Genomic DNA, 71,482 nt, shown 5'->3' with positions numbered 1-71,482 from the left:
TACCTCCCAAACATTTTTCATTCCTCCCCAAACTACCCACGAATCCCAATTCTACCACCTCTTATTTGAGAACCTTATCTCATATTTCTCTGAAAAAGTTGATGTCATTCACCAAAAGCTTCTCTTTTCCCCTCCTCATTTCACACCTTTCAGAGAACTTTTTAATTTCAATTTTATTTAATTAATTTAGATTATTTTTCCATGGTTACATGATTCATGGTCTTACTCCCGCCCAGAATCAATGAGTAATTCAACTGGGTTTTACATGTATCATTGATCAAGACCTATTTTCATATTATTAATATTTGCAATAGAGTGATCATTTAGAGTCTATGTCCCCAATCATATCCCCATCAAACCATGTGATCAAGGAAATGTTTTTCTTCTGTGTTTCTACTCCTACAGTTCTTTCTTTGGATGTGGATAGTGTTCTTTCTTATAAGTCCCTCAGAATTGCCCTGGGTCATTGCATTGCTGCCAGTAGAGAAATCCATTTCATTCAGCGGTGTCTCTGTCTCTATATATAAGGTTCTCCTGGTTCTGCTCCTTTCACTCTGTGTCAATTCCTGTAGGTCTTTCCAGTTCACATGGAATTCCTCCAGTTCATTATTCCTTTGAGTGCAATAGTATTCCATCACCAACAGATACCACAATTTGTTCAGCCATTCCCCAATCAAAGGGCATCCCCTCGTTTTCCTTTTTTTTTTGCCACCACAAAGAACATGGATGCCTTCTTTATAAAAAAAATTATTTTTAACCTTCTTTTCTTTTTAAATGTTTCCACTACCACCCCCTACTCCATGTTAAGGGTAAATTTTTGGGTTGAGAAATACTCAAGTCAGAATGGAATTTTATGGTGGTTTATTTATAATAGAAGGAAGAAATTAAGAAGAAGGAGAAAGAGGGAAAGGGGTAAAGATCTACTCCAGCCTGGTCTGAGCCAGGGGGAGTTCAGAGGCCTCTCAGCCAAGGGGTCTTCCCAGAAGATTAAATCTAGCTTGACTTCCAACTAGGAGGCCTCCTCCAAGATGAAGGTCCTCCTTGAAGGCTGGTACCTTTAGAAGGGTCAAGGGAAAGGGAAGTCAGCCTTAATACTCACCATGTGGTCACCTAAGGGAAGCAGTCTCAGGACCCACGCTTCAGAGCTCCTCCAAGTCAAGTTTACCATCCAAGTCTGCAAAAGCTGCAAAAAGCACTTCTCACAGGAAGTGATGTGAACTATAAAGGTAGTTCTTTACATCATTTCCTGTGTCTCACATGCACCAATGGTGGCTTAAGCTTGGCTTAGGACAGCCAGGGGGTCAGTCATTTGTTTCTGATTTGTCACTTGCTAGCACATGCCAGTCATAGGCCTTCCTCCCCGACAACCAATCCTTAAGTGGGGGTATATACATCCATGGTTGCTAGAATTCTAAAGACTAAGCAGGGTGGAAAAAATGAGAAATCCCAGCGAATTGGATACAGGCTTTGGAAGAACTCAAAATGCAATTTAAAACACAATTAAGAGAGGCTGAAGACAATTGGGAAAAGAACTTAAAAACTAAGATAAGTCATCTGGAAACAGAAAATAGTGTCTTGAAAGCCAAAATCAACCAGCTGGGAAATGAGGCAAAGGAGATGAAAGATGAGGCAAAGCAGATGAAAGATGAGGTGAAGAAGATGAAAGATGACCTCCAGAAAGAACAGGAAAGATCTACATGAACTGATGCAGAGTGAAATAAGCAGAACCAGGAAAACATTGTACATAGTAACAGCAATATTATGGAACAACCAAATGTGATAGACTTAGCTATTCTCAGCAGTACAATGATCCAGAACAATTCTGAGGGACTTATGAAAAAGAATGATATCCACCTCCTGAGAAAGAATTATTGGAATGCAGTTGGAAGCATATGATTTATCACTTATTTATTGGGTATATTTTTAGAGGTTTTGGTTTTATAATATTATTCACTTACAAAAATGAATAATATAGAAATGTGTTTTGCATGATAAAACATATATAACTCAGATTGAATTGCTTGCCAGCTCAGGGAGGAGGGATAGAAGAAGGGAGGGAGACAATTTGGATTATATAAGTTTGGAAAATTAATGTGGAAATTTGTTATAAAAAAATTTAAACCAAGTTCATCAGTTTTCTCTCAGGAAATGGATAGCATTTTTTCATCATGAGTCCTTTGGCAGTGGCTTGGATCATTGTATTGATCAGAGTAGCCAAGTCTTTCAGTTGATCATTATAACATTGCTGTTACTGCATACAGTAATCTCTCCATTCTTCTCACTTTACTTTGCATCAGTTCATATAGATCTTGCATGTTTTTCTAACCCCCCCCCACTTGTCATCTCTTTTAGCACAATAGCACTCCATCTCAATCATATGCTACAACTTGGTTAGCCATTCCCCAACTGTTGAGCATCTCTTCAATATCCAATTCTTTGCCATCGCAAAAAGATCTGTTATAAATATTTTTGTACAAATAGACCCCTTTTTCTTTCATTTTTTAACTCTTCAGTCTGGCTTCCAACCTCATCATTCAATTGAAACTCCTCTCTCCAAAGTTACTAAAGAACCCTTACATACCAAATCTAATAGCCTCTTCTCTGTGGCCATTGGCACTTTCAACCTCCCTTTTCTCTTTGATACTGTCTTCTTTCAAAACAGTCTCATGACACTACTCTCTCTTGGTTCTCCTGTATGATTGCTCCTCAGTTTCTTTGCTGAATTTTCATCCTGGTCATACCCACTAACTATGGCTGTCTCTGAAGGCTCTGTCTTGAGACCTCTTCTGTTCTCCCGCTATACTATTTTAGGGATCTCAGTTCTCATGAATTCAGTTTTCATATCTATGCAGATGGTTCTCAGATATACTTGTCCTGCTCTAACTGTTACTCTCATCTATGACTGGATGTCTCTTAGAAATCTTAAACTCCACATGTTCAAAGCTGAAATAATTATCTTTCCCTTCAAACCCTCCTGAGCTGGTAATCCTAGTGACATCCTTGACATCTCACTCTCTGACCCCCAAATCCAATCAGTTGTCAAGTTTTGCCATTTCTACATTTCTAATATTTCTCATAAATTCCCATTCTTTCTTCTGACACTATCATCTTTTTCCAGGCCTTTATCACCTCATCCCTGCACTAGTGCAATAGACTGCTGGTTGGTCTCTCTTCATCAAGTTTCTCCCTGCTCCAGTCCATTTTCTATCATTTCTATTAACTATCAGATTAACCTTCTTAAAGTAAGGCCTGAAAATGTCACCTCTTTGGATTCCCTGTTAGTAGTTCCCTATTACCTTCAAAATAAATTATAAAATCCTTTGTCTTTTGAAGTCCTTGGTAAACTGGCCCTTCCTACCTCACCAATTTTCTTATACCTTATCCCTCTCCATGTACCTTGAAATCCAGTGGCAATGGCTTCCTTACTGTTTCTCAAACACAACGTTAACTCTCCTAATTCCATACATTTTTACTGGCTTTCCCTATGTCTAGAACTTTTTCTCTTTTCATCTCCAAGTCTTGGCTTCCCTGGATTTCTTCAATTTTCAGTTAAAGTTCCATTTTCTGCAAGAAGAATCCTTTCCCAGTCCTCATTAATCTCCGTGTCTTCTTCTTTAATAAAAAACAAAACAAAACAAAACAAAAAAACCTCTTACCTTCTGTCTTAGAATCAAAATTGTGAATCAGTTCCAAGACAGAAGAGAGGTCTCAAGGGCCAGGCAATGGAGGTTAAGTGAATTAATTGCCCAGGATCACAAGCTGGAAAGTGTCTGAGGCCACATTTGAACCCAGGACCTCCTTCCTCCAAGTCTGGTTCTCGATCCATTGAACCACCTAGTTGCCCCTCATTCCTTCTCTTTGAGATTTATCTCCAATTTATCACGTACTCATCTTACTATTACCTGGTTATATTTTATCAGTTGTCTGCCCCATCAGGCCATGAGTTTCCTGACAGTAGAAACTATTTTTTGCCTTTCATTATATCTGCAGCACAGCATTGTACCCATTACACAGTAGATATTTAATAAATGATTGTTGATTTGCCTTAACTTCATTAAACCATTTGATGGTTCCATAGACTTTGGTGGTGAGATCTTTATTTTTGGCTTCTTCAGTAGCTGTGGCTACTGAGAAGATAAGGGCAATCACACTGTAGAGTAAGCTGCCAGGTCTCACCCCATGATTGGTTCAACTAGATAACTGCTCCAAGGGGCTGGCTGAATGTAAGACCTGTTGTCTCTGGGGCTACTACAATTCTCAGGCTGCTTGAATTTGTATATCTTTAAGTTGTAGTTATCATTTGGTGGTATAGTAGTTGGATGGACAGACTCCTTTCTTTACCAGGGCTTCTCCCTTTTATTATGGCTGTGAGAGATCATACTAAAGGAGGAAAGGTGATCTGGGGAGCACTACTCTAAGACTTTTGGGTACAGAGTGTAGGGTTATCAGGGAAGCTAGTGGTTGAGGTAGTTATGGTGGTTTGAATTCTCCATAAGAGGACACCTCCTGTCTTTTACTCAGAGTTCCTAGGCTGCCTTTCCTGCCCTTTCAGTGGCTGTTGGTAGTCAGCTGTTATTCATGGTTGGGCTCCTCAAAGTGATTGTTTCCATGGTTAATGGTTGTAAGGGTCAGACTAAAAATATATAGAGAAAAGAAAAGGTGTCTGATTATGATAGAGTCTGAAAAGTCATCAGGCAGGTACAAGGACCAAGAAAGAGCAGTTCCACAAAAATCCATAGAAAGTTTCCAGGAGAGGATGGTCAATACTGTCAAATGCTACAGTGAAGTCAAGGAGGATAATGACTGAAAAGAGCCCATTAAATTTAGAGTTTAGGAGATTATTGGTAATTTTGTAAAGAGTGATGAGGTTGAAAGCCAGATTATAGGAAGGGTAAGAGGAGAGGACCTGGAGGCATCTCTGAGTTTAGAGAGCTTTTTTAAGGAGTTTGGCTGAGAAAGGTATAAGAGATATAGGAAAATAGCCAGCAGGGATAATAGGATCTAGTTAGTGATATTTTTTATGAATGGGAGAGATATGAGTGTGTTTGTAGGCAACAAAGAAGAAGCCAATATATAGGGAGAGACTGATGATAATAAAGAGTGAGGGGATAATAGTGAGGGCAATCTACTAGAGGACAAAGAGGGTTTGTGATCAAAGATTACTTACATGTGGAGGGGTTGACTTTGGCAAGAAGGACCACTTCTTTATCAGAGACAAGTAAAGGAAGAAATGGGGATTGCATCAAGGGATTTCAAGCTGACTAGAAGGGGTGAAAAAGGAGTTCTTGACTCATAACAAAGATTTCTTTTAAAAAAGGCAAAAGCCATTCCCCAATTGACAAATGGTCAAGAGAAGAAATCAAAACCATCAATAAGCACATGAAAAAGTGTTCTAAATCCCTCCTGATTAGAAAATGCAAATAAAAACAACTCTGAGGTACCACCTTACACCTAGCCGACTGACCAATATGGCAGCAAAGGAATATGATAAATGTTGGAGATGTGGCAAAATTGGGACACTAATACACACTAGTAGAGTTGTAAATTGGTCCAACCATTCTAGAGGGCAATTTGGAATTATAAGCAAAGGGCTTTAAAAGAATGCCTGCCCTTTGATCCAGCCATACCACTGCTAGGTTCATACCCTAAGGAAATAATAAGGAAAAATACATGTACAAAAATATTCATAGTTGTACTCTTTGTGGTGGCAAAAAAATGGAAAATGAGGGAATGCCCTTTGATTGGGGAATGGCTGAACAAATTGTGGTATATGTTGGTGACGGAATACTATTGTGCTCAAAGGAATAATGAACTGGAGGAATTCCATGGGGACTGGAACAACCTCCAGGAAGTGATGCAGAGTGAGAGGAGCAGAACCAGGAGAACATTGTATACAGAAACTGATACACTATGGCACAATCGAATGTAACTGACTTCTCTACTAGCAGCAATGCAATGACCCATTGCAATTCTGAGGGACTTATGAGAAAGAACACTATCCACATCCAGAGAAAGAACTGTGGGGAGTAGAAACACAGAAGAAAAACAACTGCTTGATCATATGGTTTGATGGGGATATGATTAGGGTTTGGATGTTAAAAGATCACTCTATTGCAAATATGAATAACATGAAAATAGGTTTTGAACAATGGTACATATATAACCCAGTGGAACTGCTTGGCAGCTCTGGGAAGGGGGAGGAGGGGGGTGGTAGAATCATGAATCATGTAACCATGGAAAAATATTCTAAATTTTAAAAAGAGAAAGAAAGAAGGCAAAAGCCTTAACTGAGAGAATTGAGAAAGGGCTTTGGAGACTTAAGGAGAAAAAATGTCTTACAATAGCCATTGGGGAGACTGGGATCCTTATTATTGTAAGGGTTCATTTGAGATTCCATAACATAAATTTTTAGTGAAGATAATAGAGTTGTAAGACTTCTTCCAGTTCTGTTTCAAAGAACATTAGTAGAAACAGAGGAAGTAAATGGTAGGAATAAACCAGGGTTGGAGTTTGACATTCTATGACTCATTGATAGAACACAGAAACAAGAGATTCAAGAGTAGAATGTAGAGTTGAACTGATTCACTAAAAGGTCAAAACTGAGAAGGGATAATATTATAAGCCAAGAACAGATTATAGCCTGGAAAAACACTGAAGGGTGGAGAGTTTATAGGTCACCGAAGGATGAAGGAAAGTTTGAAAGGAAGAGTTAGGGAAGAAATTAAAGGCAATTGTGATTGGATACAGTAATTTCAGAGTTCCTGATCCAAGACGTGGAAGCCTTGAGGGAGAAGACAAGATCAAGAGTGTGACCATCAGTGTGTGTAGCTGAGGTAGAGTGGAAAATTAGGTTATGGAAGTTAATTAGATTGAGGAACCTAGAGGTTAGACTATTTGAGAGAATATTAATGTATGTGCTGAAGTGGTCCACAATGAGGGCAAGAATTGGGGTGGAGAGTGATACTGAATTCATTGAGGAAGTCAGGAGAATGATAACAGTCACCAGGATATGAATTGAAGAATAAATTTGGATACTGTAAACCTCAAAAGAGAAAAAGTTGAGTCATGGTGGCACAATGAGCATCTGGAAATGGCAAAGGGAGCAAAGAATATTCTGACCCCCTCACTGGGATCAGTGAGTTGGGAAGGGCTTGTGATGAACACATTGTCATCTGAGAGCAGCTAGGTCTTATTGAGGGCCAAAAGGTGGAAAGAGAACCTAAAAGGAAGCAATCTCAAGTGAAGGGTAGTTAGTTTTTCATAAAGTGTGAGTTCCAGAGGGCCCAATGAGCTAGAAGATATGGAATGGTACATTGGAGGAGGGTACAATTAAGATGAGGATAAGAGAATGAGCAACAGGGATTGTAGAATCATTGAAAGGTTTCTCTACTATTTGCAATCACAAAAGTGGAAAGAGTAGAAGGCAGTGAGAATTTGTGTCCAGTGAGGAATGAATACAGGCAGAGAAGTTCTACTGATGAAGGAAGGCAAGTATACTGTTCCTCAAATGGTCTCACTTCATGATCTCCCTGTCTTAGTGATCTTGGTACTTTCTGTCCTCACATCCACCTCTTAGAACCTAGCTTATCAAAAGACAGCCTCCTTGAGAGCAGAAACTATTTTGATTTTTTTTGTCCTAGGATTCTTAGAGCCTAGCACAGTGCCTTTCTACCATAGGCAATTAATGCCTGTTCGATAAAAAGTCAGTAGAGATAAAGAAAGAAAAAGATTTATGAATAGTTAAAAAGATTGTTAATAGAGTAGAATTAGGGAAAAGTTGGGCCAAAATTTGTCTGGGAGGTCAATTCCATTTTCTGGAGTTGTGACTATAGAATGTAGCTTTTTGAGGTATGTTTTTATGAGACTCAGAGAATGATAGACCTAAAAAACCAAGAATGATCAGAAGCAGGTAGCAATTCAAAGTGTAAGAAAGGATTTGGGGGAGTGGGGCAGTTAGGTGGCTCAGTGGATTGAGAGTCAGGCCTAGAGATGGGAGGTCCTGGGTTCAAATTAGACCTCAGACACTTCCCAGCTGTGTGACCCTGGGCAAGTCACTTAACCCCCATTGCCCAGCCCTTACCACTCTTCTGCCTTAGAGCCAATACACAGTATTGACTCCAAGATGGAAGGTAAGGATTTAAAAAATAATAATAATGAAATTGAAGTCAGTCAGACCTGAGTTTGAGATGCTTCCTAACTGCATAGTCTAGTCACTTAACCTCTCTCAGTCTCTGTTTCCTCATCTGTAAAATGGGTACTGATAATAGCACCTACCTCATAAGTTGTTCTGAGATAACATAAGTACAGCATTTTAAAGTGCTATAGAAATGCTAGTTATTATTGTTAACAACAATGATGATCATAATCACAGATAATTACAATCCCTGCTGAGATGAGAGCAGAGAAGCCCCAGAGGGGCTGTGGCAGAGTGACCTTGGATAAAAGAGTCATCTGCTCAGCACTGGATAATAAACCCCTAGAGAAGATGGAAAGGGAAGCTTCTGCCTCACAACAAGAGGTTATCCGAGTAGTAAGAAGAAACAAAACAAAAAACCCATCTTGCTCCTCACCCCAAGGGGGGCTGTGAGAAGCCCAGTGAAAGGAAAGAGTAACACCCTCAGGGAATGGAGCTAGGATTATGCACCAGGACCTCCCAGCTCCAGAGATTTAGTAGCACAGGAACCCGTGTCCCTCCTGTTTTTAGCTCAGCGGAGCAGCTCCCCTTTCTCCCACTTACCAAGCTTGTGCCTTAAATAAGGTGTTCATAGTTAAGGATGTGCTACTTTGCATCCATCCCTTTCCCCCTTCCCTCCCTGACACTCTCTCTCTTTTCTGTATAAACAGGAATTTAGGTGAAGATAGCACCCTGCTCTCTCCCAGGATGGAGGCTGGCACCTTCTGCACATGTGAGGTGTGGAACAGTTTTGGTTTTCTCCTTTTTCCCCAAGTAGACACACCTTGATTGCTATCTTTGTGCCTGTATCCTCTTCCCCAGCCTTCTCTGCAAGAAGCAAAACTCTTATTGTAAGGATCAGATTCTGGGCTGGAGCATTCTCTTTTAAAAGTTTCCTGAGGCCATTCTTTTTCAAGCTTGGCAGACAACCCAGCGATGACCCCGAGAAACCAAGTAACTTGGAAACTCCAATGGAGTCTGTGACTAAAGCCTGGGTCAGGGGAGGTGGCCTGTTTGAGGCTGCAGCTACAAAATCCCAGGCTTTTTGATTGATGCTACAGACTTGCCGAGCTTCTCCTGAATGGTATATCATGTGATAGACACTAGGGAGTGATTCTATTGGAAGGAACTGTTAGAGCATAGCTTGAGGAAAGAGAGAAAGGGGGTGGGGGAGTGGAGACAGAGACAGAGGCAGAGACAGAAGGGGAGAGGGAGAGAGAGAGAGAGAGAGAGAGAGAGAGAGAGAGAGAGAGAGAGAGAGAGAGAGAGAGAGAGAGAGAGAGAGAGGGAGAGAGAGGGAGAGAGAGGGGAGAGAGAGAGAGAGAGAGAGAGAGAGAGAGAGAGAGAGAGAGAGAGAGAGAGAGAGAGAGAGAGAGAGAGAGAGAGAGAGAGAGAGAGAGAGAGAGGGAGGGAGGGAGGGAGAGGGAGAGAGAGAAAGAGAGAGAGAGGGAGAGGGAGAGGGAAGAAGGGAGAAGAGAGGAGAGGGAGGAAGGGGGAGAGAGAGAGAGATTGAAAGAGAAAAGAGAAGGGGGAAGAGGGAGAGAGAGGAAGGAGGAAGGGGGATTGTAGAAATCTGGAGTTAATGGGCCCCAAAGAAGAAGGGGGTAGGGACAAAAATGGAGTGAGGGAGCTACTGCTCTCTTTCTAAATTTCCTGCAGATGGCGATCTTTTCCAGCATTTGGGAACTTAAACTACTAGGCTCTCCAGCTGCCTGGATCACGTTTGCTTCAGCCTTGAGGGTGAAAACAGTGTTTATTTCTGATTAAAAATGACTATTTTTTAATGGGCTTCATTCTTTATTTCTTTTGTCCTCTCCCAGGGCTTGAAAGCAGCGTAAAGCAACATACAGAATCCATTCCAAAAGAGCAGCCAAGAGGAGACAAGGCAGCTCCCAGATGTTGATGTTTTGTTTTTTTGACATAAATCTTCACGTTCATATGGGAGTTTTCATTGATTCATGTTCCCATCTGCTGAATTTTGTTTTATTTATTTAATATGGCTTTTTGGGGAAATCTTGCTATGAAGCTTTGGAAAAGAATAAACTCTGGAAACCACTGGGCTTTTTCCACCAAATTGCTGCTTCTGTCCTTTAGCAGGGAGGCTGGGAATTCAGCAGCAGCCCACATCCTCTCCCCCTGAGTGGTACAGAGGTTCTTCCATGAATGGGCAAGCATAGGTCCCTGTTTCAGGGGAGAAGCCGTTCTGCATCATCAGCACGATGGGAAGGGAGGTCCTTTGCCTGGCTGGGTCAGTGTGTAAACATGGATGTTCAGCTTTGGGTGTCTGCCTGGATTGTTCTGCAGACTGAATGACATGCCATTTTGCCTAGAGAGGTATGTTTGATGTTGGAGAGGAAGGAGGAAAGAGAGAAGAGAAGGAAAGGGAAAAGAAAGAAGAGGGAGAAATAAAATCTGTCTGTTTTCTTAACACAGACTGTTTTAGGAGCATCTAGATAGCTCAATGATAGAAACCAAGGTCTGGAGATGGGAGGTTCTGGGTTCAAGTTTGACCAGGGATACTTCCTAGTTGTGTGAAGCTGGGCAAGTCATTTAACCCCAACTGCCTAACCTTTAATACTCTTCTGCTTTGGAACCAGCACTTAATATCAATGCTAAGATAGAATGTAAGGGTTAGTTTTTTTTTAATATAATTTTATTCCTTAATCCTCTTCTCTGTCCTTCATTCTTTTAGTCCTAGGTTTGCTGCCAACTCACTTTATAACCTATTTGTACCTCAGTCTGCCCATCTATAAAGGGGTAAAGCTCAACTAGATGACCACTGAATTATCTTCCAAATCTGGCCACCTCTGATCTTCTGTAGACTTCCCCTTCCTAGGGCATTTACTTGTCAGAAAGGGGCTACCCAGTATACTATGAGAACACAGTGGGGGCAGCTCAGTGGCTAAGTGGATTGAGAGCCAGGCCTAGAGATGGGAGGTCCTAGGTTCAAATCTGACCTCAGACTCAGACAGTTCTAGCTGTGTGACCCTGAGCAAGTCACTTAACTCCCATTGCCTAGCCCTTACCACTTTCTGCCTTGGAACCAATACCTAGTATTGATTCCAAAATGGAAGGTGAGGGTTTAAAAAAAAAAAGAACACAGGAGGAATGCTTGCTTATAGGAGCAGTTTAGCAACCTGAGAGGCAATGTAGCATAGCGGATAGAGAGCCTGCTATGAAATCAGACTGGCCTGAGTTCAAGTTCAACCTTAGATACATACTACCTGAGTGACCATGGATAAATCATTTAACTTCTCGGTGTCCCAGATGAAAAGAGTCAAACAAGAGACCTGAGGGGCACATTGTATCCTGTTATACTGCTTAGTGAGGCTTGTGTGAGATCAGACTGTCATCAGGAAGGGCAGTTAGGTAAGAACCAGGGCTTGAGATGGGAGGTCCTGGGTTCAAATCTAGTCTTGGACCCTTCCTAGCTATGTGACCCTGGGCTAGTCACTTAATTCCCATTGCCTAGCCCTTACCGCTCTTCTGTCTTGCAACCCATACATAGTATTGATTCTAAGACAGAAGGGGAGGGTTAAAAAAAAAAAGAATGCCATTGGGTAATAGTTAACAAGATTAATATGCTGCAATAGAACATAGATAATGTTAATATGTGGTTTTCCAAGTCAACATGTCACTCACTGAGATCCTTCTTCGCCCTGTCCACATGAGCAATGTTGCATGGGATTAGAAGGTATCCCTTGCTCAGTAACTGCAATGGAAGGTCCCAGAGTGAGGAGGATGCTGAGAGGCCATTCAATACTTATTTCCAGTTCAGTAGCAGCATTCTATTCAGAGTACATGCTGTATGGATCTCCTGTATGCCACCCCCACTCCACCCCCTCAGCTAATCATGCTGCATTCATACAACAGATCTAGCTGTATACCTTTCCTCTTAGGTTCTGTTGTCTTCCCTCCTCCTAATGGAGCACCCAGTCTTGGGGACCTGTCAATGGGAAGCCCCTAAATGGAGCGCAGATTCCCAAGTCTTTGTTGATCTTCATCCTTCTGACCATTTTGTCTCCACAATAACTTGAATACATCCCCATCTTTCTTGAAGAATTCAATATTTCCCCATATGATTAGTGCCCTCACACAGGTGCTTTAAAGACATTTGACAAATTGAATGAGCTTCAAAGTATTTATGAGAAAAGAAAATTATTCCAACAGAGGCAAGAAAAGTGAGACCCAGAAATGGAGAAGGACTTTTTATACAATTAGATAATGATTGAACTGAAAAAAGAACCCTGCTTTCTCTTCTAGGTCCCAATTCACTGCTCTCTCCATTAGACTACCTTGTCTAATGGATTGTGAGTGTGTGTTTGGTTTCGAGCACTGTGTAGATAGGAAAATGGAATTAGAGTTAGTGGAGACAACAAGTGTGGGGCAGAGAGTGCAGGTTTGGGGATCTGATCAAATGCCCAACTGAGAAGAGGCAAAGGGATGGTGAAAGGAAAATGAATTTGGTCAAAGCTTTCTGATTAATTGCAGTAAAAGGGGTCAGGTGGAAGAGAAGAGCAATTCCATGATGATAATACTTGTGTAGAGATAGGAGGGAAGAATGAAATTCCTGGCTGTTTCTTTGTGATTCCAGAATAACTGGTCAATTTAACAAGCTCATTTAAAAATTCAGTTGATCATCTATCTATTGTTAATGATGCTGAATAGATGTTATTAGTTTCATACAAAATAAATGTATTTTAAATGTAATAAAGACAGGACAACAGGTGTCTGCCCAGTGATTGTATTTAGGAGGTCATTTTCCTGACATATATTGGCATGAAAAAAGGTTCAATAATAAAAAAAAATTGCAGACCAGCAGTAAAACCATGAAGATTGGTTTCTAGCCAAACTCGTCAGACTAAGGAAGTGCCAATGTGGATAAAAATCCCTCTGCATCTGCTCCATGATCAGTCTCATTGATACAAAATCAAATCCTAAGGAAATTATAAAATCATTGTTGTTATTTAGTTAAATCATTTCAGTTGTGTCTGATTTTTCATGACTCCACTTGGAGTTTTCTTGGCAAAAATACTGGAATTGCTTGCCAATTCCTTCTCCATCTTATTTTACAGGTGAGGAAACTGAGGTAATCAGTGTTAAGTGACTTTCCTGGGAGGGTGCCACACTGCTAGTAAGGATCTGAGACTGAATTTGAACCTAGGTCTTGCTGACTGCAGCTTGGATGCTCTAACTACTGCACAATCTAGTTGCTCAAAGAATTTTAGAATATGTAGAATATGTAGAAAGATATTATTATTAGAAATAATGAAAGGTAGCCATGCTTTTTATGGTGGCAAAAAAAGTCTGAAAATGAGGGGAAGCCCTCCAATTGGGGAATGGATGAACAAATTGTGGTATCTCATGGTGACAGAATACTATTGTGCTCAAAGGAATAATGAACTAGAGGAATTGCATGTGAACTGGAAAGACCTCCAGGAATTGATGCAGAGTGAAAGGAGCAGAACCAGGAGAATGTTGTACACAGAGGAGGATACACTGTGGTACAATAGAATGTAATGGACTTCTCTACTAGCAACAATGCAATGATCCAGGACAATTCTGAGGGACTTATGAGAAAGAACACTATCCACATCCAGAGGAAGAACTGTGGGAGTAGAAATACAGAAGAAAAACAACTGCTTGATCACATGGGATCACATGGGGATTGGGGATGGAGACTAAGAATCACCCTAGTGAAAATATCAATCATATGGAAATAGGTCTTGATCAGTGACACATGTAAAACCCAGTGGAACTGCATGTCAGCTATGGGAGGGAGTTGGGGGAAGGGGAGGGAAAGAATATGCTTCTTGTAACCAAGAAAAATGTTCTAAATTAACTAATTAAATAAACTTTTTAAAAAAGAAATAGAGAAATGGAGTGAAGAGAGAAAATATTAGAGGGCTGAGAACTTCTCTAATACCATTATCTTTTTTGACCTCAAGACTAAGCATGTAAAAGGGCTCTTAATACAATAGACAGAGCACCTAGAACCAGTAGTCTTGGTTCTAATCCTACCTCTGATGCTGAGAATGTCCTTGAAGCCTAGTTTCCTCATCCATAAGATAAGGAGTTTCCCTAGATGACTCTAAAGGTCTCTCACATATTTCCTAGATGAATAATTCTATTATTAAGTTCTGTAAGGGCAAAAAGGGGTTACACTATATAAAAAGGTTGGACTAGATTATTTTAATATAGGATTGCCAGGAATTTAATTTATTCCAAAGAGATTTTACAATTTATTTACAAAATATAGAAAGAGTGAAGTTAGAAAATCAGAAAGAGGATAGGGCAAGATATCTAGCCTAAGCACTAAGTAATTTACTGACCCCTGGCTCAACCCAGGAAGGAGAGTTTAGTCCTTAACCAGAGAGGCTTCATCCTTGTAGCCAAGGACCTGGGGATACAGGGAGCCTCTCTCAAGAGGCAAGTCTCTCCTAAAGCTAGTTTTTCCCTCCCAGAAAATCCAGCAGTTAAGAGTCAGCTTTTTTCACTCACCATGTGTCAGTCCAAAGGAAGAGATTTAAGAACAGCCTCACCAGGAACAGGGTCTCAGGTTCAGTCAGTAGATTCTTCTCCAGTCTCAACTCCAAAGAATGAAGAACTGACTCTCACAGGAAGTTCAACTCCAAGTAAAACTCCAAGTAGAACTGCACTCAGGAAGTTGTCACTCCTTTTTAAAGACACTTTCTTTTTCATCCCTTCCTGTGCCTTCCCCTAATTCTATGTTTACCAATCACAGTTGAATTTTTGCTTTAGGACTGCCCAGGGGCAGTCAGTTTAATTCTGATTCATCACCCACTATCGCATACATGGGTCACAGACCTCCCCCATTCAAATGTGAATGGGGTGTTTACACCTTTGGTGATTAAATCTGAAAATGGGCAGGGGGGTTAACTTAATTTTCACAATGGGGGGAAGTTAATCAATTTCATTTTCACAATCAAGGGAGGGTTAAATTTACTCTTAAAATCATAAGAAATTAATAAAATGAGTTTTCATTCAACAATATTTATTGATACCCACACTTGTCACTTTTGGGGGGGGGTGGCTCTGAAAGGAAATAAAGACATGATCTCTGCTTTCTGAAAAATTGAGAGTGTGCTATCAGCCACAAGGAAATATCCAAGATTCAGGGCTAATGTTCCAGAATTACTTGTCTCCCTAGTCTTGTGCTGTCTATTTTTGCCTCTGTCCCTGAGAGCAAGAAAAGTATAAAGCATAGTCCTTGCTATTAGCAAGTTTATAACTTCACTAAGAAATCAAGTCACAGACATGAAACAGTTAAATTACAACATGACAGAGCCTCTGATTAGGGGCCAGAATGGTCCATGCAGAAAATAAGTGCTGCAGAAATTTAAAGGTGGGGGACTGCATCAAGGAGGACTAGAGCAGTCAGAAGTGATTTCGTGGAGGAGGTAGGACTTGAACTGGGCCTTGAAGGATGAATAGGATATGGACAGCTAGAGAGTTGGAGAAATCAATAACAGAAACCCACTCAAGCAGGTTCAATTCCTTTGCTTGACAGGGACCAGAGAAGGGCCAATTCTAAGCTGTACATTTGTAGAAGTAAATGTCATGATGCATCTGCCATCATTATCATGAAGAATCTCAGAGCAGGAAAGAAGTTGTCTGAAGGGTCTGGTTTGCCTTGAGAAGAAAATTGGTTGTCCTCCAGAGTAACACTAACTCTTCATCAGCCCACAGACCATGGGACAGACAAGTTGGTTTAAAAACAAAAACAAAAACAAAAAATCTTAAGCAAGCACTAGTAGCTCCTTTTCCCTGTGTGAAGCCAGCATATCTAAAAAACCGAATCCTGATGGGTGGGCCAGTGACAGGCCCAAATATAGGTAAAAGAGAAGTAATTAAAAAAAAAGGAGAAAGAAGGACAAGGAAAAGAGTTGTCTTTGTCAACCAATGGTATAACGTCACCAATAGAGATGCCTCTGAGGCCTCTCAGCAAAAGTTGCCAACTCTGGGGTTGATTAGCTCTGGTAGGGACAGTAGGGTTTCCTTTCTGACTGACAGGTACAAGGAAATCCTCGGATCTCTAGACCCTTTTTTGGCTTGAGACCAACATGGGACAATGACTTGTACTTTTCTGTGTGATATCTTAAATTGTGTTTCTTGGACTGTGTCTACATGGCATTAAAATAACCAGTCAATCTGGTGAAAGAAATCAATAGAGGCGGAATGTTCTTTTATTTTTTTTTATATATTGTATGAATTCTATGACTGTTTTGGTTAATAGAGTTCAGAGTCAGAAGGGACCTGAGAGATCATATTTTCCAATCATCTCATTTTACAGGTAAGGAAACTGAGATCCAGAGGGGTCATGTCACAAAGTAACCTCAACTAGTATGTACCTGAGCTGGGATTTGAATCTGGGTCCTCTAACTCTAGATTATAAACTTCTTAAGAGTGGACAGATATTCTTAAAGCATATTAAAAAATGAGCAAAATAAGTTTGTTTCTATTTGAATTTGTTTAAATGATTTAAAATAAAAAATAGCATTTATTTCTACATATGCATTGCTATCAATAATAATGACAGTTTATTTTAAAAATCTGCACTTTAGGGGGCAGCTGGGTGGTTCAGTGGATTGAGAGCCAGGCCCAGAGATGAGAAGTCCTGGGTTCAAATGTGGCCTCAGACACTTCCTAGCTGTGTAACCCTGGGCAAATCAATTAACCTTCATTGCTTAGCCCTTACCACTCTTCTGCCTTAGAACTGATACATAGTATTGATTCTAAAAACGGAAGGTAAGGATTAAAAAAAAAGAATCTACACTTTCTCTAAAAATACTGGTGAAGAATAAATATTTTGTTATCACACCCACAAAAAAAAAGCGTGGACAAGACCTGTGTCTTGTTTCCTGCTATCTGTCTCTGTTCTCACAAAGAGGCTGGAAAGATTTTGTTTGGATGTAAGGACTGGTATTAAATCAAGGAAGAAAGTGTGATGACTTTGTCCCTAGAGCTATAATAATGGTAGCTCATGGGTATCTATCAATTACTCAAATGGCAAACCAATCCAGAATCTTTGCCAAGAAAATCTCATGGATGTGCTGTGGTTCATGGAGTCATGAAGAGTCAGACATAGTTGAAAGACTGAACAACAATCAACAAGCATTTATTAAGCACCTTCTAAAAATCAGGTGGTCAGAGAGGTAGTGGACAGTGTGGATAGAGTGTCGGGGCTAGAGTTAAGAAGGCTCTGCTGGGGGCAGCTGGGTAGCTCAGTAGATTGAGAGCCAGGCCTAGAGATGGGAGGTCCTGGGTTCAAATCTGGCCTCAGACACTTCCCAGCTGTGTGACCCTGGGAAAGTCACTTGACCCCCATTGCCTAGCCCTTACCACTATTTTGCCTTGGAACCAATACACAGTATTGATTCCAAGACGGAAGGTGAAGGTTTAAAAAAAAAAAGAAGGCTCTGCTCCCTGAGTTCAAATCTGGCCTCAGACACATACTGCCTTATGACCCTGGACAAGTCACTTAATTCCGTTGACCTCAGTTTTCTCATCTGTCAAATGAGCTGGAGAAGGAAATGGCAAACCACTCTAGTGTCTTTGCCAAGAAAACCCCAAAAGGAGTCATGAAGAGTTGGACAAGACTGAAAAGGGACCAAACAACAACAAAACCATGGGAATACAAAGAGCAAAATAAGACTAAGTCCCCTCAAGGAACTTACCTTTTCTCAGTTGACTTATTTACAACAATCCCAAGTAGATAGTGCCCTGGTCATCCTGCTACCAAGTGCCAGAGGAAGGGCTCAACTCTAAGTCTCCTGATTTGAAGTGCAGTACCATTTCTACTGTGCAACTCTGCCTCCCTTATAGAGAGAAGAGGATGGAGACTTATCTAAACTGAAAGGCTCAGACATTCATCTGTATGCATCAGGAGGCTGGACAGGGTGGTCTCCAGAGGCTCCTTTCAGTTCTGGGAGTCTATGATCTATATTGTGGCAACAGAAAGCCAGCAGAGCGACTGTATACTGCAGGTGAATAAATGTACAATCCTTTCCTTACTTCCCCTGGTTTTCCCAATGTTAAATTAGCTTTGTGTCAATATCAGCAGTGGGGTTGGGATGAATTATTGAAGTGGAAGCGCTGCAGTGATCCTCAGCTCCTTCTGCCATATGGAGTGGAGTGTGTGTGTGTGTGTGTGTGTGTGTGTGTGTGATTTGTTGGTCCAGTAGCAGCCAGTCAATTCTCAGTTTGCTCTTAATATGAAATCTGTCTGTCAGGACTGAGCATACATTGGGTGGTGCCCTGATCTGCACATACTCATAGCCATTCGTTTTTATAAAGGGAGTAAGCAAGTATGCTTACCAAGGACTTTAAGATGTGTTTGCCCAGGGAAATGGGAACCTAGTTAGACCACTCACATGTTTTCAGAGATCTTTTCTCAAAAGCAAGATCACAGTGGCTCTTGGTTGCAGCACTTAAACTCTATTTGGTAAGGCAGCTAGATGGCACAGTGGATAGAGTGTCCTGTTTGAGGTCAGGAAAGACCTGTTATTCTAATCCAGCCTCAGCCACTTACTAGCTGTATGACCCTGGGCAAGTCATTTAACCCCATTTGCTTCCAAAAAACTCAAGACAAAACAGAACAAAAAACAACTCTATTTGGTGCCTTCCTACTGAATGTATACAAATAATCCATGTTTGTGGAATTTATACACCCTTTTAGACATACTCACAAATATACATGCATGAGTGACTTTCATCAGAATCTATCTTCTCTTCCATTCGCTCATTTACTCAATGATCATTTAATGAATATTTGCCCCGTACATACAGGGCATTATGCAAAGTACTGAGAAGGATACAAGGATGAGTAACACATGTTTCCTGTCCCCTAGTAGCTTTTAGTCTATTAGTTTACATAGAACTAATGCAAAATAATAGAGCAGCTAGGTGGTACGGTTGATAGAGCTCTAACCCCAGAGTCAGGAGGATGTGAGTTCAGACACTTTCTAGCCCTATGACCCTGAGCAATTCACTTAACCCTGTTAGCTTCAGTTTCCTCATCTGTAAGCAAGAGAAGGAAATGGCAAACCATGCAGTATCTTTGCCAAGAAAACCTCCAATGGAATCATGATGTTTTAATAGCAAAAAGTCAGACATGATTGAAACAATTGAACAACAATGTAAAATAATGCAAGACTGTCATAAGTACATAGGAATGCAAACTGGTTCATCAAGACACTCATCAGCCCATTCTTCAAGCTCCCAGTGAGCCAGAGGTGGTTTTCAACAGAACAGATTGGAAAACTCAGGGGCAGAGAGGGAGGGGACAGTTTTTTTGATCATATAACTAATTGTACAGAGCTGAGAGTAGAATAATAATATTCATATCTGTGCCATGCTTTAACATTTTAAAAAATTTCACAACTGAGGAAAATAGCATAAGTATTTTGATTATTCCTACTCTGCAGATGCTAGCAAATAGCAGAGGCCTGATTCACAACCAGAACTCTATTTCCAGCACATTTTTCACTGGAGTATTGACCCTTCAAGCCCTTATCACTGACAACAACTAGCAGAACTTCCCATCCCCCAATGTGTATGCATAGGCAAAAACAAAGATTCACAGATAGCCAGGACAGACAGACTTTTATTCAGCTGCCTAGACATTGGTAGTAAATGGAAAGTTACACATCTAAGTTGGCATAGAAGTATGTAATTTAGCTTTCAAAGTGAGTTGTTTAAACTCCCTTCTTCCTTTCCTACATCAAGATGCTTTTCACCAGTAGTTTATTTAGTATTTTCACATCCTTCCTTAGGATTCTCTGATGGTTAATGACATAGGCCTATTATTTAGGATACTGTCAGATTGTGGGGGAGGGCTCTAAAAGTTTTTAAATGTGACTTCAGAGTTCTGAGCTCTTGTTCTCTGGGAGGATTGGAGTAGGATGGCAGGAAAAAGTTCAGCTGGAACTGAGAGAGAGAAAAACAATTTAGTGTAGCTGGGCTCTTGTTTTGGGGAAAGAGCATTTTGCTTCGTAAAAGTGAAGTCAGGAAAAAATTTTTCCCTTTATTCCTAATTTAGTGATAGGAGTCACATTTGTTCCCTTCTCTCCCTTCACAAGGCTATCAGTCCAGCTCAAGCTCTCTGTACCTCTTGCCTGGACTGTTGCAATATTCTCTCTCATTTCTCATTACTCTAATCCAGCCTACATACAGTTCTGACCATGTCACTTCCCTATTCAGAAAGTTCCAGGACTCCAGTCTCAAGGACAAAAATTCAAACTCTCCTGGTTGATATTTTAAACCTTTCACAACTGAGCTCTAGCCTACCTTTTCAGGCTCAATGTATATTTCTTCTCTCCCCTTACATCTCTCTGCCATCCTCACAAACTGGCTTACTTGTTTTTCCCTGTATTGGACATTCCAGCTCCCCTCACAATGCCTTTTGTATGATCACTCTCTCTTCTCTTCTGACTCTTAGAATCCTTAATTTCTTTCAAGGAATCTTGAGAGAACCTCCCAAGGTGAAGCCTATTCCAACCCCCCTAGTTGCTAGTGCACCCCGTCACCCATCATATTAATTGTGTTTAGAATACTAGATTTAGAGGTAGAGGGATCTTCTAAGTCAGTGATGGTGAACTTTTAGAAATCCTGTGTCATGCTCCACCCCTAGACTATAAGCTGTGCCTGCCTCCTCCACCCCCACATATACCTGAAAGGGAGAGAAGTTACCCAGTGCTCTGTTGAGGGGAAGAAATGCTTCCATTGGGCTGCTGGGCAGAGCGGGGAAGGGGCCAGCTCTGCCTGGGCCCCTGGGCCCCTATATTTCTAGTAACTAACTCTGGTTGGCAAACGTACATGTGCCCACAGAAAGGTGCCATCTTTGGCATGCATGCTATAGGTTTGCCATCATAGTTCTAGGGCATTTAATCCAGATATCTCAATTTATAAAAGTGGAAACTGAGGCCCACAGGAGTGAAATGATTTGCTAACATTCTCAGAGGTAGTATATAGGAGAAATGGCATTCCAATCCAGACTTTTTTACTTCAAATCCATTTTCTTCCCTTTGCACAATAATGCCCGCTTGGTACTTGGATGCTTAGATACATTTTGCATTTGCAAATGAAAATTGTTCCCCCCACCTCCATATGTGTATGAGTTGTTCCCTCGCCTCCATCCTCCTAGAGCATACTTTGATAATGAGGACTTTTTTGTCTGTATTTCCAGTGCCTAGCACAGTGCTTATGGAATATCAAATGCTCATTAATTGTTTTCTGAATAGATGTCAAATGAATAAATGTCATCATGAAGAACCTATATGATAGGAGGAAACCTGGGGCTGAGGAATAGAGTTTGAGATAAAGGCAGAAAATACAGAAGAAAGGAAGAATAAAGAAACGAAAGTGTTAGTAATGTTGAAGAAAGATTTCTAACTCTCTAGACATGAGTAGAAGGTAACTAAGAGGGAGATGGGGGTGTAAAGGGGTAGGCTGAGGAAAGAAAGGGAGAAAACAAATGAGAAGATTGAAGAATATAAAATGCAGGAAAGATAGCCTTTCCATTCCAGAGCCATACTAGCAAAGGCTCAGTGGGATCTATAAGTGTGTAGTTATAGGACTCTATATACTTCTTTCCAAGGGAAGAGTGGATCCCTCCCCCCTCACAAAAACTACTTGAAAGAGATATCTGGGGAAATAGCCCAGGTTCCTTCACTAGGATAACCATTCGAAGTGAAAAGGCCTTAGACACGGGTGGGCAGGGCCTGGGGCAGGGGACTGAGGCTAGGCCAGGTCCCCTGCTAGGGGAGGGACCACATTAAAGTCTCGTTTCCAACAACACAAAGAAAAACAATTTGAAACTTAATCATCTCCCAGAATTATGATCCTTCTCACAGCAGGGAGCACATTAGCGGAGCTGAGAAATGATAATTCAGCAGCCCCCAGCCCAGCAGGGAAGGAGAGAGAGAGGGAAAGGGAAAGGAACAGAAAAGAGACCTGCAGAGCTCTGGGAGAAACATACATGTATATGGAAGGGGGAAGGCTGAGGAGAGGGAGCAGCAAGACTGTCATTTGTCAGTCTCCTCCATCAAACCCTAAGGGTCAGGAGAATAAAGAGGATACTGGTCCTAGGGTTCTAAACCCAGTGAGCTATGGATCAGGAATAGGGAGCTGCCAAGAAGGGGAACAGCTCTGAAAAGAGGAAAGAACCCGAGAGGCGGCTGCCATAGATCTGATCTAAACAGCAAGGTATCAAGATTAGCGGATCCAGCTTCAGCGCAGGGGCTTCCAGGTGTCGAGACCCCGCCCCCTTAAGCGAGGAGGTCTCTTGGGCAGTGGCGTCACATAGCGGACGTGGTGACGTCACTGAGCCCAGAGATTCCCGCAGCTTTAGTAAAAACAGCCCTAATTCACTTCCCCCCAGTGTGTGTGTGTGTGTGTGCGTGTGCGTGTGTGTGTGGCACTAAACTCTAGGTCGCTGCCTTCCAGTTCTTATCGTTGGTTACTTTCTCTCTTCATTGCCTCAGTGTTCTATGCTTTCTGCTCGGCTCCGCAACCTGTCAGAGAGCTGAGCTGCTGGACAGCTCCTCTATCTGGGTCTCTTTTCCACGCATATAATTATGTTCACCAGGCCAGCCTCGGTGTCAGGTTGTATTCATTCCCTGGACATGGGACCTTGTCTGTAAGAAGAGGGTCAAAGAGGGTGGGATGGTAGGTGAAGCTAAGATGTCTTTAAAGAAGAGAGGGAAGGAGGGTGGATGCTGGAGCTGGGTTGTTGTGAGGAAAACCAAGAGGAAGGACCTGGCTGAGATTCGGGAGCCTAGAGCCCCCGGGGCATCAGAGCCAGACACATTCCTTCCCTTTGACATCGCCTTGGACAACCCCCCACTCCCCAAGCCGGGCACAATGGCGCCTTCAGCCCCCAGAGATCAATGGGCTATTGAATGCAGCACGCCACGGGGTCACAGCAGGCTTTCTTTCCCTGGGGCTTTCTGTCCCCCTCCCCCTCCATGTCCACTGTACAGTCCTGGGGAGGCAAGGTTAGGGGCGGTCATTGGGAGTTCTTAGGAAATGGAGTCTTCCTCTCACTTTCCCTCCTCTCCCATCCTTCTCTTCTCTCTTTCTGAAAGTGCAGCTCTATCTTCTTCCAGAACAGTTGATTCTAGCCTTTTGCTTCAAATCATAGTATGAGGGATAGGTTGTTCCACTCTTGGGGGAGAGGCAATGGGACCAATGTGGGGGGAAATGTTTTAATAAGTTTCAACTCCATGTTCCCTGAAGAAACAGTTAAATAGGTGGGTATTAGGGAGGCCACTCAACACTGAGATGGGGACAGAGAGGGAGAGGTCAGTTACATTTTTTTTTTCATATCTCTCTTCCCCTCACCCATATGGCCAGCAAAAGGGAAGAATAAGGTGAGAGCAGCTCTGAAACGATTCTTCATGAAGCCACAATATGAGTCTTATGTCTTCTTCATTTATCTTTTAGGGGAAAAAAAAATTAAATCAGGTCTGAGACTTCGGTCTGAATGGGGAAAGGGTACCAAGTCTGCTTCCTTCCCTCATACCCCAAACTCCAAAGTCCTCCTGGGCTGCCCCTGAGGCTAGATTTCTGCTTCCCCTTCTGGTCCCAGCTCCCCCTTCCCCTACTTCGCAGCCTACCCGGTTTCCATGGAAACAGGGCTGGGAAGGCTCTGCCAGGAGGCAGGCCTCCACACTTACTGGGAGGGGACAAGAGAGAGGAGGGTGGTACAGGAGGTGAATTTTTCCACCATTCTTAGGGGGAAGGGAATGGATGGAGAGGGCATATAATGAGGTTTTTACAGATCACTGGTGGAGGAGAGTGGAGGTGAAAGAATGGGAGGGGTTGCAGAGATCTATTTGAAGGAGAGCTAGCATTAGAAAGGGGATACTTAATGATTTTCCAACTCCTTGAAATTATAGCTACTTAGACACAGGGGAGAGGGACTTAAGGTATCAACAAGGGAGAAAATATATATGGAACCCAAAAACCTTGCCTACCCCCATCAAACTCTTTATTAGCTCCTGTTTCCCTGTCTATATTTGAAAGATGAAAGGTAGAAACTCAGGAATTTTGGGATCCTAGGTTTGGGGAATTGTAAAGAAGGGACTGGGATGATGGCAAAGTTTGGGGGGGAGTCTAAATGGACTGCTCAATTGATTACCACAGTAACCCACTTCAACAGAGCTTGGAAGTAGTCTCTTAGGAACAGGGCAGAGGTCCCAAGGAGCTAGCTAAGGTTGGGGAACCTTTTCCCAGAACACATACCTTATTGTGGAGTTTTGGGGATCAAGAGACAGGAGGAGCTGGGTATCCCCTTCATCTTTCAATCAGAAGCCTTTCTGTGGGTGGAACTGGAGGAGGAGAGTTGATATTATCAGTTTGGGGCCATGGTAATGGAGTAATAGACTAGGGAGAATATTGAAAGGTAGGAGAAATGCATAAGGGGGGAGGAAGAAAACCTAAGGTTGAGTGAGCCTGGGAAGCTCATTCCAGTCCTTCTAGAAGGAAAAATCAACCCCTTAGTATGGATGAAAGAAACAAGGGCAATGAGGCCTCTTTAATAGAGGAAATTGGGTTAAGAGACTCAGTCTCTTAGGGGATGTTAGCCCCAGGCTAGAGGAGTGGGCATGGAGGTTCCTGGAAAAAAGAGGGTGCTGACACTGGGGGAGGGGATAACAGTATCTCTGGAGGAAGAAAGGAGAAGCAAAGGAAGTCCCTAAGGACCACAGAGTTCCCCTCGGCTGGGAGCACTATCTCCCTCTTTCACTCTCCCTCCCTTCACAACCCTTAGCATAGCCATGGCGTTTGCTTATTTTGGTTATTTTTTGATCAGATATTTTGGCACTGTGCACACTGCCTCCTGTTGCCATGGCAGCCGTGACAGGGGCTGAGGCACCGTGAGAAAAATACCAAAATTAATGAGTGAGTGAAAGTGCAGCCGAGAGAAAAACAAGGTTAAAAAAAGAGTTAAAACAGTAATGAAAACAGGCTTCCCAGCTCCGCAGCAAAGCAGCTGCTACGGACGGCCTCCCTGGAGCAGCAGCAGCCCCCACCCTGGGCTCCCTGGCATCTCCCTGCCCTGCACCATAGTGCATACTTCTTACAGAAGCCCAGCCACAAGCCCAGGTAACAACAGCTTCTTAGCTAAAATCTCAGATACGAGAGTAACATGATTACAGTTCTTGGTAACAGCAAGCATCCTAGGTATCAGGATCCCAAGTAACAGCTTTTCAACTCCAAGGCAATAGCATCCCCGGTACAATCACAGAAAACTGTATCCCATCTACAATTCCAAGAAACAATATTCTAACTATCCAAACCCAATGACATTCCAGCTACAATACCAGGTGGCAGTATTCCAGCCATAAATTGAGGAGCAATTGTATCCAAGCTACAAAGCACAGGTGTTAGCCCCAGTTTTAGGCACAGCAGCATCACAGCAATAGCTTAATCTCTCCCCTCCCCTCCCCCTAGCAATATTTGTATGGCCCTAAGCAAAAAAGATTCCAGCTACAGTCCCAGATACTATCAATTCCAGGACCTAGGGTAACACTGCCTTGCTAAAGCAACCCTTTCCCAGCTGCTCAACTCGTTAGCCAGTTTCCCCTCCCAGTTTGGTGTGGAGCCAGGATCTGGTCTTCTGTCTCCTCAGATGCCACTTCCCTCTTCCTCCAAAATCCAGGCCCCCTTTCTCAGTTCATATCTTTTCCACCTGCCCATTCCTCTAAGGGAGACCATATCTCACCCATCCCCCTTGGGTACCCCTTTACTTTTGGGTTTTGCACTTCTTCCCTTCCCCCAGCTCTCAGGAGAAGATCCTTTGACCATAGGGGTTGGGGACAGTGAGATGGAGGAGTGGGTAGGAATTGAAGCTAGTCTGGCCCGGTTCTGCTTCTTCCACTCGGTGGAAGATTTGGGTTTAATTGTAGAGGAGCAGGGACTGGAGGAGAACATCTGTGTGATTAGCATTTCCTGCCCAGCTCTGCGGCTGCTTCTCCTGTGGAGCCCTGAGTGAGCAGAAGAGAACAGAGGAGCCTTTGAATGGCTCACAGCAGACGGGAGCCGGGTTTGCTGCGTGTGGCTGGGGATGGGGGGGTTGGGAGGCTGGGGGATTTAGAGGGCAGTTCTGCTTGCTAAAGATTATTTCCCAACTTCATTCTCTTCTTCCCTATTGTATTCACTAGCCCAAATACCACTAGAAGGGGAAAGAAGAGAAAAGGGAAAGTCTTGAAGCAGCCAAGATGCTGGCAATAGGTTGGGGCTGACCATCCATGTTACTCAAAGCAAAGATAAACCTAATAATGTCTCCCATCAAAAATAAACTCTAACTTCTTAGGGGATAGGGGAATATTGGTTTAGCAGCCCAGAAAGGATTTCTTTAGGCATCTCCCATCTCAAATACCCATCATTCATCTTAATAACAATTCAACTGCTGTAAAAACCCAGTTTCAAGGTAGAGGAAGGACAGAAGGAAAAGGAAAGGAAGATTGGACATAGAAATGGTGCTAATAAAAGATAGAGATGGAGAGTCAAGAATGGGAAGTGGAGGAACAGAGAGACTGGATAGAGAAATGGAAGAACAGACAACAGCAAAGAAATAGGTAGAGGTTAAAAAAACAAGAGTAGACAGAAGGGACAGTGAAGTAGAAGAATGAGCGACACAGAAAAGGAGTGCAGATGAAAGGCAATGAGGATAATGTGATAGGCACCTAAATTGGAGTAAAAAAACCTGAATATAGCAAGGAGATAAAAATAAAGATAAGGGATAATCAGTTAGGGTTAGACAAAGGGACAGGAAAACAAGGGCAAAGAATTTGGAGCAGTCATGAAGGGACTAGGAGACAAGGACAGAAAACCAAATAGTCAAGAATGGAGGGACAGAGAGACCAGGGGAATGGGAATAGAACATTGTGGAGAAAGCAGAAATGATTAAAGAGTGGCCAATTCTATTACTGTCTCTGCTGGCCCTCTTTTCTATGTGTTAGGATCTATCATCCCTTATCACTCTAACCTTGTGAGCTGAGGGTTGGCAGACCCCCTGAAATAGAGGCCCCATTTCTGTATCAAGTGTCATTCCTGGGGACAGACTGTGCAACAAGATCTTCCCAGGCTCCTTTGCCCTGCCCCTGCTTTTAATATACCCCATGGGATGCAAAATGAATAGAATAATGAGGTCCTTTTCCTCCCCCTAAATAAATCTCTATCTGTCTCTTTCCCCATCCCTCTAGATACCTCTAGAGGTGTGTCGTACTCTGTGTGACTGAGAAGCCTTTAGATGGAGCCAGAGAGCCAAAATAGGGAGAGTAGGAGCCAGAAACCCTGCGTGTATGTGAGACACTGCGTGTGACACGGTGTAAGTGTGACACCAGGCGTGTGTGGCTCTGTATGCGTGAGGCACCCGCGTGTGACACTGTGAATGTGTGTGCCATGCTATGTGACACTGCATGGCAGTATTTGCTGTCCTAGGAAAATCGTGTGTAGCTGTGTCCATGTAGCCCCAGCTCTGCTGCCCCTAGGGGCAAGTACTGAGGGTTAGGAGGGAGGGACTCTGGAATGCTCCTAGAGAAGCAGGGCTGGAGATGGGGGTTGGAAAACAAACCTCAAGTGTGTTATTTCAGCTTCCCCCCTGCAACCTAATCTTCCACTCATAACTCTTGGTTGTGGACTCCTCTAAGGCTACACTCTTCCTCATTTTACCCCTTAGTTACTGCCCCACCCCCACGGTCCAGTGAGGCCTCTAAATCTGACTGCCGAGTCTTCTGGGGAGAGGAGGTTGTGGGTGGGGAGAGGTTTGTGGAGGACATTCTTATGTCATCGAAAACCTGGGGGCACCCATAGGAGGGAGCTCCGGGGTCTGGGGATAGAATCATTGGTTAGAAACCAAGAAGGGTCCCAGGGGATATGGCGCTATACATTGGCTGCACGCTTCCCCCTCCATCTTCATTTCTATATCCCTTGGGGTGACAGGTGCTGGACCCGGGTAAGAGTTACTGGGGGAAAGTAGGGGGAGCTGGTGGAGATGGATAGAATCCAGGGGTCGGTGGGTCTGGGACCCAGTTTGTCCGGAGTCCAGGAATCCAGGTCTTGGGGGATTAGCAGTTGAAGAGTGAAGGTGGGAATTGGCTGGGGCGTTTGGGGGTGCAGGTGTTTTGAGGAATTTGAGGGGTGTTTGGGGGGGTCCCCTCCTCGCAAAGAACTGGTCCCGGAGCTCCGCCCCCACCCCCACCCCACCCCCGAGCGGGAGCACAGAGGAGGGAGAAGGGAGGCGGGCAGGCCGGGAGGGAGGGAACGAGGGAGGGAACGAGAGAAGAAGGGAGGGAGGGAGAGAGGGGGCGGGCCGGGCTGCGAGCTCCGCTCCGTTCGTTCCGCCGCCACCGTTGCCGCCTCACACACTCCAGGAGCCGAAGCTCGGCGCGGACGCGGAGCAGCCCGGGGCTGGTGCGCCTGGAGCTCGAGCCCAGTCCGCCTGAGCCGGAGCCGGAGCCCTAGCCCCGCCTGGAGCCGGCTCATGGACAGCGGAGCCGGGAGCCGGCGCTGCCTCAAGGCGGGTAAGGAGCTACGTATCTCTAGCCCTGGCGGCGAAGGCTGTGGGAACCGAGCGGAGACCGGACCCGAGCGGCCGGAGCGGCTATGGCCGGCTTTGCCGGATGGGGGAGGGGAATGGGTGAAGGATGGAACGGGGAGAAGATGGGGGGGTGGGGTAAGGAGTGAGTCGGAACTGAAGGATCGTGTCCCTGTTTCTATCGCTGCCTCTGGCCAACCAAGATATTCAGGTCCCCTGAGGCGGGTACCCCTCTCCCTCAGGGAGTAGAGACAATATTTAGAGACTGGGGCGCTCCCACCCGATTAAGGCCCGCAGGAAGGGAGGTGCCCGGAGCATGGAGGCGGGAGGGGGGGCAATGGTGGGCGGGGGAGGGGGCTTCCTGGGAGCACCCTTGCAACCCGCCCTCCTCCTCTCCCCTAGTCTCCCACAGTCTTGGTGTGTGTATGTGGTGTGCGTGTGTGCGCGCGTGAGTGTATGTGTGTGCGTGTGTGTGTGTGTGTGTTAGAGGGTGGGTGGGGGCGAATCTGCTTTGCATCTTTCCCTCTGGCCCGGCAGCCTGGACCAGTTCCCTCCTGGAGTCCCGGCGCTGGGAGTGGGCAGGGGAATGGATGCAGAGCCTAGAAGCTGCGTCAAGGCGAAGGGTGGTTAGAGAGCTTGGGGGCCAGGGATGGAGAAGAGAGGCTCGGGGGTTGGGATGCGGTAAACGCATGATTTTTTTTGTGGGGTACGCGCACTGCCGGCGTTTAAGCTGTGGGAGGGAGGTGGCTCTCGGAGGAGAAATATACCAAAGGAAGCTTCCTCTCCACACACCACCTCCCTAGCCCTCCCCCCTGAATAACACTTGTTGTGCCTCCTGTTCCCTGGAGCGTTTCTCAGTCCCAGCCCCCACCCCTCTGTTTTAAGATACACAGATAGACCCCACATACATCACAAAGCTTGATGCAAAGACACCAACATAAAAACATCTTCAGAAACATACGAAGACACATCAGGGTGAGCACACCCCAGCACTCCCATCTCACATAACACCCTAACATACTGTGCCTCTCTCTCACACACCCTACAGGCACACACACTAACACAGTGTTCACTTAAAACCTACCTATCATAGCACACCCCAAGACACTGTCTCTGTCTTTCACACACAGTCTCCATTTTTCCTAGGTGACCAATTTTAGATGAGGGAGGGCTACTTTGGCCATCCCCTTGGGGACTCTGTTCCCCTGGTCTCCCCTGTAGTCTCTCCTACTTGAATCTCGACATTGTTATAAATGTCAAGCTTGCCAGAGTCCTTACTGCTGCTTCTGCTCAGCTCCCTGCTCCCAGACTCAGGTTGTGGTTTCTTTCCTACACCCTCTTCCCTTCACCCAGGGATCCCCTTTCCAGGCTTCTACTTCCCCAACCTCTGTTCCTGATTTCCTCTCCTAGTGGTCAGTCTCCCCTATCATCTCTGCTTACAGTTTGGTCTCATCAGTCAGTGATTCTGATTATGGTGTGAAGGGAGGTAGAATAAATTAATAAATCTAAAATCATTTGACTACAGGCTGTGTAAGGGTACAAATTCAAAAATGAAGGCAATCTTTTCACTCAAGGAGCTTACATACTAATGGGGGAAACCCCCACATAAGGAATAATGATGGCTGGAAAAGATTTTGGTTTGAAAGTCACCCGGATAGTAAATAGAGCCATGGAGTAGATAGATACTATTAATTTAAGGAGATATAGTTATGGGAACATCTGCCCCTTCCTCTAAACACTGACTTCCCCCTTCTTCACTGGGCTGGGACTGGGACTGGGACTGCAGAAGCCTTAAGAATGGTCTTCACTGGGAGTCTTACATACCTGGCACCTTATCCTGGAAGGTGGCCCCATGTGGCTTTGTTCCCCTATCTTTGCCAGGGAATAGGTAAGGTGTTGACTCCCACACACAGTTGTGTCACTACACTAGCCCAAACACACCTGTGTCACCAAGGCACACCTAGGTTTATGAACTGGGCTTTTAAAAAAGCCAGTGGTGTCATGTTAAAGTCATGCACAGACCAATGGAAGAGACTCCAGAATTCAAAAGGATCAGTAATACATTCTACAGGACTCTCATTTTGAAATATGCACATTTGAGCTCACAGCGAGGCATGCAAAGTCATAGTGGGTAATACTTAGAACACACATTCCCTTCCTGGCTCAGTTCTTCCTGTTTCCCAAACCCTCTTTTCATTGACCTCCATTTTCAACCTGTTTCCTATTGGTATATGAGTCGGGGGGAATAGTTTTTTCCCCATGCATACCATGAAAGGATTTACCACTCCCCCTCCCAGTGAGGAGGTGAAGGTTGGAGACTCCAAACTGCCTTAGAATGGGGCTGGTTTAGCCTAGAGAGGGAGGGGAATTGAGGCCCAGGGGCTAATTCATCCCTTCCCCCACTTCCGGCTCTGGGTCTTCCGTCTCCTTTCCTTCTCTCTACCCTCTATTCTTTGGGATAAATTGCCAATGAATGACCTTCTACACTCACTTCTTAAGCTACTGCTTTTGTGATTTCTCAACCTTCTCACCTGACCACACACCACTACATTCCTTCTTAGTTTTTGAGCTTCTTCTAGGTCTAGATGAAATGCTAGGTGAAAAAAAACAAACCAAAAACCCCCCGCAGTCCTGGTTGAAGGAGGCTGTGTGTGCAATTCTAGGGAGCTCTTGGGGATCTAGGAAGACAGTGTTCACTTTGGAGGGTGACTTGGAATCTTGACCATAAACTTGTCAGAAGATTCTGGAAGCTTGACTGCCCCCAGCTAAACCATCATTCCCCTTTTTACTGTTTACAGCCCTTTCCTAAAGCTCGCAAGAGACATCTCCCCAATTGCGTAGGTTCCAGAGTGAGCCCCTGTCACATCATAAACTCCATCTTCGTCCCCTGTCCCCCCAATTTCTTTCCTTTCCCTTGACCCTCCCCCACCCCCCTTTAATTAGAGCCCATCTCCTCTGAGTTTGAAACCTAATTGTTCCATTGGAAAATGGTAGGACCATCAGGGCTCTGTGGGGGTGAATGACATGTGGAATAAATGATAGTTTTTGAGGCCCCTGGTCTACTACTTTCCTTATGGGAAGGCCCAGTTTGTCCATGCAGCATAAGAGATAGCTAGTAAGGACAGAGAGAGGCATGTTGTAAAGAGGGACAGTTTCAATGGGTCCTGGAATGGAGCTTTCAGAAAGAGGGAAGCTAGCACCGCAGGACAATGGGAGGACTAGCACCTAGTGCAATAAAGCGATTGGTGGGGTGTAGTTCTGGTGGGTTGTGGGCTCGGGCAGGAGCCCAGACTTTTGTACATTGAGAATCACCGGGTATGTCTGAAGATCCTGGGTACCCCGAGACTAAGACTGGGTCTTGGATGTATATCCAAAGGAGAGAATATCGGCCTCTGGGAAATGCAAGTTAGATTGAGCTTGACTGAGTCTGAAATAAAGGCTAATGAAAAATAAAAAGATCACCCTGGGGGGAGGGGAGGGGAGGGGTGGCACTAAAGGGGTGAGTTTGAGTCTGGTTTATGGAGGGTGGTTCCTGGAAGACAGGGTGAGATCTACTACCCGTGGTAGGGAATCTGTAGTAGTCCTTTTAAGACAAGAGTTAAAGCTAAGGAACTAGTGGCTAGGGGAAAGAAATCAAAATGGTCTCAAAATTTTCTTCCTTCACAAAATCTTCCATCCACTTGATCACCGTTTTTGTTTCCTCTTTGCCCTTTTGCTTCCAATTTGTACTTGTTGATACATTTATTGTTCTGTTATTTGTCTTAAATTGCTTTCAATGTATTTTTAACATTGTCAAATGAACTATAAGCTCTTCAAGGAAAAGGATAGTTTCTCTTTCTGTCTCTATCTCTCATAGTCTTTTTTTTTTCTTGTAATCACCTTCTTCCCTTTGATTTGCTGGGAGTGATATGTTCTGGAGGCCTAAAGGCAACCCCTATTTCCCATCCATTAGGATTCCCTTTTTCCATCTTCTCAACCCCAGTAGTAAAAGGGGAAATCTCCATTTCTATCCCTGGAACATACATGAGCACTCCCTTATGTTGGGTTTCAGGTTCCAGAATGATTAAGACATTTCCTTTCAATTATCTGGCCCCAACTCTTCCTCCTTCCCACTAACCCTACTATGGCTTCCCAGACTCCTGTCTCCAGGTTGATGAGGAATCTCTTGGGTGGATGGGAGGGGCAGAGCTCTTGCTTTGAATCTGGGTGGAGAATGAGGGAGGAGAAAGAAGAGAATTCCTAATAGCTTAAAAGGCTTCTGACTGGGATAGATAACTTCCAAGATCTTCCTAGGACAAAGTCCAGAGTTGGGGGAGGGAGGGCAGGGAACTAGCTGGCCACCTGTTTTATTGTTCCACCCATACTAAGCCTGCAGGCCTGTTTGTTTTTGTGTGATTCCTGTCCAGTCCAACTGAGTTAGGGCTGTTACAACTGATTTTCCTTGCTATGTGCCCCTCCCCATCCTCTCCAAGGAAATCAGCATCATTCCCTTTTCTGGGATAATCTCCTTCCAGGTTTCGGGGAAGCATAGGGTGTGGGGGGGAGAGGGAATAGCAACTAGAGGCTCACAGCTTCTAATTTCCCCAATAAGGATAGACTAAGTCATCTTTCTTTGTCTCTAGGCTCCTTTCATATTTCACCCCTTTATTTTTCAACCTAACCTTTGTCTCCTATGGCCTTACTGGCCTCGATATCTTTTCCTAGGATCTCTTTGCCTTTCTGCCCTTACTCTTTTTTTAAACCCTTACCTTCCATCTTGGAATCCATATTGTGTATTGGTTCCAAGGCAGAAGAGTGGTAAGGGCTAGGCAATGGGGGTCAAGTGACTTGCCCAGGGTCACACAGCCACATTTGAACCTAGGACCTCCCCATCTCTAGGCCTGGCTATCAATCCACTGAACTACCCAGCTGCCCCCTGCCCTTAGTCTTATTCTCCATACATATTCCCTTGCTCTGATTCTCTCCTAGAATACTAGGCTAGTCTGGGCTAGTTTATAGGATCTTATAGCCTGACCTCTCTGTGCCCTCTTATCCCAGGAATCCTAGGTTATGGAATTGTTTTCTTTCTTACTTTTTTTTAAACCCTTACCTTCTGCTTTAGAATTTAGTATTGGTTCTAAGGTAGAAGAGCAGTAAGGTCTAGGCTATCAGGGTTAAGTGACTTGTCCAGAGTCACACAGCTAGGAAGTATCTGAGGTCAGATTTGAACCCAAAATCTCCCATCTCTAGACTTGGTTCTCTATCCACTGAGCTATCTAGCTGGCCTGTGTGTTCTCATTTTTATCAAACCCATCTTGGTATAAAAACCTAACTGATTGTAGCAGTTTCTGATTTTAAAACCAGGAGGCTGTTTGGGACATGGAAAGGTGAGGAATGGGGAGAAAGTACAGATGAAGAGCAAGGCATGCAAGTGAGGGGTTGCTATTTCTAGTCAATGTGAAATTGTTTTACCCATTATCTGACATGCCTTATTTCTTATGATATTTCCTCAATTCATAGACATAACACTAGACGATATAAACATATCTCCTTCAAATGCATGCCTTTTGCTGTCCCCTAATTGTGGCAGGGCCTTCCAGATAAGGTGACCAAAATGCAGACAGATAGCCTTAAACCAGGTGCTTCCTGATTGCCTCCCCTTTGCCTAAACTTAGGAGGTGGAGTTCTCAGGTGATAGTCCTAAGGTATGTGCACAGCATATGGTGGTGGGTGTCATTAATGGAGCTGTATTCTTTTGTTCTCAAATTAATTAAGAGCAAGTCTTTATTTATGTAGAATGCAAGAATAATAGAGGATATAATCCCTGGACTTTATAGTCTAGGTAGAGAAATAAGACTGACATGTGAAATGCCAATAATGGGAGAGCTGTTAGTTGATTCATTGCTTAATAGGTGGTACAATAAATAAGTGCTCTGAATTCAGAGGAAGGGAGGGGATTCGTGTGGGCAGTAGTAATGGGAGAGGCTTCTTAGAGGAGAGATTTCTGGAAGTGGATCTTAAATTTTTCCAAGGGGCAGCTAGGTGTCTCAGTGGTTAGAGGACTGGCCTTGCAGTCAGGAGAACCAGAGTTCAATCATAACCTCAGATATTTACTAGTTGTGTCACCCTGGGCAAGTCACTTAACCCAGTTTCCTCATCTGTTAAATGAGTTGGAGAATCAAATGACAGTCCATTCTTCTATCTTTGCCAAGAAAACCCCAATGGGAAAAGCGGAGTCTGATGTGAGTCATTGACAAAATGTTTCTGTATGGGGAAAGGCAGTTCACCTGTAGCATGTATTGAGCAAAAGTTGGAGGATGTGAGTGTTGGGGACATGTTTAATATGGCTACATTGGAGCGTTCTCCTAGGATTGGAGTTCCTAATCTGGGACTTGTGAAATTTTTAAAAAATATTTTGATGACTTCTAATATAATCCGTTTCCTTTGTCATTCTATGTGTTTTGTACATTTAAAAGAATATTATTCTGAGGAGAGCCAACTGCCAAAATGGCCCATGATACACACACACACACACACACACACACACACACACACACACACACACACACACACAAATTACAAAACTATTATGGGAGAATAGGAATAGTTGAGTTTGGAAATATGGGACCATAGAATTTGTAACTGGAAGGGGTCTTAGAAATTATATAATCCAGGGGGCAGCTGAGAGGCTCAGTGGATTGAGAGTCAGAACTAGAGATGGGAAGTCCTGGTATCAAAAGACATTTCCTAGCTGTGTGACCTTGGGCACAGTCATTTAACCCCCATTGCCTAGCCCTTACCACTCTTCTGCCTTAGAACCAATACTCAGTATTGATGCTAAGATGGAAGGTACGGGTTAAAAAGAAGGGGGAAAAAAAGAAATTATATAATCCAGTTCCTTCATTTTACCTAGGAAGAAACCGAAGGCTAAATAGTTGGGTAAAATGGTTTATGGGCCACATTCTTCCTGAAGACTGGGGATGGACCCTAGTTGTCAGGTCAAGGAGTTTGACCTTTAATGAAGTGGTGGGCATGGATTGCTTGAAAGACAGTAGAATGAGGGGAGCAAAGGTTTGAAAGGGCAGGATATGTAATACATCTTATTCCCTAAGAGAGTGGGGACTGGAGCCTGGCTCAGACGGCAAACACATTGGTGAATTGGTTTAGGTTCTACTTTCGATTCTAGAGATAGAAGAATGAAAGCCTAGGAGAAGTGTGGATTTGGTAAAAGGCCTTGAAGACTGAGTAGCTTGTATTGGGATTAAGCAAGGTTCCTGGACCTGAGTCTTGGTATTTATTTTTCTTTCTTCCTTTCCTCTTTCCTTTTTTTTCCTTTCTTCCTTCTTTCCTCCCCCCCCCCCCCCCCCTTCTTTCTTAGGGTAAGATAGGCATGAAGTAAAAGTAGTCAGTCACATTGTGTGGAACAGAAGCTAAGGGGAGTAACTTTTAAGTAGGGATCACTTTTAGGGGGTGCAGATATTGGGTAGGGTAGAGGGGGACCTGCTGCCTTTCTAAGAGACCTAGCTGGGGCTAAGTGTACATGGGGTGGGGGTGAAGGCAGAGAGGCAGGGAAGGGTGTGTGTTTGTGGCAGGACTGGCAGCTCCTCTTCTAGTCCGACCTGCTTGAGTCCTGGGTCAGGATTCTTGCCAGGGAACCAAGGACAGGCTAGGGCAGCTCCCCATTGTTTTATTCTCTTAGCCCTGGCCCCAATTTTGACCTCTGCTCTCTCCAGGCCAAATGACCCATGTCGCAAGCTTGGCTTGTACAGTTTCCACTTCCCATCCCATCACTAGGTTACTGTTCTCCTTTACCCAGATGTTCCCTAAATTTTTGCTAAATTCACTTTAATTTCCTGTGCCAGAGACTAGAAAAGGCTAGGCCAAAGGTTCTTAAATGTTTTTATATCATAGACTCTGTAGCAGTCTGATGAAGTTTATGGACCCTTCTCAGAATAATATTTAAATACAAAAAATAAAATATGTAGAGTCACAAAAGAAACCAATTTTATTGAAATCCAATAGTCAAAATATGTTTTAAAAAATGTATACAGACCCCAGGTTAAGACTCTACCATAGCTAAGCCTGCCCTTCCCTCCCCACATCTCTAATCTTTAAAGGTTGTCTGACAGAATGATATGGAGATGCTTGCCTTCGGGCTCCAGCATCAGAAGCAGTATTTGTACGGAGCAGGGGATTTTGCGAGGTACAGACACCACAGAATGGGGGGCCCTTTGGATAGAGGCTCCAGGCATTGGTTTCCTTCTCTATCTCAGTATCAGGGTAATTACGATGAGTAACTAAGTGGAGATGCCAGTGAGAGGGAGGTGCAAAGTTGGAGAGAGGGAGGAAAGGAAGCTGAAGTAGGGAGCTCCTGTCAGTTGGCTCAGGGCGTTTCTCCCGTGGGAGCTGCTTTGCAGCTCTGTTCTGGGGCCTCTTACCTGAATTTCCAGCTGCCTTCTCCTTCTGCCACTGAGACACCTGCAACTTGGAGTCTAGCTTTTGAGCTGGGGCATCTGGCCTAAGACTGGGCCCAGGATGAGGAGCTTGGTTTTCAAAAGAAAGGGGTTGCTTGTAGCTGACAGTCTGCCTTTGTATCTTTCCTCTTTGTCAGCCCTCCCGACCCCGCTGCCTGCCAGGATGGGGCCCCCACGGTCTAGCCTCGGCTCCTGGTGGAGGCTGTTGCTACCCCCCCTACTCCTGGCCCTACTGCTTGCACCTTCTCCAGGAGCTGCCACGAGGGTGGTGTATAAGGTACAGGAGGAACAGCCACCCAACACACTCATTGGGAGCCTGGCTGCCGACTACGGCTTTCCTGATGTGGGACACCTGTATAAGTTGGAAGTGGGTGCTCCATATCTTCGAGTGGATGGCAAGACAGGCGACATCTTCACTACAGAGACCTCCATTGACCGAGAGGGACTTCGTGAATGCCAGAATCAGCTGCCCGGTGAGCCCTGCATCCTAGAATTTGAGGTGTCGATCACAGACCTGGTTCAGAATGGCAGCCCCCGACTCCTAGAGGGCCAGATTGAAGTGCAGGACATCAATGACAACACACCCAACTTTGCCTCCCCGGTCATCACACTGATGATTCCAGAGAACACCATGGTGGGTGCCCTCTTTCCCATCCCTTTGGCTTCTGACCGTGATGCTGGCCCCAATGGTGTAGCGTCCTATGAGCTACAGGCAGGACCTGAGGCCCAGGAGCTCTTTGGTTTGCAAGTGGCTGAGGACCAAGAGGAGAAGCAGCCACAGCTCATTGTCATGGGCCACCTGGATCGAGAACGCTGGGACTCTTATGACCTGACTATCAAGGTTCAAGATGGGGGAAGCCCACCTCGGGCCAGCAGTGCCCTGCTCCGGGTCACTGTTCTGGACACCAATGACAACGCACCCAAGTTTGAACGGCCTTCGTATGAGGCAGAACTGTCTGAGAACAGCCCTGTGGGTCACTCTGTTATCCAGGTGAGACCACAAGTCAGGTGAGATTTACACACACACACACATTCTAACAGGTCCCATCACATCGGTTTTCTCTGACTTCCTGGATGATTTCCCCAACCAGCCTTTCCCAGAGAGGGAGCCCATGGTTTGGGAGTCTAGACAGCTGGCTCAGGGAGAGATATACTGGTTCACTGACTAAAGACTCCCTGTAACAAAACCATGGGAACAGCCTTAGGGGCCAATTGGGCTTTGGGGGCCATTGTCTGGAACCAAGGGAGCCATCTTTCCAGACAGGTAGGTGTATCTCCTGCTGTCATCTTGGACCCTGGCCTCATGCCAGGCCTTGCTCCTCTCTAATTCCCCATGAGCTGTACCTTTGAAGTCAGTGTGCAGAAGAAGAATTTAGCCCTGTGGTCATTCTTCACTGGACACCGTTATCTGCCCTAAAGTATACCTTGTCTTACTTAGTATCTGAAGTGAAATTCTGAAGTATCCCCCTCAAAAGTCTTAGGATCCTAGAGCAGTCTAGGGACTTGCACAGAAACCTAGACATAGGAATTGGGATGATAGGCAGGGACGGGAGAGAAGTAACAATGGGAAAATCCAGTAATACCTACAGAAACTGAAGAGAGACAGAGATAAGACTTAAGAGATAGGGAAGAGACAGACAGGGGTGGAAGACAGAAATGGGAAAGAAACAGGAAGAGAGACAGGTATGGTAGAGAAACAGATGAGAAAAAGACAAAAATAGAGACCAAGAAGGCTGAAAGGAAGAGACAGGGATAAGCACAATGCTGAGAAACAAGGCTGGGAGAATTATAGAGACAGACAGAAACCAAGAATGATAGATACGCAGATGGAGACAGGGTAAGGCAATGCCTGTGAGAAAGCCAGATAGAAACTGAGATTGCCAGAGATAGATAGAAAGACAGTGGAAAACAGAATTAGACAAAGATGTACAGCCATATGATAAGAAGTGACTTGCAGAAGGGAGAAGAAAGGAATGGGAAGGTGAGAGAAGAAAGAAAACCTTCCAGCATTTTAAAATTCTTGGGTGTGCTGGGGCAGGGGTGGGGAAAAAAAAAATCTTGATCAAGCCCTTTGGCTCTTAAATCTGGAAGAAATCCTATGTGGTCAGCTTCTTGGGCAGAGCCAATTTGGTCCCGAAGAACACTCTCCAGGTTTATGACCTTGCCAAGCCTGAAGACCCCCCCAAACCCTGGTGTGCAACACTGCATTTCCCTCCCCCCACCCCCCAGCTCTTCTTTAAATTTATGTAGGAGCTGAGAGATGGGGAGATAAGGATGGAAGTCAGAAATGGGAAAAAGGCAGATTTATTTTTTAAATTTATTTTTACTTTTTTAGACCCTTACCTTCTGCCTTAGAACCAATACTAGGTATTGGTTCTAAGGCAGAAGAATGATAAGGGCTAGGCAATGGGGGTTAAGTGACTTGCCCAGGGTCACACAACTGGGAAGAGAAACAGATTTCTTGAGGCAAAGATAGGAAGACAGAAAGGAAGAGACAAGGATGAGTACAATACAGAGAAACAGAGATGGGAGAATTTTAGAGACAGAAACCAAGAATGATACACAGATGGAGACAGAGTAAAGGCAGAGATCAAGAAATCCAGATAAGAAACCAAGAGACAGATTGCCAGAGATAGTGAAAAAGAGTTAGCTTAGAGATGAACAGCCATATGACAGGAAGTGATTTGAAAAGGGAGAGTAAAGGAATGGGGAACTAGAGTGAAGAGTGAGAATTTTTCAGGCTAGTTTTGCTAGTTTGAGTTATGCTGGGGCCAGGGAAACCTCGTAGATACCTGTTTCTAGAAAAAGGACCCAAAAAGGAAATATCTAGGGTAGCGCACTGGTTGGGCAAAGCTGGTTGGGTCCTAAAGAGCATTACCTAGGACAATAGCCCTCTTGGGCCTCAACCTGCTCCATAGTTCTTTTTCCCCATCGACTGCCGTGCCTCAAAGCTTCCTCTGCCCGGCCTCTGACTGAATGGTGCACAGCTCCATGGCCATCGTGCCCGCCTAGTGCCCCGATGCCACCCATGTTTGGGTTGAGTGGGGCCTGGTGCGCGTCGGTGTTGGCGTGGGAGGGCGTGCCCACCATGCAGGGACAGACAGCCCATTGTTTGGTGTTGGGAGCCTAGCCTGTCAGGCAGGAGCTGCCAGCCTGCTTCGTGGCCCTTTGCCAGCCCCTCCTCCCTCCTGACTGAGGGAGCCCCCGGTGGCAGCCCAGGCCAAGGCCCGGCTCCGTCACGTTGCTGTGCTCTTTGGCAGCCGCCACAACCGGTTCCCCCGGTTTGACAGAGCATATTGGCTGAGCCTCTGGCGCTGACTGCTTCCCTCTGACCCACATCCCCACCTTTTTGCTTTGGAAAGAGACCCCTTGCTCAGGACCTGCACACAATAAGCACTCTACCTCGCCCTCACCAACAGTCCTACTTTTCAGGCTCCTTTTCCCTGGCCAGAGCGGGGATGGGGGTCAGGGTACTCTCTAATAATAATAAAATGCTACATTTATATTCTACTTTTTGATTTCTAAAATACTGTTACATATAATTTCATATTTAATCCTCCCAAGAGTCCTGTGAAGTTGGCAAGTGTAGATAGTATGCTCCTATTTCACATATGGAGAAACTGAAGCCCCAAGAGTTTTAATGACTTGCTGAGAGTTGTATTGCTAGTTTATTTTTATTTTTTAACCCTTACCTTCTGTCTTAGAATCAATACTGTGTATTGGTTCCAAGGCAAAAGAGTGGTAAAAGATGGGCAATGGGGGTTTTAAGCAACTTGCCCAGGGTCACACAGCTAGGAAGTGTGAGGTCACATTTGACCTTCTGTCTCTAGGCTGGCTCTCCATCCACTGAGCCACCCAGCTGCTTGCTTACATGGCTAGTTTCTGACAGAGCTACGGCCAGGACACATGGTTCAGTGGTCAGCTTTCTTCTTCATTGCATTTCCCCTTAAGACCCTATACCTCTCCTCTCCTTATCCCCGTGTCTGAGAGGGTGCCCCCAGGTGCTAAATCTGCTTTCTTAATGTTCTTTCATTCCACACCCATCCCACAGGTGAAGGCCAACGACTCTGACCAGGGTGTAAATGCAGAAATAGACTACACGTTCCACCAGGCTCCCGAGGTTGTGCGACGGCTGCTTCGGCTGGACCGAGCCACGGGGTTGATCACGGTCCAAGGCCCCATAGACCGTGAGGATGTGAGCGTCCTTCGCTTCTTTGTGATGGCTAAGGATCGAACGGCGAACCCCAAAAGTGCCCGTGCCCAAGTGGTGGTGACAGTGAAGGACATGAATGACAACGCCCCGTCCATCGAGATTCGGGGCATCGGGCTGGTCACGCACCAGGATGGCATGGCCAACATATCGGAAGACGTGCCAGAGGAGACGGCAGTGGCCCTGGTGCAGGTGTCCGATCGTGACGAGGGGGAGAATGCGGTCGTCATGTGTGTGGTGGCGGGTGATGTCCCGTTCCAGCTGCGCCAGGCCAGCGAGACTGGAAGTGACAGCAAGAAGAAGTACTTCCTTCAGACCACCACGCCACTTGATTACGAAAAGGTCAAGGACTACACCATCCAGATTGTGGCTGTGGACTCTGGCAACCCTCCCCTCTCCAGCACCAACTCCCTCAAGGTGCAGGTGATTGACGTGAATGACAATGCCCCTGTCTTTACCCAGAGCCTCACTGAGGTTGCCTTCCCCGAGAATAATAAGCCTGGGGACCTGGTCACCGAGGTCAGTGCCAGTGATGCTGACTCTGGCTCCAATGCCCAGCTGGTCTACTCCCTGGAGCCCGAGCCAGCTGCCAAGGGCCTCTTCACTATCTCCCCTGAGACGGGTGAGATCTGGGTGAAGACGTCCCTTGATCGAGAACAAAGGGATAGCTATGAGCTGAAGGTGGTGGCAGCCGACCAGGGCAACCCCAGCCTTCAGGGCACAGCCACAGTCCTCGTCAATGTGTTGGATTGTAATGACAATGACCCCAAGTTCATGTTGAGTGGCTACAACTTCTCTGTGATGGAGAACATGCCGGCCCTAAGCCCTGTAGGCATGGTGACTGTCATTGATGGGGACAAGGGTGAAAATGCCCGTGTGCAGCTCACAGTCGAGCAAGACAATGGTGACTTTGTCATCCAGAACGGCACTGGTACCATTCTCTCCAGTCTGAGCTTTGATCGAGAGCAGAAAAGCACCTACACTTTCCAATTAAAAGCGGTGGATGGGGGTGTACCGCCCCGCTCAGCCTATGTTGGGGTCACCATCAACGTGCTAGATGAAAATGACAATCCACCCTTTGTCACCGCCCCCTCCAACACCTCCCACAGACTGCTGACTCCTCAGACCCGGCCTGGTGAGACAGTTAGCCAGGTCACCGCCGAGGACATTGACTCAGGCATCAATGCAGAGTTGGCCTACATCATTGCGGGTGGCAACCCTTACGGGCTGTTCCAGATTGGGCAACAGTCTGGTGCCATCACTCTGGAAAAGGAAATTGAACGGCGTCATCATGGGCTCCACAGATTGGTGGTGAAGGTCAGTGACCGTGGCAAGCCCTCTCGCCACGGCACTGCCCTGGTCCATCTCTACGTCAATGACACTATAGCCAACCGAACCTTGTTGGAGAACTTGCTTGGCCATAGCCTGGACACACCACTGGATATTGACATAGCTGGTGATCCAGAGTATGAGCGCTCGAAGCAACGGGGCAACATCCTGTTTGGTGTAGTGGCTGGTGTGGTAGCTGTGGCCTTGCTCATTGCCTTGGCGGTGCTGGTGCGTTATTGCCGCCAGCGGGAGGCAAAGAGTGGCTATCAGGCTGGCAAGAAGGAGACCAAGGATCTGTATGCTCCCAAGCCAGGGGGCAAAGGAACCAAAGGTCCCAAGAGCAAGGGCAGAAAGAGCAAATCACCCAAACCTGTGAAGCCTGTAGAAGATGAAGATGATACTGGACTGCAGAAATCTCTCAAATTCAACCTGATGAGCGATGCCCCTGGCGATAGTCCCCGCATCCACCTGCCTCTCAACTACCCACCAGGCAGCCCAGATTTGGGACGGCACTATCGTTCCAATTCGCCATTGCCCTCCATCCAACTACAGCCACAGTCTCCTTCGGCCTCCAAGAAGCACCAAGTGGTGCAAGATTTGCCTCCTGCCAACACATTCGTGGGCACTGGGGACACCACGTCCACGGGCTCGGAGCAGTATTCAGACTACAGCTACCGTACCAACCCCCCCAAATACCCCAGCAAGCAGGTAGGCCAGTCGCTGAGGCTCAGCACCCCCCGGCCCCCTCCCCACCCCTACCGAGGGGCTATTTGGACTGAAGTGTGGGAGTGAGATTGGACTATTCTGATGCATCATCAATGACCTCCCAATGTGCACACCCACACTCACACATCCCTGATATTATAGGGCCCCTAGGAGGGGGGTGGGGGAGGGGGGTAAACCATGCCTGGGAAGGAGGGGGTTAACACTGAAGTCCGCACTCTCATTTTTATGGGACAGGGAAGCTGGGGGCAGCCTAGAGGCTTCCTGCTTGATTTAGATGTGGGTACTTCATAGGTGCCCAAGCAGTGAGGTTTCTGAGTCAAGCAAGTCCAGTGGTTTTCTAAAGTTGAGGAAGGGTATATGGGGAGGGGGGAGCAAAAATGTTTTGCTCTTGGCCCATGTGCCTGCCTCCACCTCCACTGTAGGGAAGAGGCTCTGCCGGGTCTTAGCTGTTCCTGCCCACAGGAGCTGGCACTACTCCAGATGTAGGGGAGTTCTGGGGTTGGTGGTGGACCAGGAGAAGAAGGTATGGATGAGGGAAGGCAAAAACTTTTCCTGAATTCAGGATCTCTGATGGAGTCACAGGCATGGGAGGCAGGAGTGAAAAGACCTGGTTTGGTTTAGGTTCAGAGTGGGAAGTGGGAGGTCTTTTGTCATGGTGGGTTCATTTCATACACACCAACCAACTCCACGTGTGCCTTTTATATGTGCTGTATGTTAACCTCTTCCTCTTCCCAGGGCCATGTCCAACCAGCCCAGAGGTTTCTCAGGGCCTGGGCCCCAGCATTCCCTTACCCGTCACTGACAATAAAGTTCTCTATTTTTGGAGTTTTTGTTTCTTATTTTCACCTGGAACTGAGAGAAGGAGTGAGAGAGACTGGAAGCAGCCCCTTGTTCCCTCCCTTCCTTCCCACCCCATATTCCATCATTTCCCACTCCCCTACTTCCTATATCATACCACCCTGACCTCTTCATCTTCCCCACTAGGCCCTACACCATGGTCCTTTATTGTACCCCACTTAGCCCTTGCGCCCCAATTCCTGTAGACTTGGGGACTGAATCCTCCTTCCAAGGAACAATGCTGACTCCATCCTGTCTCCCAGTAAAACTCCTTGTCCCTTACTTCCCTGAATTCATCCAAGTCCTCTGTGGAATAAGGCTCTCCCTAACCCTTCTTCCTCACCTAGAAAGGAAGACCATCCACTTGAGATTCCCACTTCCAGGTGCAGCTCCCCTCAAAAGTCCTAACCAAGGTCTTGAATTGTTGGATCCTTACACTTCCCAATCTGATCCTCCCCCTCCCCCACACCCGCATCCCATCTCAATCTAAGAAGATCCAGGTCCCAGATGAAGTGCCCAGTCCAGCTGCCCCAGGTGAGGGCTTTGAGGTTGGTTGGTTTAAAGCTTGGGAGCTTCCTGGACTCCAAGGTGGGCAAAAGATCCTTGGAGAACATGCCCTGCTAGCTTGGCTGCTTTTTCTCATGTTCCCTGGTGATCTCACTCCTTTTCTTTCCCTTACCCCATTGCCAACCCCAGAAAATATTCATACTACCTTATGTTGTCCACCTCTGCCAGGGCTGCAAGGAGGCTGGGCATGAGGGAAAGTTAATGGAAGAGAGGGATAGAGATGGTCGGGTGTCTCAGTCTGTGACTGTGACTGCATTACTTCCAGAGGCTCCAGCCCTGTGCACCTGTGTGTGATGGGCAAGGCTTTGCCTTTGGGTGGGATGATAAGGTGATCTCCCAAGTCTGCCTCCTCCCTGCAGCCTTTTTTCCTTATTCCTTCCAGCTCTTTAGCCTTCCAGCACTGCTCACGCTCACTCTCTCTCCATCTCTCACTTCTTACCCCCCTGGGTATGCCTTCACTTGCTCAAGGTGGGGTGGGGGTGGGGTGAGATGCTTTACTCAAGGCCTGGGTGAAGGACCCCAGGTCCTAGGGGAGGCTATGAGGTGAGACAAGGCCGAGTCTCCATGGTGACGGGGAGGCTAGAATCACTCCCAGGAGCCCTAGACCAGCAGCTCCAGCCTCTTGAATTCTGCCCACAGACTACCCTGATTCTTCTGTTTATTCACAACATTCAGACCCATTCTCCAGTTTTGGGAAGAGTGAGGCAAAAGGGTATTTCAGCTCTGCTAGAGGGTCGTATTCCTATTCTATTTAGGATAAAATCTGGAGGGAATTCCACAGCTGCTTCTGCTGGACCTCCCCTAAATTTCCCCTTTCCCTTCTGTTCCTTTTTTCTTTCCTCTCATCTCCCTCTCTTTTCCCCCTTTCTCCTCTCTTTTTTTACTCTCCTTTTCCTGGAGTACTTTTCAGTTTTAATTCATGGTATTATCTTGTTTTCCCCATTCCATAAGCTAAATCCTAACTCCATCTTTACTGATGTTCCTAAAACATCGACATCTCAATGCCCAATATCCGTCATCATCAAAAACATTTATTGTATAATTACTGTGTGCAAAAAAAAGACTTCATATTCTGTTTTCTAGGGGGTGGTGGCAGGAGAATGTTTAAGGTGAACATGGGCAATTTGTAGTCTAGTTGGGGAGACAAGTCTCAGAAGGCTCACCCACATCTGGGTAAGCACCACATGAGGAGTGCAGCTAATAGCTGCTACTGAAATTGGAAGGGCATTGCTAAGGGCCAGGGTGATCATGAAAGACTTCCCTGAGGCTTGAGCTGGTTCTTTAAGAAAGCATAGGATTTCAGTATGTGGAAGGGCCTGGGAATGGGCTATATAAAAGAGATATGGCATGAAGTGGGCATGTTTATGATGTGTTAGGGGTATGCTAAATTTGTCTGACCAGGCTGCAGTAGAGAGTTGGCATTGGAAAGTGGTGGGAGACAAGCTCCAGAGGCAGGTTGGGACTATGCCAGAAGGCCTTGAATGATGGTATGATGATTAGAATCGAAGCTGGCTGCAGGATGTGAGGAGGCATGAATGTTTTTTTAAAAGGGGAAATGACATCAGAACTGCTTTAGGAAGATTAATCTTGTTGTCTTATGTTAAATGAGTTAGAAACAGGAAGAGTCCATTGTAATGATCTAGGACTGAGGTGGTAAAGACTTGGACTTGAGGTAGTGGTTGTGAGGAAGGATGAAATGGGTTCAAGGGACCCTTCAAGGAAAAAAGAATAGTACTACATGATTCAGTGCAAGGGGAGAGGGAGGAGGGACAAATCAGATTAAAGTTCTAAGCCTGTGCAATTTTGAGAATATTGGTAATTGATGAACAGAGACTTTACTTTGGAAGGGAAAGTAGTTTGAGGAGCAGCAATAATGTTTTGGTTTTGAGTATGATATCATAGCTGTTCACCTACATCGTGACATTGTAGAATTTGGAGCTTCAAGAGACTGTAGAGATGATGTAACATAGCCTTCCTTTCATTTTGCAGATGAAGAAACTTAGGTCCAGAAGAGAAGTAGCTTGCCCAGGTGACAACACTGTAAATAGAAGGGGGCCAGGGGCAGCTAGATAGCACAGTGGATAGAGAGCCAGGTCTGGAGTTCCAGGAGGACGTGGTTCCAAATCTGTCCTCAGACACTTCCTAGCTGTGTGACCTTGGGCAACTCAGTTAATCCTGATTGCTTAGCCTTTATCACTCTTCTGTCTTAGAACTGATACTAAGACACCAAGTTAAAAAGAAGAACAAGGGGACAATATTTGAAACCAGGTCTTTTGACTCCATATCCAATACTCTGTTGACTACACCATGATAGTATGGATGGTGTCTGATAGGCAAATAGAGATAGGAGATTGAGGCTCAGGAGTGTTGGTGCTAATTTAGGACTCATCTGGATAGAAGAGATAGATGAAGCTATAAGAACAAAAGATTTTCAGAGAGGGACAGTGTAAATCACGGGATGCTGGAACATTGAGGTATGCCTACATGTAGATCCTTAACCCCTGCCACCATTCTGATCTCAATTCACCCTTGGCACTCAGATTTGTCTTCTACACCCTTTCAGCCCGAAATGCCCAGAATCCATGACTCATTCCTTCCCTTGATAATCAAGCCCTATATATATATACCTAGGGAACCTCGGGTGGGTATTACATTCCTAGGAACGGAGTAATTTTGGGTTGGACTTCCTGTCTGTCTGTCCCTTGTTTCTTATCCAGTAAACCACCTCAAATTCGTCATTTTATTTTTAAGCTCCATTGATAGTGTGATATTTCAGTTCCCTTGAATGGAAACTGGGATTTTGAGGAAGACAGAACTAGAGAGAACTAAGTTTAGAGAATTAAGGTCTATTCTGAGGTCACCCTCCCTTGATCTGTCTTGTCTAGCTTTCTCTGGCTCAGGGTGTTTTTGCTGGGGAACTGTGGGGTGATGACATTGAGTGAATGACTCAAAAGCTATGAAGGTGAAGACCTCTCAGCCTCCTGGCTCCTCATGCCTTTAAGTTCTCCATTCCTGGTCTTTCCCCTGGTTTCTTCATTTTTTCCTAATGTGTCTTCAGCTTCTCCTAGTTGTTTGCAGAGTTGGTGGCAGTCTCAGGGGAGTGTTTGAATGGCTTATTGGTGATACCAAATACCAGGTGCCAAACTCTCTTAGGCTTCTTGATTAATCATTAACACCAAAGCACTCTTGGCTCTGAAAAACTCCCTACACTCCCAACCTTTGCCCCTAGCTCCATCCCTGATCTTTGCTTCCTCTCGGGCCTTCATTTCCCCAGCTAAGTGCACCATTTTCTCTTCTTAGTACTTTCCTGCTGAGACTCCAATCTACCCCCTTCCCCCTGCCATTTCTATAGAAATAATTGAAGTTCTCATTTGCTGACTTTCAAGAGCCATTTTCTTGGTGGTGGTAGTGATGGTGGGTCTCATTTGGGAGTGTGATGCCTTCTAGCTTGACACCTCCACCCCCATCCCACTACAGGAATTGCCGTATTTCCATTGAGTCTAGAAAGTCAGCCAGTGTACAGGCACCAGCATGCCTGGGTCTTGTTCCTTACTCTTAGATGGTCATTTTCTTTTTCCTTCCTGTCACCTTCTCTTTAGCCCTCACATCATTTCCTTTCTAAGTCTACGTAAGAGTCTTTGTGTAGTTGGGAGGGTAACCAGGTAACCTTGAAAGGTCAGCTTTACTCACCGACATGGGGTGATAGGTTCACAATGCAGAGTGGGAAGAGAACATGAGAAGGGAAAGGTAATGGAGACTGCTGGGAATGGTGGCTTTGCCGGGGCCTGGACTTTGAGGAAGGGGCTTTGCTGGCATCTCAAGAGGCTGGGCAAAGGGTGAGGGAGCATGACCACTGGGAGACTGGGGGGGGCAAAGAGGGGGGGCTGTGTACAGGCTTTGGGCAAGACCATCTGTAACCCTAACTCTTTCCACAGTTACCTCACCGCCGTGTCACCTTTTCGGCGACTAGTCAGGCCCAGGAGCTGCAGGACCCATCCCAGCATAGTTACTATGACAGTGGACTGGAGGAGTCAGAGACACCATCCAGCAAGTCATCCTCTGGCCCCCGGCTTGGGCCCCTAGCACTTCCTGAGGACCACTATGAACGCACTACCCCTGATGGCAGCATAGGAGAGATGGAGCATCCTGAGAATGGTGAGGGCACCTAGAAAACTCCATGCGTGTATGTGTGTGTGTGAATGTGTTCCTGAGAGGGGTAGGATAGTGGAAGAGAGGAATTTCCTAAGAAAGCTGATGACCTAAAGACTTCCCCCCCCCCATTTTGTTATTGGGGTGATAGTGAGGGCTTTCTGTAGTGGCTACTTTAAGAATGGTGACATTTTCCTTTGGAAGTTCTCAAATAAAATATGTTTTGCATGATTTCACATGTATAACTGATATCATATATTGCTTGTCTTAGTGAGTGGAGGAGGGAGGGGAGAAAATTTGGGGCTCAAATTTTAAAAAGAAAAGAATGTTAGTAATACATTTCAAAAGAAAAATAAAGATCTCTGATAATGAGGCCAAGAACTGATGAAAAAACTGAAATTAGTGAAGGTACCTCAAAATGGCAAAGAATCCAAATATAGATTTAGAGCTGGAAAGGACCTTTAGAGCTACAGATCATCTAGCCTAGCTTTCCCATTTTAACGTTGAGAAAACTGAGATCCAGAGATATGAAGTGACTTGCTCAAGCACTTCTGACTCTAAACCCACTATTCTTTTGACTGTATTACGAATACTGAAGGGAATCTTGAAAGTGATGAGGGCATGTGAAAATAGAGAAGGACCTTGAGAATGATCTAGGGGATCCTAGAAGTAATAGAGGTGCCCCAAAGTTAGGGAGGATACTCCAAAAACTGTGAAGAGGTTTCACAATAGGGGTGCCCTGACAATAGTGAGAACATTTGGAGGGTAAGGAACCCCAAGAATTGTGAAGGGGCCCTCAGACAATGAGAAGGCCTCACAGAGTGGCCATGTGTCTCTTGTCTGGATGGAGAGGTCAAAGAGAGTGAGCAAGTAGATCAGTTCCCCTGGAAGAAGAAGAAAGTAATGGATGGCTCTGGGGCAAAGCTTTTGATGTCTTCAGCTAAGGGAGGAATAAAGTCCTGGGGCCCAGTCTAGAAGGAGCACTAACTCAGGTTATCGTGTGGAGGAGTTGGTGGGGCTAGTCTTGAACATCTGATTAAAGGTGTTGGGCTGTCTAAGTCAGGGTGTTTGTGCACACTGTCTGAGTGACTGGAGAATGGGTTTATAGTATAAGAGACTTGGCCTATGGAACTTAAGACTCTTGACCACCAGTCTCCTGGGTCTTACTCTATCTACCTTTTAAACCTCTGTTCTCACCCCATACCAAGTTTTCTATGTCCCAGTCCCCCTGCCCACTGGATAGAGGCTTTGAGCACCCTTCCTCTTGCCCCAGCTCACATTCTTTCCCTGTCCTCATGATGGAGGCTCATTGTTTCCATTCCTCCCCGATTCCCAACATACACACAGACACAGACACAGACACGCACACACAGTTCTCATGAGGCATCTCATCCTTTTTGTGCCCAAGCAGAGCCAACTGGCCGGAGCAGGCCGTGAGGCAGAGCCACCAGGTATGTGGGGACAGCTCCGGGGTCCACACTGCTCACCTCAGGCCCTCAGGGTCAGGCTCTATTCTTCCTCCCCGCTCCCAACGCTGGGACCAGCCTCTATCACCCCGGGATCCTTGAGCTTCCTAGGTCCTCAACCCCCCCTTCCCCTCTTCCCGTTATGCGTCAGGGCCCCAGTGCTCCAAAGGTGAATAATGAGCGCTGTACAGCAGGCACCTTCCTGGGCAAGAGGCCAAGCCAGGGGAGGAGCTCCTTTCTGGAGCATGGGCCACCTTTCCAGTTACGTCCCTAAGGCCGACCCAGGAGGGAGCCTGGGTGGGGTTCACTGCTTGCTGCCATCCCCAGGTGAGGGCAGACAGGGGGCAGCTGCTTCAGGAAGTTCTCACCCAGTGCCAGTCATTTCCGTAGAGACCTGCTGCCCAGCAACCACATTGGCTACTGGTGATGTCAGGCGGCCAACTCCTGTCCCCTGGGGTGTTTGGGGTGGGGAGTCAGGGCAGGGGTGGTGGTGGAAGGGAGGCATGTGTATGTGTGTGTGTGTATGTGCTCAAATTAACTGAATTGTGCCCCCAACCCAATTTTATGGCTAGGTACACTTAGCGTAAGGGGGGGATTGAGGGGGAGAGCATGGCTCTGTGTGTCATAGGAGGGATGGCTAGGGGGGGAGTGGAGAGAGAGAGTGTGTGGGTGCCCCTTCCTCATAGGATTCTATTCTCTCCCCTCAGACCTTCGACCCTTGCCCGATGTAGCCATGACGGGCACATGCACGCGGGAGTGCAGCGAGTTTGGCCACTCGGACACATGCTGGATGCCTGGCCAGTCCTCCCCAAGCCGACGGTCTAAGAGCAGCGCCCTCAAACTCTCCACCTTCGTGCCTTACCAGGACCGAGGCGGGCAGGAGCCCGCAGGCGCCGGCAGCCCTAGCCCCCCGGAAGAATGCAACACCAAAATGGCCCCCGTCCGCCTGCTGCCCTCGTACAGTGCCTTCTCCAACAGTAGCCATGATTCCTGCAAGGACTCTACCTTGGAGGAGATCCCTCTCACCCAGACCTCGGACTTCCCACCCGCGGCCACCCCCTCTGCCCAGACGGCCAAGCGTGAAATCTACCTGTGAGCCCCAAGAGAGCCCCAGCCCACCTCCAGCCCCAGCCGGCCGGTATCCCTCACCTGCCAAGAGGGTACCCAGGTATCCCTATCCCCGTCGGTCAGTCCTTGGGGTGAGCTGATCCCAGGGTCCCTAACTCCCTACATGTCATCTCTCTTCCCTCTCCAGCCCTAGGCATCCCCACACAGGTCCAGTCCCCACAGCCTGGGAAACCCATTGCCCCGAATGGGGACCAGGCCTTGGATCCTCCATGTTCCGCACCTCACCCGCATCCCTCTCTCCCCGGGCTGCCCACCTTGGGGAGCAGAAGCAACTGCAGAGCTGGGGTCCTGGCTGGGTCGCTTTCCAGTGACTTAAATTCCCTCCCCCAAACTTCCAGGGGACTTACCCCATCACTTCCAGGGGGGAAGGGAAGCCAAGGGCCACATACCCTTAACAAATCCATTATCTCCTTGGTGGCTGGTAGGGTGGGGGAAAGTCAGGGCATCACCATCAGAGCTCTGATATCAGGGTAGGGGGTACCCCCTCTCTGGGAATTTCCACAAGAGGGGACACTTGGGGGGAATAGGGCCTGGGAAGTGGGGGGGCCTCAAAGGGCTTTAGTTACCAAAGGTGGGGTTGGGGGGGTGGGCAATGGAAATGGTGGGAGGGCTCCCTCTCTCATGCAGCCCTTAGGCTGCCTGCCTGCCCCATTCCCTCCTCCCAGCCCTACCCCCCATTCCCATCCCTGCTGGTCATGCAGCATCTGTACATATGGACCTTGGACCTTGGAATGATGTTCCCATTTCTGCCTGATTTGCAACTTTTCTTGTTGTTGTTGTCTTTGGTCTAGGAACCCCCTGGGGGTGGGGGGCCTGCCTGTTGCCCCCCCCCTCCCCAGCCGCAGTGCCCCTCCTCTCCCTGGCCCTATTGTTCCATGTTGTAAATACTCCTGGGGCCATGGGGGATGAGGGTGGAGCTGGAAAGGGAGGGGGAGGGGAAGGGGAGGGGGGGGGACACACTGGCCTATCAGCAGAGCTGGGCTTTTATTTAATTTTTTTTAATACAAATCTCTATTTTTTTGGAACTGTTGCGCTGTGCCCTGGAAGGGGGGTGGGTGGGCGGAGGCAGCTGAGGTTGTCCCCCACACCCTCTGCTTCCAGATAGGTGTCACTTGAGGAGTCCCCTAGCCTGGGAGGGTGGGGACAGCTGGAAGGTGAGAGGTGGGGGGAGGGGGTGCAGATAACCTAGTTAGGCAGTTTGGGGTAAGGAAAGGTTTGCTCAGGGGTGGGGGAAGGGCTGATCCTGGGCTGCCCACTGTCCCCAGCTTGGAGGGGAAGGTTCCATGCCCTATTTCCACTCCCCCTCCCCCTCCAAAAAAAACAAAGCCCCTGCCATGACTCTAACCTATCAGCCTGTAAAACCATCATTGCCTTTGATCTCAGGGGGCTGAAAGAGCTGCCTGAGTCCCAGGGCTCCCCTTCCCCTTCTTGCTGGGCTCCCTGGGCTCCCCTTTGCCATGGTCACAGGACAGCCTCGGAAAATGGGGTGGGGATGGAGCAACCTAAACAGCCATGGCAGTTGCCCCTCTGCCACTCTAGGTGGGCTGGGCTAGGAGGGAGCTCTCTCCAGAACCCATTTTCCATTATCAACGTAAGGAGGCCCTTTGCTCTTTTTCCCTCCACAGAACCCTTTTCCAGTTTCCTCTTCATCCCCTCCCTACTTTAGCCCAGCCTGCCATACCCCTATTCCCCAGGGGCCTAGGTTGGGGGGGTGCGATGAAAACTCAGGGTGGGGACCCTGGACTTAGCTTGGCCATGGGCTTGGGACTCAAGGGATGCATTTTGTGGAAGAGGTATGGGCTGCAGGATGGTCCTGTGCCTTTGGGGGCCGTGCTGCTAGGGCTGGGACCGAATTCCCATTGCATGCCTTGCCCATTCCTCCCTCCATAGAAGCTCACCCTAGTAAAAGCCAAAAGGCTGAGGATCTGCCCTGCTCTCTGCTCCTCACCCTCAAGTGTCCATCACTCATCTTGGGTAATGGTGATGGGGAAAGAGGGCTCTCTCCTTGTCCTTTAAGGCTGGGGAGAGGCAGGTGGAGTTACCCCTTGCAAACACACTTCTCAGGAGGACAGGGTAGAGGGTTGAAAGTGGGTAGAGCTCAACTGAATAGTTAGCTATGGGGTCAGTCTATTCCTTCAGGCTTATGACTTAGGGCCCAATGGGTGGGATAGGGAAGAGGGAGAGAAAGATTGAGGGGTCTACCCCTTCCCTTCTCCTTGCACAGCCGGGCAGGTGCAATAGTGGATGTCAGAGTGAAGGGTGGACGTTCATAACCTGGGGGGAGAGGATCCTCCTGGGGATAGTGGTCTGTGACCTCCAGGGCTCTTAGGGAATTTGGACCTGGTGGGGTGGAAGATACAGTTTTAATCAGAATGAGCACCTTGGTAGGGGTGAAAAGGAATGATAGTCTAGGAGACATTCAGGCCAGAATACAGGGGAGACCTCAAATGAATCCTAGGGACCCTGCTTCCCCTATGCAGGAGTCTCTTACTTGAGTCTTAGGAGACCCTGTCTACTGGTTACTTTACCTGTGTCCTAGGGAACCCCTCCTATTAGGGACCCTGCTTAGGTTCTAAGGAATCCCTCTATCAAGGACTCTCTTGATCTTAGGGAATCCCTCTTTCCTGGGAACTCTGCTTGTCTTAGGTAATCCTTCTGAATTGGGGACTGCCTTGATCTTAGGGAGCCCCTTTGTATTGAGAACCCCATCTTGGTTCTGGGAGTTCCCTTTCTTTGGGTACTTTCCAGTCTTTAGGGCACTGGGTACCCTATTTGGTCCAGAGAATCCTCTGGGCATTGAGGGGAAAAGGAATATTTTGCACAATTGTTAAGCCAGAAAGAAAGGGGTTGGTCCCCCCACCAGGGCAGACAAGCACAGAGTAGGAGCCATCCTCATGCAGGGAAGGGGCCAGAACCCCTAGCTCTCTGGTAGGGGATGGGGCACTAGGTCTGCCACTGCTCTGGGGCAACCTGAGAGGTAAAACCAAAGGTGGGTGGGGTGGGGAGGGGGGTGGGAGCTGAAGGTAGTGCCCTGTGCAGACCTTCAGCATTGGTCCTTGTTCCATGGAGCCTCCCCAATGCCTTGTCTTGTGTACAGATTTATGTAGGAACAGGTGGAGTTTGATCAGATGATAAGAAATGGAGAACCCACCCAATCTGGCATGACTTCTTTCCTCACAAGGGAGGGGAGCTGATGTGTCTCTTCCCTGAGGATCTCTGAGGCATGACCTGGGAATGGTGGTGGGAAGGAGAGAAGAAAGAAAGGTCTTTGGGGGCATACCACTTCCTCAGAGATTGTCTCTGGGGGCATTTCTCCCTGAAGAATTTTTGGGCTCATTTCTCCCTCAGGAGGGGATACTTCACCCCTTTGGGGCCCCTGGGGGCATGTCTTCTCTTGAAGGGATGGGAATCTCAGGCATGTCTCCTCGGGAAAGGGGAGAACCCTATGACAATGCCTCTTCCCTGTAGAATCTTTGGGCTCGTCTCTTCCTGGGGGGGAGGGTGGCGGTATGGATCTCTCCTCCTTGGAAGGTGTGAGAGTCTATGGGCATGCCTCTTTGGGGACTGTCTTGAGCATGTCTCTCCCCTTGAGTGTGTATGTGGAGCATGTCTCTCCCCTGGAAGGGGGGGGGGGGGTTCTGGAGAATGTCTTCCTCTCTCCGAGAAATCCTCCTGGGAGGGTTCTCTGAGGCACGTTTTCCCCCTAGGCTCCAGGGGGGTACTTTTCTTCCCTAGGGAATTTCTCTTCCCCCTCTGGGGTGGGTGAGCAGGTGGGCGGACCTATGGAGCCTCTTTCTTCTGAGTTATCTCTAAAAATGTGTCTCTCCCTTAGGGAATCTCTGAGGAGTAATTTCCTCTTGGGGTTAGGGAGAGATGTCTCAGAACGGTGGGGGCGAGAGTAGACCTAGTATTTGGTCACAAGATGGTTTCTAAGGGTGGGGGGAGTGTCTCCATGTGGGGTTTCTCTGGGAAGAGGAGGACTGTGTCACTCCTTGGGGGATTCTGGAAGGCTGGGGGGAGGGGGTCGTGTCTCTGCCCGTGGGGGGAGGGTTGAGAGGGGAAGGGGAGACTGTGTCTCCCCTTCGGGGTTTAGTGGGGGGGGTGGGGTTTGTCTCTTAACTGAGGCATCTGGGGAGGGGGTGAACTGGGGCGTGTCTGGACGCCTACACTGGGGTCGTGTTTTATTGGTCTGTGCCGCTTCCCATCGCCTCGCTTCCCCGGGAAGGGCCCCTCCTCCCCAAATCCCAGCCCCAACCCCGGCGCTGCGAGCACAATCCCGTTGATTTGTAATGATTTCTCTCTACGTCTCTCTGTCTTTCTTTCTCTGCCCCCTTTGCACCACGCACCTCATCCCCTCAACCCCGCGCCTCGAGCATGCGCAGGCACCACCCTCTCCTCCTCCCCACTCCGGTTCGGTTCGTTTCCGGTTTGTTTGCTGAGCTGTCAAAGAAGAGACCTGTGTAATTATTCCTAAGCTTTACAATAAAAGTGTGAAAACCGGACCCTCTTTCATTTCTTCTGGACTGCTGCCAGACCAGCAGTCCCTCTGCAGAGGTGAGTGAGGGTGGCAAGGACCCTGCTCTGGAAGGGGTGGGAGTTGGGGTAGAGTTCAAGGGTCCGGTATTCCTCTATGAGCAAAGATCCCTTTGGCATACACCAATCACCCACAAACCAAGCGGAACAGGGTGCTGTTCAGGATAAGGTGGGCAGGCCAGGGTCTGCCAAAAGAGCCCACTCCAGGACCTGACCTTCCCCCCCCCCCCTCCCCCCCCCCCCCCCCCCCCGCTTCCCTAACCCCACCTCTTGAAGGGGGAGGGAGAAGGGCTCAGCTCCAATTGGAGATGGAAACTTTATTTGCTGAAGTCCTGCGACCGACCTTGACACCAATCCCACTTCTTTGCAAGGAAATCCTAGAGACCCCAAACTTGTATCCTAGGGATTGGGGTCCATGATAGGGGAGAGAAACTCGGTTCATCCCTTGGGCTGAGGTATTTTGGATTGCTTCCTCCCAGATTCCTACCCCCATTCTGATATCAGTCTGGTATCTCAGGTCACCCCATAACTTCATCCATGGAGTCATCCCTACCTGAGAAAAGTCTTTCTGTAGTTCCCTCCAATGACCTCACTGAAGGATGAAGGGCCCACTAGCACGTGGAACAAACCCTAGTTGACTTAGAAGAGGGTATGACTTAGTGAAGGACTCAGGCTCACGTTCCTGCTAGAGATGGCCAAAACCTAGAGGGATAAAGGGTGGGGGTGGGGGTGGGGACGATTTGGAATGGGAGCCAGGCACCTCCCTGTTTTCTGGGTGCAGACTCAGAGAGGGGGACAGCAACTTACTACATCTAGAAGATGGACTCAGTCCTAAGGGGGTGGGTAGGGAGAGAGGCTACGTCGGGGTGGGGAAGCACCTAGCTCTCTTCCCCCTCCCGGGTCTCTCTCGGTCATTCCCTCCCAACCCATTCCTGGGTAAACAGACTAGGTCTCTGGCAGGCAGAAGGACAGAGAGACCAGATCTGCCGGTTTTCCGATCCAGCCCCGCCTTCAGGGCGTTCCTCCCGGAGCTTTTTTCTGATCCGCCGCCCCTTTCCCAACCAAGACCCTTCTCTGCCCCACACCCATTCCCATCCCGGAATTCTGCCTGCCTTCACTCCAGTCTAGGCCTTTCCCCTTCCCCCATCCTGTCCATTGTTCCTTTGGGTGACTTGTGGGGACTGGCTGACTCCGGCCTTTACCTATATCGCTGTGTATGGCCCCAGTCATTCATTCCAGGTGCTGTGCAGAGTTTTCCGGGACCTCCCAGTGTCCAGCAGTTGCTGCAGCCTAGAAGATCAAGCTCTACGCAGGGACTAATCTGGGATGAGCTTCCGTGTAAACTCAGATTAATGCTGGGGAAGGGTACAGGGGCCAGAGAAGGCAGAAGTGGAGGGGGTGACTGTGGTGGATCCAAGTAACTCAAATCCATGCCTGGTCTTCTGGGGCTCCTATTGGGCAGGCTGTAAGCCAGGGTCCAATGTACCCAGTCCTCACCCCTGGCTTTCTTGGATCTCTGGTTTCATTTTAACCCAAAAGGTTCATTATTTAGGGTAGGGGCTGGGGGAAGTGGGGTGTTTATCATATCACTGAATTATAGAGTTCCCCCTTCCCACAAAGCAATAGAAATGGGTCTAGGGTGGGAAACAAGAATAGGACTGAGGAACCTATCTTAATTCCCTATCCAGGAGCACCCTCAAAATTCCACTATTGGGTCAGGCTTTCCATGTTCCTTCTTGCTGAATTCTCAGACTGCATTTCTGTATCTCTCCACCCCAAAAATTGTCTTGTAAGCTCCTGTTACTGAAATCCAATCCTTAAGACCCAAGCAGGGACACCAGTGACTAGGAGGACAAAAGTCAGCTCTCACCTTGTCACTACACCTGTGGGAGTCAAGTGACACAAAAGACAGTGGAATGGAAGGATTTCACCCTCAACCCAATCTCTGGAACTGAAGGCAGGCACCCAGAAGAGGATTTGAGTGGGGAACTTTAAGATTAGTAGAGTCCCTTATCCTCAGCATTTCCATTTGGGGGACTGAGGGGAAGGCAAAAAGTAGGTAATAGGCCTGGTCTCCTAACTGGGGTGGGGAGCAGGATAGGAGAAAGATATCTGTCTTTTGGCCCCAGATCTCCAGGGACATTTGTCTCTCCCCAACACCAGAGCCAAGCTCTCTATATTGTTCTTTGGTGCTCATGATCAGGAAGGGATGGAAAAGAAAATTGAAAAAGGTGGGAAGGGATGTCAGGGGACAGTTTAAGATGACTATTGTCCTCCTTAGGTTCCAGAGGAAAGTCTGGAGCTCAGGCCTGGGTTTGACTAAGAAGGGGGAGGGGAATTTCCAGGCCTATTGCCCTGACCCCCAGTTAGGGCTATTGTCTTCTTCAGTCCCCTACTTCCCATGGAAGGAGGTGATGGTGGCTTCTTATCAAATGGCCATCTGACTAGGTTAATCCTTTTGCCAGCTGCTGTATTCACCCCTCTCGAAAACATTTCTTGGGGTGGGGCTCTAACTGAATTATCCAGTAAGAAATATCTTCTTCCTCAGAATGTCTAGCTCCACCATTCCTCCTGCCCTTCCTATAACTCCATAGTCCCATTGATGGAATAGGCAAAGGGCTTCTAAATCCCTTTCAGTAGGGAAAAGGAAGACTGGTGCAGAGGCTGTTATTTACTGGCTCTGCTCCACCCCCAGCACATTGGGTCCCTTTACCCAATTCATCCTGGGCAGAGAGATCCAAACTCAGTTTGCTTCTGGGTCGGATTTCAGGTACAGAGGGAGGTGGATAAGAAACTGGGCAGCAATTTGCCCCAGGGGGTTCACAGAACATTGGGAGCCATGTTAATGTTAGTCTCTGCCTGTCTCAATTCTTGATCTCTTTGTTTTATTTCTGGTGAGTCTCAGTGTCAGTGAATAAGGCCAGATCAAGTCACACAAACACAAGCACATATGTCCAGTCTCTCTTACAGGTCAGTCAGTCACTCAGATACAATATACATTTCCCACACAGTCACCACACACTCACAGCTCCTCTCTCTCACTCACACATACTCACACTCCAGCTGCACTGAGTCTCCATGGCAACCAGAAGGCCTGGTCCATGGATGTTAGAAATGAGAGATAGAGCCAGGGAAAGACTGAAAGACAGAGAGGGACAGAGCCTAAGACACAGACAGACCTATAAAGATATTTAAATATCCTATTATTTTTTAAAACCTGAAACACTTTTCTTTTAAAGACGATATTTAGAGAGGTAGAAGATGCTTCTCCACTCCTCCCTCCCCATTTTGATACTCCTAGCATTAGCAGCCAAGGCCCCAACAGAGTGTTAAGCTGTTTCCTGTAGACCTGGTTGGCCAAAGGACTGATGATGGGGGTGGAGTTGGGGAGACAGGAGGCCAAAGATTAGGGGAATTTGAGCTTCAAGATGATGGAGGTGAGGATAGAAAGATAGGATAGAATCAGAAGGAATGTGGTACTATGAGTGATATGAGGGGCCATAGGATGAGGGGATAGACAAGGCTAGGCCTGAGAAGAGGACAAAAGGGGAGTGTCAGAAATTGGGGTTATAATTTTTCCACTTTTCCCAATTAATTGATATGGAGGCTAAAACCAACACTTAGTCACTTTGACTATTAGGATACTTCTGCCGGAGACAATTGGGGGGGGGGGAAGAAATAAAGGGAAAGTGAGGGAAAAAAATAACATGTGAATTGGTAGAGGTGGAGACCTGAAGGGAATAGGGCAGTGATGGCAAACCTATGGTACAGGTGCCAAAGATAGCATGAAGAGCTCTCACTGTGGGCATTTGACCACCCTCCCTCCCCATCACCCCCTGCAGAGTTTGTTACTAGAAAGGCAGAGGGACTTGGAAAGGGCTGCTCCCTTCCCCCTGTCCACTGTGCCAGATGACACTTTTTTCACATCACCTGCCCCTTTGCGGAGCAGCCCAATGGGAGCACGCATGTGGGTAAAGTTGGTGGTTCACTGGAGGCAGAGCTGAGGGGAGCAGAGCCCTCAGATGACTCCCCTCCCCCTCTACACTCACTGAAGACATTCCTCTCTTCACCCACGCCTCTGTCCAGCAGCCCAATGGGAGTGCTTCCTTCCTCCCCTGTCTGGGGGAAGGGGGGAAGGAAGGGGTCCCCTAGGTGGGGTGGAGCCTGGCACTCCAGCTCTAAAAGGTTCTCCATCACTGGAATAGGATATGAAAGTCTCTTCCTTGACTTTCAAAGGACTAATCAGGATTAGAGGTGATCTTTGCTTCTTAACTTTGGTGGACAAATTCTCTTCCTTCACCCTCTATGCATCTCCCCATTCTCCGCTGCTCTCTGGGTTAGCCCATTTCTATGTTACTGGTTCTGTCTTTTTCTTTATCTTTTTTTTTGGGGGGGGGGTGCCTTTGGCCTCTGGATGGTGTTCTTTGTAGGTCCTTGTAGCTCTTTTTCTCCCTTTAAATCCTTAGGTACTTAAGTCTAATGACTAGCTGAGCCTTCAGGATCTGTTTTTCCTTTCTCTCAACTCTTATCCTGCATTCCCTAAACAGAGGAGAGGACTGTAGGGGCAGGGTGTAAATTAAGTAAATGATGAGCAAAATAGAAGAGACTGAATATTTCATGGGACTAGAGGGCCAGCAGGTGTGGAGTTACTGAGCTGCTCCTGAATGTGTGTATCTGGGTATGTGCTTGGGTGGTACCATTGCAGCTTCATATTTCTTATAACTGAAATGCCTCTACTCTTTATCTACTCTTTACTACAAAAGATTCACAATTCAATCCCCCTGGAAAAGAAAACTTTTCCTGATGAAATTTGGCATAAGATCACTCTGCAGCACTTATATATTGAGTTCCTTATGACTATCAGTCTGTGTTGTCTGATTATATACTTTGTTGCCATCTTTAGACTGGAAGCTCCTTGATGGCAGTAAACCTGTCCTCTCTTCCTTGTTATTGTTTAGCATTCACTCTGTACTCTAGACTAAGGATTAGCCTGACATTGTTGACTGACTTTGGGTATATGAAGTTGGGAATGTCAGTGTGAGTCTTTATCTCCCCCTACTACCCAAGTACAATAGAAACCCCTTCCCATCCCTACCCCTTGCCATTCTGAGACCGGAGGAGTCTTTGTGGGGCATATATTTGATTTGCATTTATTGGTAAGAATGAGGAAGCTGACTTATGAGGATAAGGGAAAATGAGTCCACTGGGAAATTGGTGAAATACAGCCTTGATGGGAGAAGTTTTTAGAAGAAGGGAAAGGAAAAGAAGATGGTGTTCACATGTGGTCAAGAATTCAGTTTTATGCTGGGGAATTTGGATTACCTTATAGGCCTAAAGGGAGTGAAGAGACTTAAGAATCTCTGGATATGGGGACCTTGGGAACTTCTAGGGAGATAAATAAGGTGGGCTGACCCCAGAAGGGTTACTAAAGAGTTACCTCAAGATGACTGCTGCAGAGAGGGAGGAAATCTCCTTAGACTCAACAATAGTCTGATTTAGAGATGGGTTCTGGGATAGTGGAGTCAAAGACAGAAATAGGAGCAGATTAGGAGATGGATGAACTTTTGAGGAAAAAATCTGAAAGTTACCTTGAAACCAGAGTTGTGTCAGCAGGTGCAGGGGAATTCCTGCTTCAGGTGGAGTTTGGACTACATGACCTCTGAGTTTCCTTTTAACTATGAGATTTTTATGTCTGCAGGACTAAGGAGGATACTGGGAAAATTGGGGCCAAAGATAAGACTAAAGGAGGTTAGAAGAGGCTAAAAGGTCAGGGGGTGGGCTGAGTTAGAAGAAGATGTCTATGGTTTAGGGCTGGTGTTCGATGAGGTCTGGCAGTCAGTCACATTGGGCAATAGGCTTCCTGTGACTACTTAAGAGTCCTTTGGCGCCATCTCTCCTGGGCATCATGCCCAGTCCCATGTCTCCCTCTCTACCATCCATCCTGAGGAACAACCCTATAAACAGGAAATGCCCCAAGCTAGGCTGGGCTGCTGCTGATTATGGAGACCCATATTGGTCAGTGGCATTCTCTGCCAGATGGTCAAGATGAGGGAGGGTGGCTGGTATAGGAAGTGTGAGGGGCAGGAGGTTTCCTGACCCTTTAATTATCTATTCACTCCCTACCTACCTAAGGCCCTTCCAGAGTCTCCTTTGCTCCAAATCAAAGGTGACAAGAATATTAACTCATTAGCACAAAAGCCCCAGGAGATGGAATAAGGAGATGGCCAGGAAGACCCCATGTCACAGCTAATCTCTTGCTGTTTCATCCCTGTGCCTTCCCAAAGTTCTCCATTCTCTATATCTCCTAGCCAGCCTTTACAGGGTGATATCTTGAATCCCCAAGGGGAGGCACTTAAGAAGATATATATTGAGGAAGTTTGGATTAGAGTTGTCTCTTTACTTCTGAGGTCCTTGCTTCTAAGATATAAGGTATCTCTTCCAGCAAATTTGTGTGTGTGTGTGTGTGTGTGTGTGTGTGTGTGTGTGTGTGTGTGTGTGTGTGTGTGTGAGAGAGAGAGAGAGAGAGAGAGAGAGAGAGAGAGAGAGAGAGAGAGAATAATCTTTTTTAGGGAAGGTCAGAATTTCATACCTGCAATGGTTGTTATGGCAACTGGACAATGCTCCCAAGGGATAAACCCTACCCCCTCCTAGCATTGTGTAGCTTCAGAGACACAACTGTAATCACACATATATCAACATGCATATACAGAGGCAATTGGTCTAGCTGTAGTATGGGACAGTTATTTGGGATAGAGTCAGCAGAGAGGGAGAGCCTTTCCTTTCCCTCTCCTTTTTTCACATTTTCTCTGGATGAGCCATAAGCCTGGGGATGAGGGAGGATATGAGGAGGGGATTTTAGTTGACCGCAGAAGGGCACACTCACAGGTATAGCCTTTTTGGATATCTGTGTACATGAATACATGAGCAGCTAAATACTTGCATCTATGGATATAAGTATCTGTATATGTGACCATACTCACAAAGGCCAAGGACTGCCAACAGATTCAAAACTGGACTTTATTCAAAGTAGGAAAACTGAGGCTGGGAAAAGGATTTAGGAATGAGACAGAGGATGGGAGAAGGGAAATGACAGTAGAACCCAAACTGATTCCTCCAGTTTCCTTACCAGTTGCCACTGTACTCCTTGGAAGAGCCTGGTATGGGGCCAGACAGAGAGGGTAAGCACAGTGGACTGTTGGCCCTGCCATGCCCTGCTTGGCTGGGGCCTCAGGCTTGGGCAGCTGAGTCCACAGGGGTGTGGAGAGTGGATGAGCAACGGGCAGTGTGATTGGCATGAGCCAGGGGAGCGGCTGGCAGACTTGTTCCTGGTAAACACGAGGAGAGGTTACTTCACAAGGAAACAGTAATTAACTTTAATTAGCACCTTGCATCTCAGAATATTATTAACATCTCAATTTCTCTAATCAAGGCAGCAGGAGAGGGGAGGCATCTGCAGTGCTGACTCCTTTCTGGCCAAGCTCCCTGGCTTGGCACAGCTCCTGCCCACAGCCCCAGCCCACTGAACCTGCCCCACTAAATAACATCTCCTCAGGGTTCTGGGGTACATGGCTACAGCAAGCATGGGGTCCAAGAAGGCATGAGAACAGGAGGAAAATGGGGTTAGGGAGAATCTGTGGGCATCAGAGGACCTTGGAAATTGTGAAGACTAATTTCACAGAGGAAGAAATGGGCTCAAAGAAGTGATTTGCCCAAGATTGGATAGTTTATTAGGGGCAAAACTGAGGTGAGAGCAAAAGTCTTCTGACTTCCAGACAAATAACATGGGAACAGAGGAATACTGGGAATAGGAGGGCAGGGGGACAGAAGGAAACTGGAGGTAATAAGAATATGAAGATGGAGAGTTTCAGGAGAAATCTTTGATGTCTAGAGCCTCCTTTTCCTAACCAGTTTGTAAATTCCTTTAAGGCAAGAGACAGATCCTCTCTCTATACCCCTGGACCCTTCCCTTTTCCCTCCCCAAGTAGAATTCAAACTCTTTGAGATCCAAGGATGTTTCATTTTTGCAGTTCCAGTGCCTTATATATGTTGATGATTAGTATTTAACAAACTGAATCTTTTATTATTTTTTTAAACCTTTACCTTCTGTCTTAGAATCTATACTAAGTATTGGTTTCCAAGGTAGAAGTATGGTAAAGGCCAGGCAGTTGGGATCCAGGTGTAATAATTGCAGATTAATATATCTACCCAGTTATTAATTTTATAAAGTTTATTAATAGGAAAGGCACATCAGTATAGTTTAAAATCTTTCTTACTCTAAGTCCTCTAATCACGTTTCCCCTATTCTCCATTACTCTTTCTCTCCCTCACCTGTCTCTTTAGCCTCATGTCCATCCAAGAAGGCCAGGTATGCCACACCTACTTTCTTTTATTGACTTTTGGATGTCCACCGACAATGAAAACTCTGGCTTAACCCTGGCAAGCAAAGAATCCAGTCAGGTCAGGAACCCAGGAGGGCACACAGGGACTTGTCCAAGTTCACACAGCTAGGTAGTGTCTGAGGCCAGATGTAGACCCAGAATCTCCCATCTCCAGGCCTGGCTCATTATCCACTGTGCTACCTAACTGCCCCTAATAAACCCAATTTAATACTTTTTGTTCTTCTTGTTCGGTTGTGTTTGATATTTTATGACCCTATTTGAGATTTTCTTGGCAGAGAGACTAGAGTGCTTTGCCATTTCCTTTCCAGCTCATTTGACAGATGGGGAAACTAAGGCAAAGAGGGTTAAATGACTTGCCGAGGGTCACTCAGCTAAGTGTCCACAGCAGTAAGGACAGAGAGAAAGCTGTGAAGGGACTACTTGAGGTGTGGGGTGCTGACCCAGGCCTTTCAGCAATTCCCATCACCTAGCCTAACCTTAAATGACCTTCTTCTAAGGCTTCAATTCACAATTAAACCTGACTGTCTGGCTTAGGCCAGAAGCTGTGGCCTTGGGCTTTTCCATTTATTTGTTTGTGTCCTCCCAGCTGTCCTTCATTTCAGTTCGATTCAATTCAATTCTATCCGATTCAATTCAACAAGTATTTATTGAGCGATTACTGAGTGTCAGCTCCGGAATGAGGGTGCCCTTTCCCGAGAAGGGCTCAGACTGGCCTGGAGGCAGAGTTGCAAACTGCACGGGGCACTTTGGGGAATGGCTGCAGGCTCTAATCGAAGAACTATCTTCCAAGGAGGAGTTTAGTCAGTGGAGGGCACCGCTGGCGAGATGACTTTGGCCCTTTCCGGCAGCACTCTGAACACCAACTAGGGCCATCAAGAGCAGTTTCATCTCAGAGCCCAAAGGATGTCTGTCTGCTGCTGCTGTTTTGATATTCTCCCGAAGAACGTGGCCACACAATTCTATCACTAAGAACACACTTATATGGAGCATTATGCTTCACACAGCATTTCCCTCATTACCATATAAGGCAGGTAAGCACAAAGGGCCATTTTCCCCATTTTTGTAGAGGAGGAAACTGAGGCCAAGTGAGGTAAGTGGATTTACTCAAGGCAGTTGTCAAATGTTTTAGTATTAGAACTTCTTTAAACTGAAAATTATTGTACCTCCTTTGCCCCTAGCCCTTTGCTTATGTGGGTTTTAGCTATCCATTTCGACCATATTAGAAATTAAAATGTCTTAGTATTATGAACGTAGCTTTGAAATGTTTTTATATGATTGCATATATAAAATCTATATCAGATTGCTCACTGTCCCAGGGAGAGGGAAGGGACAGAAGAAGGGAGGAAGAGAAGGAGGGAAAGGATTTGGGACTCAGAATTTTAAGAGTTAAAAAAGAGAGGGGAGGAGCCAAGATGGCAGCTTAGGAGTAGTGGAAACTGAAAGGCTGACCATCCTTCCCAAAAAAAAAAAAAGGAAAGCAAATAGCTTTGCTATGAGGATTCCCTTAAAGGGAGATGGGACCTAGACCACACCAAGAACCCCTTGACCAAGGGTACAGAATAAATTAATTCGGAAATTGGATCCCCAATTCAGGCCTTCTGACTTAAGATGCTTTAAAAAAATCATTTTCTTTATTTTAATAACAAATTTCTACGTAAGTTTTCCAAAGTTATATGATTCTTATCGTCTCCCTCTCTTCTTCCCTCCCAGAGTTGACAAGCAATTCAGTTTGGGTTATACACATATTATTAATCACAACACATTTATGGGGGCAGCTGGGTTGCTCGGTGGATTGAGAGCCAAGTCTAGAGGTGGAAGGTTCTGGGTTAAAAATCTGGCCTCAGATTCTTACTAGCTGTGTGACCCTGGGCAAGTCACTCTCCATTGCTTAGCCCATACCAATATTCTGCCTTAGAACTTATTGATTCTAAAATGGAAGATAAGGGTTTAAAAAACATACACAGAGTTAGCTGATATTCCTGGCCAACAAAAATGCTTAATTGAAGTATAGACCCAGCCTTGGTTCTGTCACTGTTTTCCTGTTTATCCAGGAAGATCACAGCATACTCCCTAGGCTCAGTGTGGCAGAGAAGAGTTAATTTGCACGTTGTGAGGATCACAGAGAATCTGAAACTCCAAAGATGAGGGAAATGCTGGGTATTGGTGTAGACCCTGAGAGGAAGCTCTGGGAGGACCGGGGCTGTGCTATTTATTGAAATAATTCCATAATTTAGCCTTACAGAATAAAGGACTCATAGAGGTTTTTGAGGGTGGTACTAATGCTTTCATGGGTCTTTGTGACTCAATATTTGCATCTCTTGGGGGGGAGGGGGAAAGGGGAGACTTTTCTGAGGGAGTAAATTTACTATACTCCCCCCCCCCCCAATCAAGAAAAATAAGGGGTCTGGTTGAGTTATTAGTGAACCTGAGAAACATCCAAGTCCTCTTTTTCCCCTCCACTCTCTGGAGGACTTTTGCATGTTCATTAGCATAATATTTGCATGAAAAACAGTTGAAGAGATTGGAGTAATGCCTCTGAGCAAACAGCTGGGGATTGTGGTCCCTGAATTCCCTGCTCTTTGCTCTTCTGTTTCTCTTACGTGATTAATGCCCGATGTCCCTTTCCATCCAGGGCCTCGACCCACGTGTGATTTGAGGGACCCCACAGAGTGAGGCCCAAGCAGTTTGGGGGATGGACAAAGCCAGCCTCTCCCCTTCCCTTAAAGGAAGCTGCTAGAGGGAGAGATCAGAGCCAGAGCCTCTCCCTTCCCCCTCCTTTCTTTCTCCTATCCAGGTCCCTGGAGGCAGAGATGCAGGATTGGTTTGGCCTATAACCAGGTTAGGTGAGATCCAATTAACTAGTTAGCACAGCCAGAGCCAGGGCAGGGAGCTAAGGGGGTAGTGGGAAGGATGGGTCGGATAATACACAGAGACAGCAGCTCAGCCATAACCTGATAAGCAGCTGATGATATTGATGCAGTCCTAGCTTGGCAAAGGCTGAGCAGTCGCAGTCCCCAGGGTGCTGGGGGCGACGATGCCCTCCGCCCACCCCCTGCTGCTAGGTCCTACCCTTGGTTTCTTCTCATGCCATACCCTGACCTCCTTGGAATTTAGCTCTGGTTTTATTCCTACAGTGTGCTTCTCTTGCCCTCCCCCTTCCCATTCCAAGCCTTTCCACCTCAAAAACCTGGCTTTTGACCAGGTCTTTGTATAGGGTGGGCACCCCAGAGCCTCTGGCATGTATTTCTTCTTCTCCCCTCCCTCCAGCCCTGATCTTGGCAGTCAGCTCCAAAAAGAAATACATTTTTACCCAAATTAGGCCAAATTGTAGCAACTGAGAAAGGAGATTTTGTGTCTTGGAGGTATAGAAGAGGGTATGGGCACAACCTGTACTAAGCATAATAATAATAATAAAAAGTAACTACATAGGAAAAAAAGTACCGCACATTGATAGAATGCTCACAGGTTTACAAAGTGCTTTCCTCATAACAATCCTGTGAGGTAGGAATTGTAAGTTTTATTAGCCCAATTGTATAGATAAGAAACTGGGATTCAGAGAAATGATGGCTTCTATGACTGTCTATGTTACCTCAACCAAGTCATTTAGCCTCCTTGGGTTTCAGTTTCCTCAATTGTAGAATGAGGGGGCAGAACTAGATGGCCTCTGAGATTACTTCCAGATCTCTACCTATGAAATATGAATTTACTTCAGAGTCTCAAAGACTCTGAATTCCTGGGGGGCTGAGTAGAAGAGTCCCAGAATATTCTTTCTGACCTAAACTTAGGATAGGAAAACAAAGTGAGAAGGATCCTTCTCTGAATATCTACCTGACCCTAAAATTCCAAGAGTCAGGTTGGAGGGGGCACTAGTTTAGGACACACATTTTTGAATCAAAGGGTCAAAAAAGGGCCCATTCATTCCTCCTTGAGTGACCCTACCTTTCTCAAGCTCCAAAAATGGAATGTAAAAGCTAGATGGGACCTTAGAGTTGATCTAGTTGAATGTACTAATATTAAAAACAATTTCTTAAAATGTAAAAACCCTGTGATTTCATAAGCAGAGAAAGTACCAGATATGGGACTTTTTTACCAATGATGGTGGACACCTTTGCACCTTATAATCTTGGAACAGTGCCTGGGCACTAGTTTGCTTTGGGTTAGATTATAAGTATATGACAGAGGAGGGATTTGAAATCACTTCTTTTTTTATTCTGAGGCCAGCTCTGGATTGCCTATGTTTCTCTTGCTAATTTCATAGATGAGGAAAAGAAAGTCCAAGGAAGTAAGTTTGCCATCTCATGGTCACCCCAAGTACATTTAAGACTAAAACCTAGACTTCCTCACTCCCAGGGCCTGTATTCTTTTCACCAGATCATATGCCTTCCAAGTGTTTAGATTGTTAGGTACATCCCTAAGTAAGGAAATTCAAATTTTAGCAGATGCCCCCTCTCAGCTGCTTTCATAGGATACCAAAACCACAACATTCAGTTCCATTTAATTCAATTCAGTAAGCATTCATTACACATCTGGCTTCAGACATTTCCCAGCTATATGACCCTGGGCAAGTCACTTAACCTCCATTAGCTAGCCCTTACCACTTTTTTGCCTTGGAACCTAAACACAGTATTGATTCTAAGATGGAACATAAAGGGTTTATTAAAAAAAAGAAGAAAATAAAGGCAATAAGACAGGGGATGGATTGTCATGTGTGAGAAATAGCAGAGTTGAAAGTAGAGGACCATAGGGAAGGATGTAATGTATAAAAATATAGACTAGAAAAATAGGAAAGTTTCAAGTTATAGAGAACTTTAAATACCAAATAGAGTTTATATTTGATCCAAGGAAGCTAAATGACTATACTGAAGTAACATAGGCAGCTGAAGTAGCCATAATTTCTCTGAACCCCAGTTTCTCAACTATAAAATTGGGCTAATAAAACGTAATTCTTACCTCACAGGATCAAATAGAAGTATACAATATAAGGATCCTAGAAGAAATGATAGGGTCAGCAGCTCACCTAGAATTCAACATTAATAACGGGTGGCTAGGTAGATAGAATGCCAAGCTCGGAGTCAAGAAGACATCTTCTTGAGTTCAAATCCAGCCTCAGACACTATCTCTGTGACCCTGGGCAAGTCACTTAACCCTGTTTGCCTCAGTTTTCTCATCTGTAAAACAAGTTGGAAAAGGAAATGGCAAACTGCTCCAGCATCTTCACCAAGAAAACCCCAAATAAGGTCATGAAGAGTACGATGTGACTGAAATGACTGAACAACAACAGAGGTAGTAGAGGGTAATTGGAGCCTATTGAACAAGGTAGTGAGCCATAATCACCCATATGCATTATAGTAGAATCACTTGTTAGAGGAAGCTAGGTAGAGAAGAAATTAAGAGTTGGATGGATGGAACTTGAGGTAGGATGAGATGGATATGGGAATAGTCCAGGTGGGAGATGACATGGAGACTTTTAGTTCATATCCTGGTGCCATGAAAGCAAGGGTCCCAGTTCCCTAACCCCCTAGAACTTTGTCTCCATTAGAGAACATGAAGCAGTTCTCACCATGCTAACTTTAGGCAGGGACCTGGCAACCAAAGTCAGCCTGGAAATGCTCTTTTGCTCTGTCATTCGTTTGTACAGAGAAGGAGATGCAATAGAGAAGACTGGATGGGTTTGGGAATACATGAGTCTGAGTATACATTCACAGAGGTATGTATGCTCCCCTGTCCTGACATACCAGACCCCTGACTTGATGCTGCCTAATCAGCTCTTCTCACCATCACTCAAAGGGTTAACATAGGACCAGTCTTGGGCAAGGGGGAGCTATCCAGGCAGGAAGCTTCTCTTCAAGTCACCAAAGGCCTCAGGGGAGGGGTCTGTGTGAGTTTTCCAGCTTTTTTCCCAGGCTCCTCAGTCTCCCCAGGGAACCAGCTACATGCCAGAGTCCTGACCCCTGATCTGTTATCCTTCTCCTTCCCCCCCTCCCATCAAGGGAAAGACTGATCCAGACCTTACATTTGAAACACTGGGAGCCTGGGACCCTCTTCCACATAGCACTAATCATTTTCCCACAGCTTCAATGATTTCCCCTGCAGCCCCCAGCCCCATTAGATCCAGACTAATCCTTTCTCCAAACTACTTCCTCACTAGCTCTCCTCCACCCTCTCTTCCCCCTCCCTGTGCATTTGCAATTATCTAAAAATAAGAGTGTGTGATTCAAACAGATGATTCCGGAAATATACAATTTAACTTAGGCATCCAATAAGGAGATGCAGATGGACCCACACATTGAGAAAACGGATACATAGATAGCTTCCCACCCCACCCTCCAGGTAAACAGATAGTCATGCTCCAAGAAAACAGATAGATAAACAGCCATCCACGAAGGCACAGAGCAGGACAGGACACAGAAGGATCCATGAAGTCACTGGGATGAGATGGAAGGGGAAAACCGAGCAATCTGTGATCCTTCAGATTTCATCAATGGGACAATCGTTGTCTGGGGGTGCAGCTCTTAGGTCTCCCTGCTTTCTCACTATTCTGTTCCAATCTCAATCTCCAATCTCAATCCATTCTTTCCCCTAGTTAAAAATGCCCAAGCTCCCAGGAAGAATTCCCAAAGGAAGTTCATAAGATGGAAGAGTGAGGGTTGGGAAAAGGATAGAAGTATGTATCTTTCCCCCAGTTCTTCTGGAGAGAGGCTTATGAATTGGGTACCACTTATTCTCTGCCTTTCCCAAGGAAAGGGTTGAAATGAGCTTGCTTCTCTGCCTACTGAGCCATACAGAATTAAAAGGATTCATAGATTTGACTCATAGACTCATGTTTTATTTCTCCATTGAGAATTCAATTGAACAATTCAACAAGCATTTTAAAAGTGCCTACTATGTGTCTGGCACAACACTAGCCCTTGGAGATACAAAGATTAAATCAAAATAATCTATGCCCTCA

The 71,482-nt window shown here is 46.3% G+C and overlaps 1 protein-coding gene across 1 annotated transcript; it reads left to right on the top strand.

Moving 5' to 3' along the window:
* The first annotated feature begins 28,460 nt into the window (after positions 1–28,460).
* On the top strand, positions 28,461–56,103 carry PCDH1 (protocadherin 1). Its single transcript, XM_007473793.3, has 5 exons — positions 28,461–28,722; positions 37,327–38,180; positions 41,241–43,436; positions 48,794–49,013; positions 51,181–56,103. The coding sequence occupies exons 1-5, from the start codon at positions 28,683–28,685 to the stop codon at positions 51,567–51,569; spliced, it is 3,699 nt and encodes a 1,232-aa protein (XP_007473855.1). The 5' UTR covers positions 28,461–28,682; the 3' UTR covers positions 51,570–56,103.
* Positions 56,104–71,482: the final 15,379 nt, after the last annotated feature.

Source organism: Monodelphis domestica, chromosome 1, assembly GCF_027887165.1.
Source record: "Monodelphis domestica isolate mMonDom1 chromosome 1, mMonDom1.pri, whole genome shotgun sequence".
In the NCBI taxonomy this organism is placed as follows: Eukaryota; Metazoa; Chordata; class Mammalia; order Didelphimorphia; family Didelphidae; genus Monodelphis; species Monodelphis domestica.
This window is presented reverse-complemented; position numbering and strand designations above follow the sequence as displayed.

Bases quoted from the DNA above. Each gene is read 5' to 3' on its own strand.
- PCDH1 (XM_007473793.3), top strand. From the start codon at position 28,683: ATGGACAGCGGAGCCGGGAGCCGGCGCTGCCTCAAGGCGG. The intron at 28,723-37,326 runs GTAAGGAGCTAC...CCTCTTTGTCAG, and splicing joins CCGGCGCTGCCTCAAGGCGG to CCCTCCCGACCCCGCTGCCT. The intron at 43,437-48,793 runs GTAGGCCAGTCG...CTCTTTCCACAG, and splicing joins CCAAATACCCCAGCAAGCAG to TTACCTCACCGCCGTGTCAC.